The sequence below is a fragment of the Rousettus aegyptiacus genome, unplaced genomic scaffold, assembly GCF_014176215.1.
Source record: "Rousettus aegyptiacus isolate mRouAeg1 unplaced genomic scaffold, mRouAeg1.p scaffold_m13_p_3, whole genome shotgun sequence".
Classification (NCBI taxonomy): Eukaryota; Metazoa; Chordata; class Mammalia; order Chiroptera; family Pteropodidae; genus Rousettus; species Rousettus aegyptiacus.
In genome coordinates this window covers 62159009-62231097 of record NW_023416306.1, presented here as the reverse complement: position 1 = coordinate 62231097, position 72089 = coordinate 62159009, and the positions used below count along the sequence as shown (strand labels likewise).

Here is a 72089-nt window from a genome sequence, read left to right as displayed (position 1 = left end):
TGAAAGGAGGATGTGACTAAGTCTAAAAGGATCACAGTGCCAACCATCATGAGGTAGGGGTGAGTCAGCACAGGCAGACCACTGAGTTTCTGAAATAATTACATCTACTTGCAGAGCAAAAGAACAGGAGTGTCATCAAAAGTGAATTCCAGCAGAGACACCTTCTCCCATGTGAGAAGCAAAGGTAAGCCCCTCAGAGTTTAGACCATCTGAGGAGAGGGAAAAGAGAGTGCAGAGGCAAGAATTAAGAGATTTGTGCTTTAATACAGAAAAGTTTCAGTGATCCTAATTTGGTAAGTTTTTCACCATTAGTGGACGTATATGTCATTAGAAATCAAATAAAATTTCATCTTCATTTGCTTAAATTACATAATATATAAAATTTATACCTGCTACCATAGAAATTAAATCAGGAATGTCCTTACCTTTTGCCTTCCTGTTGGATTCAGTCAATGGGAGGTACCAGGAGACCAAGATGAGGATATTTCTTCCTTATGCCCTTCCTTTGGTGCTATGGTTACAACTTCTTTCTTCTGTTGATTACAACTTCAGTCAGACAGCCCCTCTTTTATGGCTCCAGTTTTTTTAGCTCCTATAACATTATTTCCTCTCCTATAGGTCTAGGGATGGAGTCCTTTCTCAACGTTGCTTGTTGAATTCCTTGACTCTTCTACTCTATAAATAATTCTTTAATTAAAATCACTTCATCTAAAACATCTGAGAGGAAATCTGTTTCCCACTGGGATCCTGACTGACACATTTGGGAATGAAAGACATGATTGAAAGTCAAAACATGAGATTTGAGAGAAGAGACCCTCAGATGTAAGAATGAGAGGTGCCATCTGGGAAAAGTTAAATAGTTGGTTCCTAGGAAGGGAAATGAGCTTGAAAGAAGAAAGTGATGAGCTTAAGTATATAACTCAACCAAGACCAAAAAAATTACCTTCAGGATATTACACTGACAGTTCTGGATACACTAATCAGCTTTTTCTGGTTCTTGGAATCCTAAGTTTTACTGAATCTTTGGAACATGACATTTTCACATCCTATAACAAAATCATTCTTTTCCATTCCCTCACTATTATTTTCTTTTAAACTTCAGGCCAGGGCTTTGCTATCACCTACTACTCAGTGAGGCTCTTCTGACTATGCTCTCTCAGATAGAGAATGCCTCATTATTATAGATATCAGTTCAATGTTTGTGTTTTTTTTAATAAAATTAATAACAATTTGTAGTTATTTTATGCACATTTGTTTGCTCTTCTATTTATCACACCAGAATATAAGTTTCATGAGGATTGAGACTATGTCTGATTTGTTCAACTTTGTATCCCTAGAGCCTAGAATAGAGCCTGGAAGATGAAATATAATCAATAAATAGTCATCGAGTAAGTGAATTAATGAACAAATGTCAGAGATTAATGGCATGCATACTATACTTTTACCTTTAAGTACTTATAGCAGGCTATTTAAGACATTACTCTCTGAAACTATCACATGCTCAAAAAAACTCATTCTGCAATACAGGCAATAATAGCTGGAAATACTTGAGCTAAGGCCCTGGTTAAAAGAATGTCTTGGGTTCAGTGAAAAAAAAAGCATAGACTTTGGAACCAATAGTCACGAGGTAAATCTCAAGTCCTGTAGTCTGTTGTTCTTTGGCCTTGGCCAAGTTATTTATTATTTCTGAACCTTAGTTTCTTTATCCATACATGGAGATAATAATTCTAACTTGTTGATTGTTAGTCAAGGCACTTGACAACAATGTGGACTCAGTAGATACTACTATTGATGGCAATATAATTATTTTTTAATAAAATGTTTACATTTTCATTGGTCAATGATCTTAACTGTCTTATTCAGTTGTATTTATTGTGCCTATAATACTTACCTGACACTTTCGGATACTTGGTATTTGCAAATGAATGTTAAATGAATGAATATTTGCACTTTAAGAATAAGTAAAATAAGATTTATTCATACATTCTGATGAACATGACCCTTAGATTTACACATCAGATTTTTTCAAACAAAGCATTTATATTTTAATATAAGCATGAAATAATTAGAATCTTTCATATTCATCTTTCAGCATGTTACATGTAGGTAGAAACTCCTGGGATCTGCTAAAATATTTAGAGAGTTTGGGTTGGCTGTTCCCTCCCCCTCCCCCGCCCCCGCCAAGGCCAGAGGTGGAGGATTGCATTATCTAAAATCAACACAAAATGATTCAGATCAGGGCAATCTCTAATACCTCAGGTTTAGGACCTTTTATCAGAAGGCATTTCCTTTGTTGATTCATTTGTTCAAATATGTGTTAACCATCAATTATGTATCATGCTCTATGCAAGGCACTGAGGTGAGCAGTCCATGCCCTCACGGAATCTCTATCTTGGAAGGGTGAGAAAGGTCTGTGAAGGTAAATAGTCATAATGCAGTATAAACTTTAGTAAGTATTAATAGGGATGTGGACATAAAGAATTGTGAGATTTCAAAGGAAAGAGAAATTATTTCACATTGAAAGGAAATGAAGAGCTTTGTATGTTTGGTGCGGGGTAAAGAAAGAGCTCAGAAGATGTTGCCATTAGGTCAGACTCTGGAAATGCATTAGTGATCTAGAATCTCAATCAGAGGAAAAAGAGCTTAGTGGAGTAGGGTACTTTGGTCTTGGAAACCTCAAAGGCTCCAAGGACACTGTCAATCACAGGTTTGTATGGGAGAGCACTTCCATGTACTTAGTCCATCCTCAGTTGCGGTGTGAGTCCCATTGCATTCTAGCCATTAATTCTTCTGACTTTCCGGCTAGCTGATGAACTATTAGAGGACAGAGACCATGCCCTTCTTTTCTAATACATAGCCAGGCCCTGGAAAATTACAGACATTCAATGCATAACTGTGTTAAAGACCTACCAAACCAGAAGAGCCAAGAAGAAGAATGGATTTGAATGTTGCCTGTGTAAACTCCCCACAGATAGAAGTTTTGGGAATTTGGCAAGGATAGTGCACTCAGGTCATGCAGGCAGAGACTGTGGATGAATCACTTTCAGAAAAGGCCAAGGCTGGCTGGGCTACAGTGACACACCGAGCCCTTGGGAAGGTGAGACCGCGGCATTACTCAGCCTTGTTCAATGAAGAAAGCTCTATTCTTGTCTAACCTCTGGCTTGAGGTTAGTGGTAGTGACGAGAGGCTTAAATTCAGGCAAGTAGGGGTGAAGATACCTAAATGAGAATAAATGTTTTGAAGTGAAGAATTGACTCAAGAGTAATAGCTTAGAAAATTAATTTAATTTATCTCCCAGATCTTCTGACTGTATATTCTCCTAAAGGAGTAAGTGGTAATTCTGAAATTATCTAAAATTCTAAAGGGATAAACAGATAATTCTTTAAAGATAATAGAGAAGGTAATTTGGAGAACCTCTCGGCCCTTTTTTGTCTTCCGAAAAGTTATTGACAAAAATATATCATTGGCCCCCTAACTTGCTGTAAGAATTCAGTCTTCTCTGGAAAAGGGTTCAGAAATCTGCATTTTAAGCACACACTTCAGATGATTCTGGTGTACACTAAAATGTGTGAATCATTGCTACATTCTGCAGCTTTTAAGAACAAAAGAGGGCCTCTCCTTATGTTTGAAGATTAAGCAACTACACCCGTGTTTTGTGAGGCCTCTTTCTGCTATCAGTGTGGCGTTGAGAACTGAAGGAAGATCAGGCAAGGCTGAAGGAGGCAAAATAAGCATCAAAGGCTGGCGCACAGAGAAGTATTAGAGTTACCCTAGGAGCTAAATAAAAGAGACAGAACAAGCTGGAAATCATCATTTTGGCAGAGAGACAAAAAGAGGAGAATGCAGTTGCCAAATGGCTAATCAATGCATGTGGTTAACTCTCAGTTAAAAATAAGAAACCAGATTTGCAAAAACTAAAGAGGACCAGGCAAATCAGGGAAGTGGTAGACGAGAGCTAGGATGGCTACAAAATGCAGGATAGGATCTAAGTATACAAAACTAACTTTTTCCTCAGACAACAGCCTTTAAATATTTTTCTGTAATATGAAGAACCAATAGAATTTACAGTAATAAGCAGCCATGAATTCTCTCCCAAGAAACAATGTCCAATTTGAGTTCTCGAGTGCAGTAGAATTGCTTGACTAATAGTTAACATTCATTAAATACTTCTATGCAATAGGCACAGTTTTAAACATCATTTAATCCTCACAACAACTCTTTGGAATAGGTACTTATTAGTATAGCTATTCTATAGATGAGAAAAAGAGGTTAAGCAATTTGTTCAAGTTTATGTAGCTCTGAAGGGCAGAGCCAGGATTTGAAATCAGGCAGTCTAGATCTGGAGTCTGAACTCTTAATCATTATTTTATACTGTCAGATGCAGAATAGATATGTTTATGGCTATTACACAGAAATCAATTCAGTTACAATAAATTATTGACTCGATTTTATCATTTCTGTTACAATGTCTGTAAAATTAGGAGGGAATTTAGAAATTTTCTACACAGAATGATGTACTATTTATGTTTACAATGCATACAATGTAATATGTACAAATTCTAACATTTGACATTACAAATATCATATCTGTGACATAATGTCATTTTCACAAAAAACAATGCCAACATAATTTTCATAATAAAAAGGTAACAAAAGAACCTCCAGAAACCCAACTGTATGTGTTGTGTATAATTGATTTCTACTTTTTTGCTTTGTATACGTTCTTCATTCAATTTTGGCTCACAATTTGTGGACTTAAGTGTTCAAGCATTTTTTAATATGTACTTGTACACATACAAGGAAAAATCTATTCTTTTATCTCACATCTCTAAAGTTTGGCTTCCTGCTCGAGACTCCAATGCATGCCATGGCCAGAAGGGAAGGGGGAAATATAAAGAAAGGAAGACCAGGTTGATTAACAAAAACATAATTTGAAAACAAAATGGAGCTACTCTGAAACTGAATAAAAAATTAATGAAACAGAAGAAAATTTCCTAAAGATTTATTATGGTTTTATGACACAATTCTATTTATATTTATGGGTCACTTTTTCTTTTTAATTTCCAGCATTTGAGGATGTCCCCCATAAAATTTAACCTTTCAAAATGCACTTGATAATGTTGGTGACTGGTCTATAGTTACCCATAACTAAAAGTTATGTTCTCATTCCTCATACGTAGTTGAAATCCCTTTTAAGAGAGCAGAAACTGAAACCACACACACACACACACACACACACACACACACACACACACACACACACACTACCCCACATCAGAAGTCAGAGCAATAGAAACAGGGACAGCGACAAAGTTGTAGAGAACAATGTGAATTTTGCATTTTCCTCCGGAATCTGGAGATAAAGACCAAGTCAGTGTGTACTAATTTTATGTGAATACATTTAATTTTATACTTTCTTTTAAAAAGCTGCAGATTATTGGTTTGTAAGGTTTCACTGTGTCCAGTTGGAAATGTAGTCCAGTGCATGGTAAATACAATAGCAATTAATGAATGTGAAAATCCAGTATAAATTAAATTATGACAGCAAAGAAAAATGTATAAAACATATGTGTTCTGATATAACTTTATCATAAGATCTACTTTTCTTTCACTTTCTGTTTTCTACTCTCTAATAAGTTGCTATGAACCCCCTGTGCCAAAATAGCCGTTTAACAGCTTAACAGCAAAACTATGTTCAAGTGCAGTTTTATCCTCTCTACTTACCACAACACCACAAAGGCAGCTTTTTCTGATGATTTCCCTCATGCTTGCTTGTTCACTTTCTCTCTCTCTCTCTCTCTCTCTCTCTCTCTCTCTCTCTTTCTTTCTCTCTCTTACACACACATACACAACAAATAAATTAATAAAATATATTTCTGATTTATTTGGTGAATTACAGAAAGTAAAGATAACATGGTAAAAAAAGAACCACGATATAATTAGATCAAAAATGTTCTTAGTTAGCTCTTCCTATAACTTTTTGCAAAACAAAACAAAACAGAAAGCAATGCTCTGAACACTATAGGAAGTTTCCTCACGTTGATATCATGTAAAAAAAGTGGACTGTATTTTTTCTTAATTTAGTTCCTCCAACATTTTTCAACTCTCTTAGTCTTCACTTCATTTTTACTCTTAAAAAACACCTGTCAATATGAATTCCAAATTGTCAGAGAGAGGAGATGTGAATTAAAAGGAGGAATAGTCAGCACTCCTTTTTATGCTTTTCAGAATAAGCTGAAAATAAAGAGGAAGAAAGGTCAAAATAAATATTTAATAAACTATACCAAGCAAAAATATATGTGAATCGAATTACAACTACACTTTAGAATATGTTAAAATCAGTATTGAATTTCATACCATAACATTGATAATTTGGAATAGTTTTTCCCCTAGACATAGCAACTGAGCTGAATTCTGATTGTATTAGCAATTCTATTTACACATTATAAGGTTAAATCAAGTATGTATTCCTCTGGATATATGTGTATGTTGGAAGATGTATGCGTGATCAAAAAAGGTGGAGGTAGGAAATGATGATGATTCCTGCCTTCATGCACAATCTCGAGTTGTTATTCTTTAAAGATGTGACCAGTGCCACTGGTGACATTATTCGTGTAAGTGTTTACTTTGGTCGTTACTTATAAAGCAACAGTGATCCAGCAAATGTCTCGTGATGGGTGTGGATTGTTGGTGTTCAGGAGATGCCAGGACAGAAGATTTCTATCATCTTTCACGTTTCTTTCTTAGACTTCCTACCATCCAGCTTTGAGAGAAAATAAAGTTGTTAAGACAGTGATGGACTACTTTAAAGAGGATTCAGAAAATATTCAAATTAATGAAAACACCTCTGTATCACCCTAAGATATTTTCTTTGCCTTTTTTTGGTATCTTTCTTTCATCTTTCTTTACCTGATTTTTCTTTTCTGTTCTTTTCTTTTTAATTTTCCTGTTCTGCTTGACTTCCTAAATATCCAAGATTTGTAAACTAGACAGGTAACTTTTACCTATCACAGTCTATACATCAGGCTGTACAAACAGTTCCCAGAAAGTCTCGTACAGAACTAGGAGGAATAGTCAGCACTCCTGAGATATAAACCATGTTGGCAACAAAGGTACTATTCCAAAGTTCACGTAAGATATAATTTTTAATTGAATAGTGGTAATATCATTTGGAAGCTCCACTCACCTGATATTTAAGTGGATGGTTTCTTCAGAAATAAAGAGCCTCTAATTGAAATTATTTAATGTGTCTGAGTCAGGTCTACTTTTAGAAATAAACAAAAATAATCTAAAATTTATTTGCTCTTGGAGTTCTGGAGAAAGATTAGGAATACATGAGTTGAAAGAAACTAGAACCAGCTCTCATTTTCTTTTACAAATGCTCTTCAAATTGGAATTTTTCCTAGTTTAAGAAGATAATTACATATATATATATAAAGATTCAGTGACTTCTATCCTATGTTGGCATTTGTAATTTTGTACATCATAAACCATGAGTTTCTATTCTGTTACGTAAAACAAATCAGGAACATAAGAGATCATCTCTTTTGTCATTCTCTAAAATTAATTTTTCAGTTTTGTAAAGGTTTAAGAATATACATCTTGAAAATAAAAAAATAATTATACAAAAAAACGGAATTATAAGGCCATTAAAACACTATTAAAAGCAGTGTTGTCCCAAGAAACATGAATATTTCACAGAGTTCAGTGGTCAGAATCTGCCCTGTGCAAGAAATATGAATCAGCAAATTCTGTGGAAACAATTGGTTTACACTTTTTATTTGAATTTTCTTTTATTTTCTTTTTTTTTTGGAATATTTCATCAGCATCACATGTAAACCTTTTCTTCTGGCATTAAATGACACTGTGCTATGCTATAACAAACCCTATCTCTATACTTAGTTAACTCAATAAATACATTCATTTTTTTCTCTGATTCTTCTGCATTATTACATGGCACATCTGAAGCATTGATGTCACTCACACCTCAGTGCCCAATGATCAGTCAAGGTGATTATTCCCTCTTTGTTCCAGTGAAATTTAGGGCTGGCGCAGCAAAACAGGCAAACTAGACCTAGTTGTAAAATTAGGTTGGCAAGTATTTTTCAGTGTTTAAAGAGATTCCAATGCATTTTATCAGTACAGAGAGTTTTATTATTCTCTGTATGACCAGTACCTTACAGAATACTAGTCACACGTTTGATTCTCAATAATATTTATTGAATAAGTGAATAATATGCAAAATTCAGCCATCATTTATTTTTCTATTCATATATCAGCCTGATGTGCTATTTGGTGTTAATGCCAACTTAAGATGCCTGCATTCACATGCGCAAATTCTTTTACTCAGATGCCCAAATGCTTTCACTCAGAAACCACAGTCTTTCCTAGTGTGAGACAGGAGTGAGAGGCAGAGTAGAGACTGGAGGCATTAACCCAGCATCTCCTGGGTGCTGGCTCTCGGATCCGTACTTTATATATGTTATGGCATTTGGTCCTACAGAAGCACTGCAGGAAGAGTTTTATTATCTCCATTTTACAGATGAGAAAATAGGTTCAGAATTATTTGATCCCAAAATCTTTTCTACAGACAACTGGGTTAAGATTAGAATTTAAACAAAAGTTATAATGCATAACAAGTTGGTATCATATGATCGTGGCTGAGAAGTTACCATGTAACAGAGAAGAAAGAATTATATGAATCTTATTAATTTACTTTCTATTTAAGGAAACAGACACACTATAAAATATTTAGACAAGTCTTGGAATTCAGTCTTTGCAGGCCCCAACACATACCCTCAATTACATTTTTAAGTCCTAAGTTTTATTAGAGAAATAAGACTTCCTGAGTTTTCCTGGCTTATTTCTAACTGCATTCCAAAAGATTTATGTAAGATTTATTCAGGGTGAAGCTCACAAAAGTTTCCTATTTATTTATTTATTTATTTATTTGCTTATTTATTTTAGTTATAGTTGACATACAACGCTATATTAGTTTTAGGTGTACAACACAGTAGTTAGATTTTTATATTATGAAACAATCACCTCAATAAATCCAGTACCCTCTTACACCATACATAGTTATTACAATACTACTGACTATATTCTCCACGCTATACTCTACATCCCCATATCCTTTTTATTTTTTTAAGCTCATTTCAAACTGAAAGAGAAGTCAGAAGAGACTTCTATTTTTTTCTATAGTAGCACTCAAATGGTATGTACAGATAGAGCTGTAGTTTTTATTTGTATCTTTTTTAAAAATCACAAACAAAATTAAAAGTTTCAAATAGATTGGGACAAATATTTGTAAGAGTTATGACAAACGAGGTTAAAATCCTCATATATAAAAGGATTTTGTATGTTAATAAGAAAAATCAGTAAGGAAAAAGATAATTGTAGTTTACACAAAAGGAAATTTAAGTGGCTTAATATTTTCAAATATTTAACATTGCTAGTAATTAGAAATGAAAACTAAAACAGTAATTCAATTTTACATTCTATTAATCAGCATGCTAATTAATTTTTAGAATGTGTGATGCAGGTAGAAGTATAAACTTAGTCAAACACTTTGTAAAGCAATTTGTAAATATGTATTAAAGAAGTTAGGGTTCTACTCTGAAGATATATTCTGAAATGCAAGCAAATATTTAAATATAAAGATTTTCTTTTATAAAGTGAAAAATCTTAAATGTCTTTATACAAGAAGCACATATAATGTATTTAAGACACTGGAAAATAAATTCTTATGACCTAATAACAATGCGGAAAAAAACAGACTACCATACTACATTACGGTATGATCTCATGTATATAAAATAATTCTTAGAGAAAGTGTAAATAGCAATGATAACAGTCGCTATCTCTGTTTATTTGAATTATTTCTTTGTTTTGCTATATTTTTCTGTATTTTACAAGTTTATTGTTATAATTAGAAAAAAATTACAAGAGAAAGGAGGAAAAATAGAATGAAACCAAACTCTGTAATCATATAAGCTGAATAAGATGTAGAAAAAGAAGAGAAATTTAATCTTGTAGATCTCAATTTGACCTGAGATTTTTTTACAGTCCAGCTAGCGTCAACAATCCAAACCAAATCAGGTACGTTTTAGTTGACCACAGGGTCTATATGATAAAAAACCATAACATAGTGACCATCCAAGCAAATGCACTATTAGGATGCATTATTAGTCCAATGTCCAGAATAAAGAAAGGGAGAGCCCTGCCCCCTCTACACTCACCAAACTCTGTCTGGGGTGTGTGGTTAGTGCTGTGCACCACATCTGAAGTAGAATGGTAAATTAATAGCGTATGTCTAAAAGAGGTGGTCACAATGGTGAAATGTCTGAAAACCCTATGACTTCTCAGCTTAAAATTTCCTCCGCTTTTTTATTGCCTTGGAATAAAGTCCAAAATCATATAGGATGCTGCTTCATTTTGTAGGATTCTTCTCTTTGATAACAAAGTTCTAGTCACACTTTTCAATCTCTTTAATGTATCAAACTCCTCCCCATTTCAGAACTGCTGCAAGTACTGCTTCACCAGCTTACAATGCACTCTACTCTCACCCCTCTGCCTCTCCACCCTGTCTCCTCCACACACATACTTTCTTGCCTGGCCAATTCCTACCTTCTTTCAAGTCTCAAATCAATTTCTTTCTTTCCACACAATACTCTATGACTGACTACTCACCTGGGAACAGTACCTCTGTTCTACACTCTTATTTTACCCTGTATTTGTATTTGGTTAATTATCTTTCTTATGCCTCTATTTCTTGCTAGATAGTAAACTCTAATAAGGGCAGTGCTGTGTGCCTTATTATGTGTCTTAGCTTGTTCAGGATCCTATAACAAAATATCATAGATCGAGTGGCTTATAAACAGAAATTTATTTCTTTTAGCTGTGGAGGCTGGAAAGTCCAAGATCAAGTTGTTGGCAGAGAACTCTCCTTCTGGTTTGTAGATAGCCAGTCTCCTTGCTGTATTCTCACATGACCAAAGGGGTAAGGGAGCTTTCTGAACTCTTTCATGAGGGCACTAATTCCATTCATGGAGCCCCATCCTCCATGACCAAATCACCTCTCCATGGCCTCACCTTCTAATACCATCAACATGGGGGTTAGGATTTAAACATATGCATTTGAGGGCAACACAAACATTCAGTATATAAATTAATGTATCTCCAGAATGTAGTACAGGTCTGGCCCACACATTGGGCTAATTAATTAACTAATTAATATGTAAAGCCCATTTGTTCATATGTTTTTATGACTATCTTCCATTTTTGCACTTTAATTTTTCCTTTATACTTAGAAAATGAGATTCTTAATTTGAAAAAGAGAAGACAAGTAGGAGAGGAGGGAATATGATAGCTTCCTATCACATAAACATTCTGTGCATCTCCATTAGTTAAAACTAAGGCTAGTTACAGTTTTTAAATCATAAGGAAGAATTTTCTGAAAATTAAACTATCACCCTTGTGATAATAAACTTTCTTTTATGAAGTGTGTGCCTGTCAGTTTGAATGTAAGCATGAGTTAGAGTTGTTGTAAAGGAGATTTCTATATTAGGTAGTTAGATTTGATGACTTTTAGGATCACTTCAAAGTATATGATTCTATGTCCTAGCAATCACTTTGGCTGTGGAGGTACTACATCAGGCAGAGAAGATTTAAGACCTAACAGGGTATGGAGCTAAACAAAGAAAAGCTTGAGAAAGGAAAAGAAATGTAATACTGTCTCAGAACGTTTGATCACAATTATTTTGAACCTTCTCTGAGGCTGGAACTCCTCCCAGAGAAACCGAATCAAAGCAACCTAACAGCATCACAGAACGAAGGGGGACCTAAGCTGGAAGACTGAAGATGAAAGCCCTGCCCTTCAATCTTCAGTCACTGAGGAAGGTTAGGGAGTGAAAGGCAGATTTTCTCTTAAGGGTCTTTTTCAATTGAGTTAAAGCCACACCTCTGAAATGAACATCCTTCATAGAGAGTGGGCAGTTCCCTGAATACAGAAGTCTGTGCATTAATGAGCATGGCTACAGGAATGACTATAAATGTCAGTACAATTGCGTTCTGTATCTTCACTATCCTTAACCCAAACTGTGTCATCATTCTGTAAGGCCTGCTCAACAAACCTAGCTTTGATCAACTCCTTTGTATTTGCTTATTCACAGCTCAGAAATTACTCAACAGCCTTCTTACTCTCTAATCAAAGGAATAAATGTTGTTGTAGAAAGAAAAACAACTTCAACTTGGTTTTAGAAAAAGACCCACATGATGTCTTGTTTGAGGTATGAAAGATGAAAACTGAGCTATAATGTGTAGTTTCACCTTACTAAGTGGTGATATTTTTCCAACTAAAGTATGGAGATTCTTCATGAGGAAGAACATAAATTTTTTATTTTAACTGCTGCTAAAAATTTTTAATGTGTAGTGGGTGCTAATTATGTTTTAGCAACATGCTGAGTGTTTTGTATCATTATCTCCTAAATCCTAACAACATTCTGGAAATAAATGCAATTATAATCCCTAAATCTGAAGACTATGTGCTCTTTATTACTAAAGAATTGGGGAAATGTGATAGTATCTGAATTAGAATATATAATATTACATTTATTTTAACTTTATTATAAATTTCAATATACTCCAAAGTAGACAAAATATTATTATAAAGTCCTTCATATCAATCACCTAGCCTTAATAATTATCATTTTACCATATTTCCTTCATCTATTCTCTTTGCTCAATTATTTTAAAGTAAGCCTCAAATATCATGACCTTTAGCCTCTAAATGTTTCAGTATGCATCCTAAAATTTAAAGATATTTTCTTACATACTATTATCATTCCTAATAAAATAAACGATAGTTTTTTATCATCTCATATCCAGTGTATATTCAAATTTCTCATATTATCCCCAGTTTTACCATTGGTTTTCATAATTGTTAAATTAAGTTCATCATAATACTAATAAAGGAAAGAAAACTTGCTTCTACAGGCAAAACCAATATGGAAAAAATTTGGAAGCACAGCGAAGTGGAATCAATACCTGCTTACCCTGGGATTACCCCCAGGCATTCTGGAAACTCGGCTTAAGTCACTAACACTACTCTTAGACTCCACCTGGATTTGAGCTTAAATTAAAAATTATGGTATAAGGGTTAAGAGCATGGACTCTGAAATCAAACTGTCCAAATTCATCACTTACAAGGTAGGCAACCTTGAACAAGTTCACTTTTTTGTGCTTTAGTTTCATTGTATGAAAACAGAAATATTAATAATATCTACTTCATAGAGTTGTTGGAAGATTAAAGAAAATAATATGAGTTAAATGACACTGAGCAGTGTCAAGCATGTAAATGCTCCATAAATGTTAGCTATTATTATATTCATCGTCATCGTCGTCGTTGTCATCATCATCATCATCATCATCATCATCATCATCATAGTCATCCTGATGGAAACTAGCTCTGGGTTCAAAACTGACCCTACAGGTAATCAGGATACAAGAATGATAGGAATTTAGAATTAAAATAATGATTGGATATCAGTGACTTTAAACGAGTCTTTTTCCAAATTCCCTTTTTATGTATCATATGATCCTTTACACGAAAAGTTATTTTAAATCCACCTACTTAGGGCTGGTGAAGACAAACACCCAAACAAGCAACCTACTGTCCTGAGCTAGTTGTGTGGACCCCCTCCAACCTAGCCTCCACCACTGGCTTCTGCAGAGGAGGAAACTTTTGAAGCCAAGGTCCACATGCACTCTATAACTCCCACCTTGCTCCTTCAGTGTTTCTAACTTGTCTAGACCATGAATCTCAAACCTCATTTCCTATCACTTTTAACCTTGCCTTTTCATCTGTCCATCAGTTCTGGTTCTCTTACTTTGAACTTGGACCACCCTTCTTTTACTGTCTTATTTCCTTACTGTATCTCAGCAGAAGCGAGTCATTCAACGAATCATATAAAACAACCTCCTTTGTGATAGGCGATATGGTCAGTATTGGTAATACAGAAATGAGCAATGCAATGTTTATACTCTAAGGAGCTTAGCATCTAATGGACCACAGAGAAATCGTCCATGATCTTCCAGCTTCCTATAATATAAAGCCTGTATATTACCCTCTGGATAGTCACTTACCTGCTCTCTTCTTGCTTTATAGGTGTGCCAGCAACAACAAGATATGAAAGTCTGTATTTTTTATCATTGTTAGAGGAGTTGCATTTTACTGAATTATATATTCGGTCAGCTATTTAAAAAATATTTCCATTTAGTCCACCAATACTTATGACTGTCATAAAAATAATTTTTGACAGTTTATGTTATGGAGAAAACCAAACTCAGTGTTGTAGGATATTAGGCTGAACTGGAAGAGTGATAGATAGTTCTAAATTAGAACTGTTCCATGCCTAGCAGTCATAAAGTAAGGGAAGCTTTCCAATTATAGATGTAGCCTTCAATTCTACAGAGTTCAATTGATTTATCTTTTTTCTCAACACCTATTTCTGAACTTTTGTTGGTTGTGCCATTGCAGAAGTACTTTGCCAAATTGAAAGACTGTCTGCATTTTCAGCAAATGCATAATTGAAGGCAATTCAGAATGAAGCTTCATAAAGAGAGGAACAGAGAACTAAAACTGTCATGCAAACCTCAAAGAAGATTCCATGGAAATAAACAACCCATTTCTTTAGGTATAACCAATCCTCTCCATCCCCAGATGCCTTCATTAAACATCTAGTCTAGCTTCCCTGTCTTCCAGCTCAGGAAGTTGGTTCTATTTACCTCTACTATGCAACTTTTTTTCATATTTGAGAGTATAACAGTCTGTCTAAGTTTGTGTTTTTTTTCTAATCAGTGGCTTTGAATAAGCTACTTAAATATCCATACCTCAATTTCCTCATCAAAAAATGGGCATAATGGTCACACATACTGCACAGAGTAGTTGTGGGGCTTACTTGTTGTGAGTACAGGTAAACCTCTTAAATATGGCAAGGGCTCATTTATTAGTTGTTAAACTCTAGGAAAATAGAAGCCTACAATCTGCAGCCATACTTTCCATCGCAAGAAGAAAGTCATTCTATGGTAAGAGAGAATAAAGTTAATACATGGACAGAGCCAGGAGAGGGAAAGAGAAAGTCTCCATTTGAGCATTTGAGTTCTTGACCTCAGTTATCTCAATTTTCTTAGATGAAACAAAACATTCTTTATTTTTTTAAGATACCTTTAGTTAGATTTCTGTAAATCGCAACCAAAGAATTCGATTCATAAAATCTACTTAGTGAGAGACACAGGGCTAAGCCTTGAGTAAATACTACATCTTACAGTTCTCAAATTATTTCAACATAGATGAGAAAACTGCTGCTGAGAGATCTCTCTGCCATACTGTTACCTATTAGGAAGGCAACATAGAGCAGTGGTTAACGGACACTCTGGAGACTTAATTGAAACTCTTGCTCTATTACTTACTAGTTGGACAACCTTGGACTATTTACTTAACTTCTATGGGTTTTCCCTCTCATCTATAAAGGGGAGATATTAATGGACCAATAATGTGAGGATTTTATGACCATTATATGTAAAGCACTCAGCACATACTGAGAACTCTGTAAATATTAACTATTATTATCAGAGAGACATTTCCTAATACTGTATAAAGCTTTGTCATTCTCTGACCCCTTGTCCAGCTTTATTTTCTTAGATTTATCATATGACATTGTAAATGTTTATTTACCTGTTTATTATTATCCTCCCTTAACTGGAATGTAAGCTTTTGTTTGCTTCTTATCCCCGACACCTAAAAATGCAGCTGAGATATATAGTAAGTGCCCAATATCCATCTGTTGACTGGATTAATGAACTTGTCAAGGTCCTGTACCTGAGCTGAACAGGATTCCAGTTTAGGACTGGTTGGCTCCAAGTCAAGCGCTTTCTACCATAATCAAATTTGTAGGTTATTAATATGTGAAACATATCATTTTAAGTATGAAAGTACTATAACAAATTGGTTTAAAGATAAGAACAATGAGCCTGGAGACATGGGATCTCATCAGTTTTTAGCTATGTGATCATGGGCAACTTATTGCATCTCGTTGTACTTTATATCCTCATCTGTAAAATAAGAATATTAAATAAAATTATGTCTATGATTCCTCTCAGTTCAATTATCTCTGATTCTATTCCAAAGAATTAAATGAACCAAATTCATTAGCAAATGGTTTTGTACCATAGTGTATTTTTGTATTCAAAGCATTTCTCTCTGTAATTTTTCCTTCTACAATAGATAAAGAGGAAAGTTTTAAAAGAAATTACAAAAAGAGTTTTGTAACAGCTAACAACCTGATTGTGCTGTAAGCTACGTTGATTTTTCTCACTGAAATCGCCCTCTTAAATTTAAGTTATTTCAAAAAAAAATCGCTTTTTGTGTATTTGGCTGTGATTACAAGGGCCCAAATTGCAAATGAGTGCTATCTCTGGTGACAGAGAGAAGTGTTTGGGGGCAAAGCCAAGTAGAAATCTAACCTGCTCCCAAAGGTCACCAGTCTTCTCTGACTGCTCATTTCACTAAATTTTCTAACTCCTAAGATCTTTAACATAAAATAAAACACTGTTAACCATTGTTTGCACCTAGGTCACATGTGTCTGCCACCTAGAAATGAAGTTATTGAGCAGTCCTAGCTTACATTTCTGTATTCTTAACCAGTGTCTAGTGCAGGACAGGATTCATATTCGATGGCCAGTGAGTCATGCATCAGTAACGGACTGTTTTCATCTTTGAGGCTTCTTTTGACTTACCAATTGCACACTGTTTCCCATTCTACTTTTTATGATATTTTGTTCTGTTTTTTTTTTTTTTTTTTTTTTTTTTTTTTTTTTTTTTTTTTGCTTTGGTTTTTACCTTACACACAGCACTAAGCAAAGTTCACTCCTCTAGTCCTGACCACTGCCTCTCATGTTTCCAGGAATAATCCCACCTCTGTTAATGGCAGCACTCTTCTAGTTCTTGCCTTTTTAATTCTGATTTTCTGAAGGAAAACATTTATGTTCCAGATTTTGGGAGAGGAGGAGGCTTAAGTGTTGTTGGTGGTAAAGAGATAAATACTGAACAACATAATCTGAAATGCAATACTACATGAATAGATTTGTTTTTAAGTCCTATTTCCTAGTTTACTATTTGGATCTTCTCCCATTCTCTTACTTTATCATTGAAAAGCTTGGCAATACTCTCATTCCCTCATTTCATATCAGCAAAAAGTTTATTTCTGCAGGAGAAGAATATATGCATGCAGTTCAAATATGGAGTGATATTTCGATTACATATGGTAAAAATTATACCTGAACGGCAGAAAAGAAAATAGAAAAAGATACAATTATGAGGGCTGTTAGAATTTGGGATAATTTTTAAAACATATAAATAAATGAGGAAATAGAGGTAAATGATATTTTCTATACAGAGAAACCCCATTTGGTAAGAGTTTGGTGTTAGATAGCCTGTTTGGGCCCATTTTCTCTCCAATTTTCCAGTAGTACAGGATTAAAGCTCCTTAACATTGAACTTGTACTGTAAATGTGTCTTAATAGATTTTATTTTAAATAAGCTGACAAAGCAAAATGTGAAAAGAACATATTTCTGAGAAGGCATTTAGCTTAGAAAACCAGTTTTTCATATGCAGTAGAGAAAAAGAATGATGTCATACCAATTTAGCAAGTTATACTTTTTCTAAATGCCTAAGACGGCAAAATCTTAACAAGAATGTAGAATTAGTTAACTACCACAAATCAGTGATTTAATCTAGTTTGAACAAAGCTTTAACACAGTAATTCTAAGATATTACAAAGGTACAAAAACCCACTAATATTCATTATATATTAATAATTACTTGTTTGTTTGTTTTTTTATTATTCAGATGAACTTACATAAAATAAGAAATTTAGAACTAATTTGCCTATGGGGATTTTATTTTAGGAACTCTCTTCCTTTCTTTTCCTAAGTTTTGTTATAAGCCAAGACAGAAAATTGTTATTTTAGAAAATACATATAACTTAATCAATATGTCCAGTTTTCTCCTTAAATTCTTTTGGAAGCATTATAGGTATTTGTACACAGTCAGATTAACATATATCAATTGCAAGAGCTTAAATTTAAGAAAATAAGAAATATGACAAAAGGTTGGTGGATACTTTCAGCCCAGTGCCTTCCCTCTCTTTGTGGTATCCCTGTTATTATTTAAAACTGGAAAAGTCTCTCAAATATCTCTAGGTTCCATTATAGCTCACTTTAAGTTTATAAATCCAAAAACTCACTTTTGAAACACTCATTTTTCAGATTGCATCTACTGAACTTTTTAAGATTTCAAAAGTTTATATATACAGAAAAACATCTTTCCATCCATCCTAAAAACTGCAATAAATATAGTTTATCTAATATTCAGTGAAAGTGCATATATCTAGTATTCTGTTAACTAGAATTTACTGACAAACACTAATGGCCATGCATGGTAACAAAATATTCAATTGCCAGAATGACACCTCTATGGCATTTAACATTTGAAAAGAGATAATAAATTATGATTAACATAAATAAATCATTTTATTTCTTTGAAAACTAATGAGTTTTGCATATTATAGTTATTATTATCACAATCATATATTTATTTCTGACTTTATCCACAAATAGCTTTTTTTTGTTGTTCTTTCTCAAGTCTTATGGATTCTGGGATTCAGGGAACAAGTTCATACCCTTTGTTGTTTTATAAATATTAATCATCTTCTGCCACTACTATTCTCTCCCTTTATCTTCTTAGATCTATCTTTTTACATCAGAGTGAAAACTATACCTGTTATACAAACTATATGCATATGTACACATACATACATGCACAAACACACACATATATTTTTATCTTTATATTTTTTCATTCTCATAAAAGTTTCCATTTTCTGTTTTTCCTCTATATCCTGCTTTCATTTCCCAGTCTGTTTACGGAAATAGTCTAAAGTGATCAGTAGAGGGAAAGGGCGAAACATCAATTCATTGGAGAGCACAGAAGATATGACTGCTCCAAGGATAGACTAATTTTTAACCTAAAAGTGAATACTTAGATGCACATCTATAAATTTAGCACTAGTTCTTAAGAGAAAGTAATAGCAGACAAACAAGGTAGAGTCTTGCATTGGGATTATACGTACATCCATTTGTAAGTATGCCATTTTGGATGAAAAGGCCTAAATTGCTTTGAATTCATATTAGATGATAAAAGTTTATTTTGATCTTAGAAATAGAACATGCAATAAGTTATACTAGTCTTTTAAGGAAGATGCGCTTTATAAATAGTAAGACACATTCCCACTTTAGAATCAATTCAAGTGAATAGTATAACATAATAGTTATAAAGTGAATTACATAAAGTATAGATTGCATCTCAGTTGTTGTTGTTTTTTTTTATGCTGATTTGTTTGATCTGTAGTGATATAAGATGATACTGAGTATTGATTTCAGAGACTTTAAAAAATGTGATTAATTTGTTAGCAACGATGGACTGGTAGTTTTTGGAACCTGGAGCCTTTGAGCTAATGTGCTGACCTAGCCTTCAACTTAGTCAAGCTACCTAACCTACTTGAGTCACAATTTCCCTGTTAAAATGAAAATTGTGATTCTTCCTTATAGTATTGTTGTGAGGGTCACATGTAAATAGATCTTAAACACTGCCTGAAAGAGAGAAAGTGAGATAGTTTCAACGTACATTTCAGATGATAAAAACATATTTTTAAAGGATCATGTTTTACATAAGCAAAATAATGTTTTTATAACTTTGGAACAAACAGGATACAAATAAATTTATTTTTTTATACACCAATTAGGAAAGAAAGACACTCTGTATTATTATTTTTCTTTTGAAGTTCAAGATGTTCAAAAACATTTTTCTCACAATTTTCATGGTTATATACGTTGAATATTCAATGAAAAATTGCTAAGGAAAAGTTTTTAGCAAAGCAGTTTCCAAAAGTTAGAAAATACCTTCAAAAGACAAAGAGAAGCAAAAGCATTTCGTGATATCACATCCTGGCCGCTCATCCTTTGAAGCAATGCTTTTTTCACTCCCATGCCTAAGTTTAACTTCCTTTTCCCTTCTTTTCTCTTTTTGCCCATTGCTTAAAACCTAATTATAGATCAAGGTTGGTGATTAAGTTGGATAAGTAGAAATATTCATGATTTCATTCTAACTTGCCTCTTGATCACTTAAGAAATTTGATAGTGGAAAAAAAGCCTTGCTCCCGGCCCTATCTTCAGGGCCTAGCAAATGGTAGGCACTCAGAAAGATCGTGATTGTAGGGTTGATATACATCTGGCATGCGCTGATATGACTAGGTTTGTAAAATACTGATATAGCGCTGTACAAACAGCTATTATCCTATGGACCCTCTAGTACCCCTCCTAAAGCCCTGGTTCCTTACCTGAGAACATCCCCCTACCCTTTGATTCAGCAATTAATGGGTTAAGTCCTGACAGAAAGAAGAGCTTTTTAGACTCTCTCCAGGGCTCTAGCAGCCTTCAGCTCTGGTTGGCCAGTGCCCATGCCATACTAGCTGTGATGTATTTTTACTATATTCTATTAAAGCAACATTCTATGTGTTGATTTAGCCATATCTACCAGCCCTGATGCAATAAAGAGCAGAAAAAGTACAATGCTCTAAGGAGCAGACGAGGGTATTAGAGGAGGAGAAACAACAACTGAGGCCAGTTTGGAGAGGCGGGGAGGGTGAAAAGGAAGCAGGAGGAAAACCGAATATATAAGAAGATCCCCACCTGCAGGGATTTGTTTCACACAATTACCTTTCTCATGTGCATTCCATCAATTCAGACCATCTTCCCAGGATGGTGAGTGAAAGCTCTTTAAAAAGTATACGATGCATGTCTAGAACCAGAGCTGTAATTACTGTGTTTGCTATGCTTACACCATTGTCTGACAAAATATTTTGCCAAACATTTTCCTTCTTTTGTCCTTTGTGCTGGCTTACTCTGGGTAAAATAACATTAGTCAGATTCATATCCAACCCAGGTGAAATCCTGTTATAATGCACTCCAAAGGGGAGTGGGGAGGTGTCGAAATTGTTTCATTGTGCTGAGATTCCATTGTATTAAATATTGAAAATCTGGTACTTGTAAATCTTTTGGTGTTCAGTTGAAAGGGTATTACACACTTTAGTTTACAAAGCATTAAAGAACCATTGCTGAATGAGTGAATTGCTTTTATTGGAATTACAGCTGAGTTTTGCAAACTGTGTCATGCTAAGCTCCAAAAAGGTGAAAGTAGCTTGAACGGTCAAAAATGTTTAGGAAATACAGTATGTATTAGAGTATTAAAGGCTCTGAGAAGTCATGTATTTTTAAAAAGTTGTTTAATTTTTAAAACCCCAGCTTTCTCAAACTTCTCTCCCCAGCCCCTCTAATTTTTTTCATGAAACACCTAATGTGGAATACCAAGTTTGAGAAATACAGATGCTGGATCAGGGTATTCATTCTTGCATTTATAAAGGACCTGCCATGTGTTTGGAAGTGGGCCAGGCTGACAAAACAAAGACAAATAAGGCACAATGTTTGTCCCTCTAAAAGGTTAGCAAGGGAGATGCAATGCAAATGATATTACAGAGTTGTTTTGTTTTGTTATTTCAATGATGAAAAAACAGAAGACAAAGCAACTGAGGAAGAAAGAAGGCAGGTTAGGACCATGTCTGGGAAACTTCCCTGCTGATAAAGTCTCACTGGAAAAATATATTCATGCAAATGTCAGGTGCTAGATTTCTAAAATAGCCAGCAGGGGAAAAGAGACCCTTTCATACATCCTTTTTTAAAACCATTTAAAATATATCCTAGCAACATAAATGCCTCCTACCTCTGGACATTGCATCTGTCCACATGTCTCCCTTAAGAGAGCCAGCTCTCATTTCAGATAGTTTAATGGACAGTGAGTAGTGGCTATATAAATAATCTGTATTTTTTTCTCATTTAATACACATACACATCACCAATTTGTGTCTCAATTGGACATCTGCTGAGATCCTAGCTCTCTTCTCCTAGCTGGACAGGGATTTAAGGAATGTGCCAGGGTTCCCTAGCTGTGAACTTGTTTTTTCTTGTATCTAACATGCATACTTGTATGGCCTTTATTAACTAGTCATTCATTGGATCAGGTGTGGGAATGGATTGGACTCCTTGATGTGGTTCCAAACATTACTGGCTTTTTAACCTTGAAACCAACAGCCAGAGACATCTGAAGGGCTTTGATGTGTTCCATAGAGCACCTAAACACATTAGGTGCGCAGCAGCACCATTATAGAGGACTGGAAAGGAAATGGAAGTGGCATTTTCTTCCTCCTCTTCTTCTTCCTCCTCCTTCTTTCTTCTCCTTCTCCTCCTCCTCTTCTCTGTCTTCTTTTTCTTCTTCATTTTCTTCTCTTCCTCCCTCCCTCTCCTCTCAGATGGTGTGCCTTCCATTCCGACATTCAATTCACTTACATTATTTTTTAATTTTTATAATGACCACATGAAGTGGGTATTACAGTATTTTTGCCATTTTTACTGGTACGAAAACTGAGGAATAAACATGTTGTGGATTTATCCAAGGTAAGAATCAGAGTGAAGAAGAAAACAGGAGTTTCACTTCATTCCAAAGCCTAAATACATTTTCCCTGCACCCACTACAAGGCCAGAATACAGGAACGACTAATACATATTTCGTGCCACTCTAAAATAATTCTACTTTAGTGTGCTAACCTGATGACAAGAATTCTGTAGACAGGATTTACTAGCACTTTCTTTTCCTGATGGAAGGAGCTAACCATTACATTTTTCAAAATAGGTAAAGCGGAGTCCATTGTTTCTTTGCTTTTCTCTCTTTCTCTAGTAAATACATCCCTTGAAGGAATTAGTACAATTTTTTTTTTTGAGAAAGATATCACCAGGGTATTTGGTAAGAGAGTGTAAATTTATCTTTTCCCTTAGGATAAGACTAACAATGATGTGAGTTTTGTATTAAATAGTTCTCGATCTGCTTCTGTGGTACTTAACATTTTGTTGTGTCTATAAATTCTGAGGTGGATTACAAGTAATGTATGTGAATAACTTATCTCTTTAGATTAGAGCAAATTTAAGATTATCTCTACAAAAACATTGCTTTCGCTTGCTCTCAAGAGAGAAGCAAGAGATGGAATCCAATCTAGCAAGTACTGAGGATTACACTATTACAACCTAATAACTGATACTAAGCCTATGTAGATATACCTATATTATCTGTGTGAACTGCTGCTTGCCCTTAAAGGTAACACTGCCATCCTTTGATTCTTCAAAGTATGGATGAGTCAAAGATGAACAAGGCCACTGATCAGAAAGATAGATTTATTTCTGAGCTAGAGATCAACTTTGTATATGTTACCAGCTCATGAATCTTTTTTAGCAGCTGGTGTTATTGATTACATTTTTAATTAAGAAAAGTTGTGTGAAAGTTCCTAAAATGGGGGTTGAATGGGCAAAGTTGAAAATTTATGGAAATTGATTTAGCATTTAATAAATGTATGCATACCTAATGGCAATTGTACAATCCAAAAATATATCATTTCATGTTTAAATGAATGGAATGGCTTTCTATAAATGTTCTTATAAAAAAACCATGTAAGGAACAAAATTGGATATGGCTTATTTTTTCATACCCAATTTATTTCAGAAATATCAATATTTCCTTCACTATTTATACTTTATGAAAATTGGATGAAATAAAATGTGTTTTTCACTAATTATTTAAAGAAAATAGCACTACTATGAAAAATAACATTCCAAACTCAGCATGGAATAAAAGATATAACATCATATACATTTTCAGCTTGTTCCTGTTTCAACTACAATATTTACTTTGAAAAGTATGACATTGTTTCTTTTAGAAATAATCATTTCCCCCTTTCTACATGCACTAAAAATGATTCCTTCCCATTTCTCTCTACATGTAGAACTCACATTGAGAAAATACCTGGCATGAGATTGCAGAACCAAATAAAAATAAGAAAACTAAAGCGTTAAAGGTTGTGTAAGGACAAATAGGGAATCACAAATAATTTTTAAATTACTTCGATGTTTTATATACCATTGCTATATTTTCTTATTTATTTCAATTTTTATTCTTAAATTATAAAACACTTTAAAATACTGTCATATATCCACCATTTCGTTTGCATAGCTATCTGTTCCAGTGTCTTTTAAGCAAGATTTTTTTCACTAAAAAGAAAACATTAAAAATATTTGTCAGCGTCATCAGAGAGATGATCACTTAAACTGAAATTATCTGATAACTTCCATATTAAATCTCATCAGAATTTTAAAGAATGACCGAAAGGCCTCTAAGAAATTATTTTCCATGCCTCTTCGATGTTCAAAAATAATACCAATAATGATCACTGGGATTTGGATTTTCTTATTAGGGAAAAAATTTTCTAAATAAATTAACTAAAAATGGGATAGAAGTACATTTTGTAGACTTTCTGTTAATGATTTGTTTCATAATTACTGTAAATACTTATTTTCAAAAAAGGTATTTTAGTTCTTCTACTCCCATTTGTCCTGTACTTCATTTAGTGGAGAGGTGAAGGGTGGGTGTTGTGCGAAATATATATATGTGTGTCAGTCTTTGTATTTAAACTTTAAATGAAAGAAAAATTTTATGCTTTCTTCTGAAAGTCCTTGATTGTCAGAGAATGTGTAAAGATGTAGGTAATATAGGACAGCTTTAAGGTACAACAATTATTAATAACTGAAACATTAAGTAAACCTTCATAAGTCATATATTTAAAAATTATTTAGATGCTGGGAGAGATTTTGGTTTATTTTTAGGTACAGTTAGAAAGTAAATAGTAGTTCATCTTTCCCTTGCAAGTAAAGATTAAGAAGAAAATTCTCAAATTTCAGACAATGCTATCATTATTATGGAATAAAATGTGAACAGCGTTGTACGTGAAATCCATTGGGCCAGCCATTTTGATAGTTTAAGTTGAAGGCACTTGTGTGATTTGCAGTGTGGGCCATTTATGGCTGTCCTACGAACTCTGGATTTACTGTGATATGTGTATTTGCCTCAGGGCAAACAGCTTGCTTGCCTCAAACAAAAGTCTTAAAGATAATTCTCTATGAGTTTAAACTGGTTTTTATTTGGGTTGATATTTGCTATTTGAGGTAAATTATCCCTTCTTTGGCTCTTTTCATATTATGTTATATAATTTTGATTAAACGATTGTGTAATATTTTCTATAACTTATTCTGGGCTTCTGTATATAAGTTTAAAAATATATTCCACAAATTAAATGCTTATACTTGCTTATTTGATTGCTTTTCCTATTGGACTTTTAATAAAGTTGCCTAATGGAACTCACTTATAATGAAATTATTTTTTTCCTTTTACCTGTTATGTTTAAAACAGCTATTTAAGTTTGACTATGCTATTTTTTTTTTACTTCAAATAGTGCTTTTAAATTCAAGTTTTCTACGAATAGGTTTACTAACTATATATATATTTAAGATAAATATATATATATTTCAGTCTTTTATGTCTTAAGGTACGTTTTCATAATTTGCAAAATATTTGCTTTTTACTTTATATTATAACTATCAATTTTGAAAACTTATTTTTCAAAAGTATCAGGAATATTTTATTGGCAATAACCTTGTTAATTTTTGTTCTTTATGTCTTGGTAGAAATGGCTTGAGATTTCTCAGTTCTTTGAGTTCATGAATTCAACCTGTTTTAAGCCGAAATGAGTTCTTTGAATACCATTAACCATTAAATACTACTGACCTTTCAACTCAAAACATGCACTTAAATGTAAGAAACGACAAATAGTATATAAGCATATTTTATTCAATTTTATTTTATACAGAAAATTTTCAATTTTAATCTTTCATACAGTCCATGAGCTCGTGTTCATGCAAATGTGACATGCAATAATACATCAACTGCATTTGACTCCTACAGTTGGCTAAAGAAAGGAGACTTTAGGAAGTACCAAATGATGGGGAACATCCAATGATGGTTTGTTTTTTTTTAAATTTTGATTATATGATTTTTTACATGGATATATTCCACCATCAATAAAATACTCCCGTGAACCAGGCCTCGCTAACCACCACCATCACTTCCCCTCTACACTGGATATTTTTTTTTCGTGACAATTACACTGACCTTTGCCAAAAACTATACACACAGAAACACCATCCGGGCCCCCTTCCTCAGTCCCAACCTCGTACATCCAGGTGCAAGGAACCGTGCCGGGCTTTCAAGAGGATATAAATAAGAGGAACAGCCCGAATTTCCAGATAGGTCGTCTGGTGCGATCATTCCGCAATGTACCAGTCAGTATTTACTTGAAAACTTCAGAGATGAGCAATTTATAGCCTCTGACTTCAAGGAAATTAAACCCAAGTGGAAAGGATTAGGAAAGCACAAATCTCTGTGCCTGCATACGATAGTACTGAATATGAATCCACACACTACAATAAAAATAGCTAATGTGTTGTGAGATGGCCCACTGCATTTTACAAAGCGCTCTCCTGCAAAGGAAGGGTCGGTATAGAGGTTCAGAATCTCTGGCAGTCCAAAAAGGGGCGAAATCAAATATGGGCGCGAGTGGGCACCTGGAAAAATTTCATGGTGGAGACTGCATCTGAGATAGGCCTAGAGACACCCACTGGGTTGCAGATACTGGAGAGGCCACTCCACATGGAAGGACACTCCCCCACCCCCACCCTTCTCTTGCTCGAATGCCAGTTACACCACAGGGTCCCTGCTCCCAGCCACGTTTTTAGGAGACACCTACAAACGCAGGGGTCCGACATAGAAGACACTTCTGCTGTACAGTATGCTAAATCTGGACTCGGAGAGTGCACCGGGGAGATTGGCTCACGCAGGTGGGCACCCTCTTGGTTCCTTAGCTCTGACTCTGCAAGACGCTCCCACCCGTAATAGGCTACCGCGGCCGTAGGAACTGACTGTCGTGGCTGCTGCTTCTCCCATCAAATTCCGGCGCTCTGGAGCGGCGGACGCTGCAGTGGAGAGACCTGGGTTCCTCCTGGGCCCGAAGGAGGAGGCACACAGCACCGCGGATCCTGCTCCGGGACTCGGAAGCCTATTTTCTCCTCCTCCTGCCCGCGGCGGCGGCCGCGGCGGCGGCGGCTGGAGCTGGGGGCGGGCGAGGGGCGGAGTCGGGGAGGAGCCGGGCCGCGGCGGCCCCAGCGGCGGCAGGTGTGGATAAAGCGGAGGTGCGGGGCGCCCCACTCTCTCGCTTGCAAGCCAGGGTTGGCACTTGGGGGTTGGGACTGTCCTTCCGGAGGAGCTTCGCGAGCGGTTTCGACCTGCGCACAACTTGGGGCGCGGCCCAAGGCGGCAGGTTGCACGTCCGACGCCCGGAGGAGAAAGACGCGCGTCCCCGAGCGAGGAGGTGGCGTCCGGAGAGCGACCGAGGCTGGAGGGTGGGAGAGATGCAGCCGCTGCCCCGGCGCCCTGGCGAGGCCAGGCGGCACCTCTGCCCTCCCACAGGACCCGCAGGTAAGCGAGGAGGCGCGGGAAGCCGGGCGGTGGCGCGTTCCTCGCGGAGTTGAGAAAGGGCTTCGGGGCCTGGGCACAAGGCGGTCTGCGCCGGGTTGGCGGGCCGCGGGCGCCCGCGGGCGCTGCAGCGGGGATGCTGCGACCGGGTCCGGCGCATCCCGGGGCACCACGGCTCTGGCTCTGAGCAGAACCACCTACTTCTCTAGCCCTAAGTCTGTAGTGGTTTGTTTCCTGGCTCAATCTCCGAAGTCACAGGTCCGCTCTCTTCCCCTAAAAACAAGAAGAATAAACTGTGTCTGTCCAGGAGCGATGTTTGAAATGAGCCCTATACTATATATTACTATCACTTTACCACTTCTACTATCCCCTCTTAGAGTGAAGAGAAGTTAGGCGTGTGTCTTAAATCCCCACCGAGTAAGATTAGTGTTTGTTTTCGCTTTATGCAGGTGGGAAAACGATGCTCTGTAAAATCATGGTTTTTCCAACAACACTCCACTTAAAATTAGAACCTCTGATCATACAGCAAGACAATGGCAGTCGTGAAAAACACAACAGAAATGTTCACTTAGCGCTGCTTTGGCACGGGAGAAGTTAAGAAAAATTTATGCATATATAACCCTGTAATCGGTTTCCTGCGGGACCGTCTTTGGCCCTGCACAAGTGGTGTTAGGGCTGAGAATGACAAACAGCTCAGGACCTACACCTGGATTGGAGCTGAGGCTATGGCCAGACACCCCTTGCCGCCCGGGACCTCTAGTTTCTGGAATCGGACCTTTCAGTTTCCTTCACTAAAACCGTGGCAATTTTGAAGTGAAATTAGGAAAATGGTCCTATTGTTTTTCTCTGGAGTTTATTATCCCTTCGTTAAAATGTTTCTCTCGTGGACAGAAATTTAAGCAGTATTCTATTTTTTACTTTGTTTTAAAGAAATTTTACTTGAATTGATTAAGAAATGATTTTAAAATGACAGCGAAGTTAAGGTTTGTTATGGAGTTTTGTGATTGGGTGGGGGAGGAACTGACTTTTAAGTTATTTTTCAGATCTATTCCTGGTTATTTCTCATTGTCTCTTTACACGAATCCTTAAGTGAAGGCCTTTGTCTTGATTTTAAGGGACAGACGTAAAAATAACAGTGGCCTAAGTCCATCCATAGGAACTATAGCCACTTTTATTTCCTTAACTTGTTATAGTCTCATGAAAACTGGGCTACTTTCTTAATTTTAGGATGTAAAAAACACCTTAAGTTGAATTTTAGGCCCCAAAATGAAAATTTTTTATGTGTTTATTTTCATAGAATTATCAGACTTTATGGAATTATCAGTTTGTGATGTTTATTTTTTTTATTTATGCCATATGTGACCTTACTGTTTATGTGGATATTGCTTACATGATAGGTAAACGTGAGTCGAAGTCAAGAAGCTCTTTTAAAAAGTAGTTATTCTCTGGGTGAAATTTTATTGGTCTGAAAAAGCTTACATCAGAGATAAAGTTCTTGATGATAACATGGACTATTGGCTCTTTTTAAATTTTAAGTAGGCGATTAAAAAGGGAGGAATAAAATGCTTTATACTTGAGCATCCTTTTTTTAAAAATGCAGTGGAAAAAGTAAGGATATCATGTCTGTACAATGTAATAACTAGATAGCTATTCTAGAAGCTATAAAAATCTTGAGGAAGTAAAATTAAAAGGTAGCATAAAATTATGTATTATACTTTTAGAATTTTAAGGAGAATGCACACTTGTAAATTTCAGATTCTCAAGTGAACAGTGTTAAATTGGATGAAATAGTAGAATTTTACTACAGATAATTTTTTCTCAGGTTAAAAGATATCTACTTTGGTTTCTTTAAAATTGAAGTTATAAATTCTGTTGGTAGCTATAAGGATAATTCAAAGTATTTTTAATTATTTAATTTAAAAATTCTTTATAGATTTGTAAGATGTCTTTTGCTTGGAGCATTGACATTAGACACTGTCATTAAATTTTTTGTATAATTGCCACTATTTTTCTTCATTTAGCATATCTAGGTAGTTTTAACATTAACACCGTGGGGTATCTTAATAAATTTAAACTGTAAAAAAGCAATAGATTAAATCCTTGAATATTAACTTTTCAGTGATGGAATCTACCTTTAAGGTAAAATGTCTTTTGAAGACATTTTAGAATTCATATAATGGTATAATTCTTAAAGAGTAATGTTTTTGATAGTTCTTTTCCAATTTTTTGAAATTACAAATTAACAAAAAAATCAATAATTATGTTTTAACAGTGTTTTGATGTATTTAACCATTTCCTTAGGCATAAACTCCAAGTGTTTCAAAAAATTTTTATAGAATTGAGAAAGTTTATTTTCTGTTAAAACATATTTCTATAGACTAGAAAAAAACTTGTTGAATCTAGACTAGGTAAATCTTAAATAACAATGAAATTTGATCTTTGTATTGTGAAATGTATTTTTACCGAGACTTTTCGACTGTCCTCTTTTTAGAAACATAAGTGTATAGAGAGTAAATCAATTATTTCATTGGTACAATATAAGTACCCTAATGTGCTTGCTTTATTTATGGACATAGAAAGGAGAGGAAAGGAGAGGAGTCCAGAAAATGGTCAAAATAATTTTGAAGAGGATTGCGATGAAGGGGAAAAAAATCCAAGCATGATTATGGTGTATATGTGTGTTCGTTTGCAGCGAGGAAAGAATGAAAAAGAAAAGTTTTGAATCAGAATTTATCTTCATTAAGCAGATTCCCTAGCACTTTCTACTTCATTGTGAAATTAACTTTTTAGCCAGTATGTAGTTACAGTTATTGAGTGTATTAAAATATAGCAGATGCAGAAAAATAAATCCCATTGGAAAATTCTTAATTGTGGCTTTATCAAATATACAACCTACTCTATATTGTCTAAATACCATTTTCCAAGCTAGTCAACATTTGAGACCAATTTATAAATTAAATATATTATAAAAGTTAAATAAGTAATTTCCATTTTAAGAGAAATGCCTTTTTTTTTTTTGAGGGACTATTTTTTAACATCACAAATAGCACCAGTCCTTTAAGTAAAATAAGAATGGTTATATTTATTACAAATTATACTTTCAGCAAGGGGAAAATGCAATTTTTATTGGCCTTGAGGGCATTTATGTTAAGCAGTTTGGGGCCCAGTTTCCATTTCTGTATCTGACAAAGGACTGGGTAGTAAGAGATGAAAGACTGAGGAGAAAATTAATAAAACAAGCTATGTGGTTCATCATAGCTCTGCGACATGAATTCAGAACCAGGTAAATTCTGAGAGCCTGATTCCTCACAGCCCTTTTACACTGGTTCCAGTGAGTTAGCACTGGCATTGTATGGAGGAGTGTCTCTGCCATTTGCAAAGCCGACTTCATGATCCACAGCAAATCAAACCCATGAAATCTTTTAGTTTTGTCCAATTCAGTTCCACTTCCTTGCCAGGGGCATAACAGCTGGAGTTAAAAGACATACACAAATGAGAAAATTAGTGCCATTTGTGTATAGGCAGTAGCTTTATTCAAACTGCTTTTAACCTAATTGACAAAAAAAAAAAGACAAACTATGATTTGATTATAAGTCCTCCAGGGTGAGTAGCATGTAAGAGACTGGCTCAAAGATACATTTAGGTTTTTCACTTACTTAGAATTACTTGTAGTTTGCACTGTAGTTCTCTGGTTCAGTTGTGTGGTGGGGGGTTAGGGAGGTTACTTCAGCCTCTGCAATTTGGAAGAGGCAAAAAGTAAAATAAAATTGTAAACTTTTAAATGATCAAGATGATATAGCATTGGTAGTGTTAAATTTCTTCCATCACTGCTGAGGTAGCAGTAGTCAGATTTTCTCTGTTAGATTTTCTTCCTTATATGATTAATCTAACTTCTTTGCTTAGAAGTAATCCCGATTCTGAGAAGTGTATCAGAAAAAAGAAAAGAACTGTTTTTAAAAACAATGGCATCTGACAGCCGACATACTGAGTTATCTCTGTTGAATTTCAGATGGACTTTGGCCATGTTAGTCAATTAGATATGTATAAAATAAAGAAATTAGCTCAGAAAGTTCTGCTCCAGTAACTGGTGGTATGTATGCTTTTCTAAATGAGCTCAATGTGATATGTAATGATAAATCAAGATCAATATTTATTATACAGTTGAGGTAAAACTATTTTGATGTCCAAAGTTTGATGCAAGCAAAGGATTGGGCCCCTAAAAATCAAACTAATAAGATCTTACTAAAATCACCTGAGATTTTTGAATTATAGTGTATTCTCAAGTGGGTATTCAAGTCATAAAGTCATTATTGAATAACAGTGTGGGGTTTTGGTAATGTTTTCCTTCTTTAAACTTCATTAACTTAATTTTTAAAAAGTCTCACATAAGAAACAATTGACTAAAGCAATAAAAGTGTGAGCTCTCTGTGGTAAAATCAAAATGTAGTGAATGAAGTCTTTGAAATTAGGATTTAACTGGTTTTCAACTTGAGTGGGTTTTCAGGTAAACTAATTAGTAGTATTGTCACTTGACATTTTCTTTTCATATTCTGTGCCATGACTCAAAACTGATTACTATTTTATGAGTAAAAGTGGAACTATATAAAATTAAAAAGCAAAACAATTTACAGTATATAGCCTGTCTTTAATAGTTTTATAAGATGCTGCTGCATCTTCGCCAGCACCTTAATAATAAGATTGTGGTTTGCTTTATTATTTATTTTTGGTTTTGGAATTGAGATTAGGATGATTTTTTAAATGAAAAAAGTAACCCTAATTTTCCTTTAAAATGAATATCTATGCATATTAACTGTTAGTCATGACAAACAGTAGTTCGAATGGTAATTTGAAGTAAAAATATTACAAGTTAGGACCTTGACTAAGGATGTCATAAGTAGCCTTCAATTTACTTCTAATAATCGAACAATTGAAATTTTATCATAGATTTTTAGTATCTGGAAACATTTCTAGTTTCATATAAAAGGAAAAATATAGTAAGGTATCTTAATCTTATTAAATATTAAACAAATTAGCCAAAAGATGATTTTTTTAGTGATTTGTGGTTTTTCAACCAAAAGTACTAAAATATCTTTATAGACAAAAGAAGACTATATGGAACAAGATCATAAAAGGAAATATAAAAAACTAACTAGATTTTTTTAAAGAACTAATTCTTTAATATAATTTTATCTTTAGTGCCTATAGTTTTTCAAATTCTGGAGAAATGGCAGTAAATCATACGGAATAACAAAAGTGCTCAAAAGATTTAACAATACTCATTCTTATAAAATAAACATATTTACCAAATGGCAAAAGCTAATGTTCTGTATTTCCCTTTTTTAATTAACACATTGTCACAAAGAAACCAGTAAAAATAAAAATCTAATTGTAAATCAGTTAAAAATAACTTAAAATACAGATTTGTTCTAAAAGTAGATCTTCCTTCTGAAGGTGAAGTTCTTCATACTAATCGTAGTGTTGGTAGAATTTTTTTGCAAAATTCATTAAAGTAGATATGATAAGACAACTACATATTTAAGAATAATAAACAAGTTACTATGTGTTAGCTCTATTAGCTAACCGAAAAACATAATTTATACTGGCAATATTAAAATATAAATGGAACAGTGTAATTTATTATTATTTACTTTTATTTCAGAACACATACTCAGTATTATGAAGAACTAACAGAACCGTTTTCCAAAACTGGTAGGGCATCAACTATCTAGATCTTTTTTTCCAAAGCAAATATTAAAATTAAATGTGATCAACCCTTCTAATTGTCAGAGCAATAATAGTGACTGTTAGATTTCTCTCTATTGATCATTTTCTGTGTGCCATACTTTATTCCATGTGCTTTATCTGTATTACCTCCAATAACCTTCCCAGCAACCTTATAATCTAGGCTCCATGATTGTTCCTGTTTTCAAACAAGAATACTGTGGCGGGGTGAGATTAAAGGGATCTAACAGCTGGTAAATGGTGTGGCTCTGGGATTCAAACATTAAGTCTTTCCTATTCCCACATCTCTATTCTTGATTACTTTGTTATACTGCATAATAATTAAGCAGAATGTTTGTGAAACTCTTGTAAAAGAACTGTTGGGGAGTCATTTGCTTACCATTTTGAATGTCCATTAGAGCACATTTTTTTCTTTGATTTTTAGAGCTAGTTCAAAGCTTTTCATGTGCAAGTGTGGCAAAAGACATAGATGGTGTAAGTAGTAATGTTTGTGACCAAAAGAAATATCTGTTGCATTTAAAGTATTAAACCTGATATTTCAGATAGAAATGTAAATTTTCTCTGAAGATCATTCCAAAAGGATCATCTAGATAGTTTGTGTCTGTGTGTATTTTGGAACTATGGCACTGGAATTGGAATGTAGTTAAAGCCTTTGGGACACCTAACCCGTAATAGGTGGTCAGTGAATATTTTTTAAGACAGTGAATGAGGGAATAAAAAAAAAGCATGTCTTTGCCTATGAAAGTTCTAATACATGTTTGTGTGTTGAAGTGTAGTAGCAAATATGGGTAGCATACCACTATATGTGCGCCTGTGGACAAGTTACTGCACTTTTCTTCAACCCTGGTTTCCTCTTTTGTGAAATGGAAATAGTTATATCTCCCTGAGTTTTTGTGAAGGTTAAATAAATGATAATTCCATTTTTTTTTATTATCCCATCTGACCTTTGTGTGTAAAGTCTGTTCAAATTTTAAGGATTGAAGGATAGCTTTCAGAGCCAACCATAATGAAGGTGATGAGACAGAAGTTCAAGTAACTGAACCCACCAGAGAAAGAGTAAAGGCCAAGGAATAAAGTGAAAATGGTGCTTTACTGGTTCTATAGTTAGGGGTAGGAGCCCAGGCAAAGAGGAGTAAAGGAAGGGACCTCTGTTCCAGTGCTGAATCTCTAGCGTTGACTGCGGCTTTGGACAAGTTGCCTGGGCTTGACTCTGTGTAAAGTGAGGGCATACTTCAGGGCTACCTAAGAGTCTTTCAAGTGTGGTCCATCTTAGGGGATTTAAGGAAACTACAGTTCCATATACACACACTCTCAACTAACTCTATATCTCCATCTCCCTCCTTCCTTCCTCATCCATATCCAAATTTTAATTTCTTGGACCTAAACTTTCCCTTTAGCACTATTCTCTCTTCCTCCCAGCCTCTTTCACTGCTCTCTGATGGCAAATGAGGTGTGAAATAGTTTTTATTTTGTAGAGGTTAAAGACCTTGCACTCCTGTGCAGGATGATGGCAAAGTACCCTTTCAGGGCTCATATTTTGCAGTGTCTGAAATTCGTCATAGAGACACAGAAAAAGGGCAAGAACAGAGGATTAAAGAGTGGACTGAGTCAGTTTGCAGGCTGGACAAAACAAGGATTAAAATGCAGAAAGATGAAAGAAACTTTAATAGAAAAAATATGTATATATATATTTCAAAATGAATTCAAATGTCAAAGCAAAAATGTCAAAAATAAAATTAGACAAATTTACATGAGAAGAAAGTAAAACTAAAAATCTAATTTCATAATGGAAATATGACTTTAAAAGAGTGAAAGCAATTAAAGCTTTAGGGTCTTTTTCATCAGAATTCCTCTTTTGAGGCCCATTGGAACAGAGTCGTTATATTCCCGGAAAGCAAAGCTTTTATGCGAATGGAGAAAGAGGTTAAGAGGAGGATGACATAAATCAATATTCCAGAACACTACCAAAAAGCAAGCAAATCCAAGCATTATGAAAGAGATTTTTGACAATAGGATATTCTGAAGTTCTTTGAAAATAAGAAGCCATTCTCTCTTTTGTGTCCGAAATGGAAAACAGGGACTACAGAGATTAAAAGTCACCCGAAATTTAAAGCATTTAAAGAAAATCCAAAACGGTCAAGTTTTTCATTACATGTGTCAAAAAAAAAATCATTGGAATTAAAAAAGCTAATAAAATAGAAACGATATGACAAACATAAAAGACACTCCCCAAAATAAAAGCAAATGCTGAATTCTGTTTGGGTCAGAGGGACCTGGTGTAGTTACTGAAACCTGTGGCATTCTAGAAAATGATGCTAGTTTATGGGCAATAGTGTTTACAAGTGAACAAGGAAGAAATGAGCTAATCTTGCTTATTAGTTACCAGGTCCTGCTCAATCTAGAAGTAATTTAGTTAAGTAGGTTGCTGTGGATAGAAGATTCTTAATATTCACTTTTTGTCATCTCCCTCTCTCCATCCCAACATTACAGATCTTACACAGGTGTTATGAACTGGGTATGGACTTTAACATAGGAAGCCTTATATTTGAGTCTCAGCTCAGCACTTCTGGCTGTGTGATTTGGACAGGTCTTCTAAAAGTTGTCTCACTTTTCACTTTTGTTAAATGAAGTTAATGGTCATCTAATAACTTTCTCACAGGGATATTGTGAAAATCAGATGAGCTCGTGTATGCAAAAGTATTTTTAAGTGTACCCGGCTGTTTTTACTGTAACGGAGAGAGATCTTTATTTCCAATGAGCAGAAAACATTAAACAATGAGATGAGGACTTTTTTTTTTTAATCTAAGTTCTTGAGGCTTTAGGAAATCACTAAATGTAGGGCTTCGTAACCTGGAGTCCATGGATCACAAAAGGGCCCATGGATAGAATTCGGAGGATTATGAGATTGGTTTGGAAAAAAAAATTTTTTTGACTTGTATTATATTTGTACTAACCTCTAATTGAAATTTAGTATTTCCAGTATAAATGGAGGCAATAAGTTGCAGTAGTGTTTAATCAGGGTATGCAACTTTGTCATCAATAGAAATCACACATACTTTCATATCATATTATAGTCATCAATCTAGACATCAATCGAGAAATATTGTTTATGTGTGACACAGCTTTGACATGATAGTATTTATTAGATGTAGTGCTAGATCTTTTTATTTAATATGTTAAAAAATCATATATATTGCTATATTAAAATGTGTATTTTAATATTTAGATATTCAATATAATAGGTTTCCTTTGTAACCTGGTATACTTTCATGCATTTCCTCTGAGAAGGACTCCATAGATGCAAAAACAATGTTGTCATCGTCGTCATTATTGTTGTTGTTTTTGAGGTTATTAATCTGACAGAGGACCTACGGCTTCACCAGGTACTGGTATTGCAAGAAGGATTACCTGTATACTGGCTACACAAATAGTCATGGCTGATAATGCAGCTCAGAGTGAGAAATTCCAGTTATGCAAATTAAAATATAAATAAAAATAGTTATTATATAATGAAACAGTGCCTTGGACAATACAAGCACAAATCCCTTCACTCAGTGCCACCTCTGTCATATATGACAGATTCAGGCTAGACCATACTAATGTACTCAGAGGAGTGAAGATCACAGTGACTAACAAACAGCATACGTACCTTCCAGTTTAGGGTACCTTCCTGACACCTATAGATGATGCCTGAACAACAGACAATAAAAATGTTCGTCTGGAAACCCAAAAAGGAGATAAATATTTACATTTCATTTTTAGATTTTATTTTGTATTTTTGCCATTGTGTTTTTGACTTATTAAAAAAATTGCCATAACTAAGATTACTCTGCACCTGTGGATCTTTGGTAAAACCTCTGTCAGAACATTTGCCTGATGCCTGATATATGTGCACCTTTCTCCCCAAATAGAGTTTTAGTTCCTTGAGATAGCAGTCCTATCTTGTCCTGTTCTCCGCAGATTTTATTTGATGCCTACTGAGATAATTGAGTAGATAATAAAGGTGTGCACTTTGAGTAGTTGAGACCTATTTTTATCATCTCCATATTCTCTGATAGCCCCACTCTGCTTGAAAAATGAGGCTGCATTTGTAGAAACAACAGCAACAAATAAGCTGGCATTTATTGTGTACATCATGTTCATCTTGATTTCTCAGTGTTGGTTATTTGAGATCCTTACATAACAGGAATTTGGAGGACATGACTTTCCTGGGTTTTGTCACTGTTTTTGATTTTGCTTGACCATAGTGTCCTTCTTAACTGACAATGCATGACTTTGAGGTCTACTAGTGGTATTCAACTAGCAGGAGCATCAGAGAATCAGAGCCTTTCATAACTGGAAGGGCCCAAATTCTCTTTTGCATTGGTGATCACAGAGGCCAAGAAAGATCAGGGGACTTACCCAGACTTCAGAGCAGGTAAGTAGAAGACTCAAGAGCTGAATCCTGTCTGTAGATCCTCAATCCACCACCCTTTCACTGCACCAACTTCTCCCTAAAGAGTGTTTGATCTTGCAAAATTCTGCATGGGATTCTTACATGTGGTCAGTTGTAAAAATTCAGCATGCTTTTTTTTTTTTTTTTTTTTTGCTTATTAAAGATTCTGAGAAGTTCTGCAATATAGAAATTTGTTTGATTTTAGTCCACCATTTCCAAGTTAATTTGACCACAGAATCCTTTTTTCCCCCTTAGAATCTCTAATAAGGAGTCATATTTTGGGAAATACTGCCCTGCACAGTGGTGAGCTTTGATGATGATGATGATGATGATAATGGTGATGGTGGTGGTTATGGTGGTTGTGGTGATGGTGATGATGGTGGTGGTGATAATCGTGTTGATGGTGGTGGTGATGACAAAAACAACAATAACATTTACTGAGCACTTACTGTGATGTTATAGGCACTGTTCTAAATGCTTTACATAATAAGACTCATGTAATCCTCACAACAACCCAATGAAGCAGGTACTATTATCATCTCTATTTTATAGATGAGGAGAATGAGACCAGAGAGGCATCACCCTGTAAATCAGGGTTTCTCAACCTTGGCACTATCGACATTTTGGCTATATAATTTGTTGTTGTAGGAGGCCGTCCTGTGTGTTGTAGAATATTCAGCAGTATCCTTGGCCTTTTCCCAATTGTTTCAACCAAAAATTTCTCCAGACATTGACAAATGTCCCCTAAATTGCTCCTAGTTGAGAACTACTGTTGTAAACTTATCACAGAAATATTGAACAATTTTCATAGTAACTTTTATAGTGACTCATGATAAAGATTGGGCAAATTACTCATTGTAGGTTCTGTGACTATATCAAGCTAGGTATACTTGTGTGGGGGTGGATGTGAGTTAAACTTGACCCACACTGCTCTCTTCTACTCCATTTCCTTACACTGCTTCTGGTAAGAGCCAAGAGGCCAAAATTGTTGATTCTGCCCACAACTTCTTTTAACTGCCCTACATACACTCCCAGTTCATATATTGTTTCCATTTTATACTTCCCCTAGGACTTGAATCACATAAACACACACACGCGCGTGCACACACACACACACACGCATATGTGCACACAGTCTTGTTGTTTCTCTGTGTAATATAGGACTTAGCACATTTGAGTTACTGTACAGTAAAAATTCATATCTGAGCCAAGATTAACAGCTTCCAAGGAAAACATACCCAGCAATGAATAACTCACAAAGATTTGGCAAAGAAAAAATAAATTTATTTGATGAAATATGTTACTAAGGTATTGGGTTTTATTTTCCCAGTGTGATAAATTCACACACTTCAAATGGATTCAAGGCTTCTGGTCATTGTTGTTTTGGAAGGTAACATGCCATTCTCGGGAGCAGCTAAGGAATAATAAAAAGAGCATTGAAAGATCTAGGTTTCAATTCTGGCTCTGCCAAACATTTACTAACTGTATGACCTCACCATCCTTTTTAAAGGTTTGTTTCCCCACCAATAAGATGGGGTAATGATATGAAACCAGACATATTGTTGAAAAGTTGAAGTGAGAAAATATGTGTACCAATATCCAGCCAAGGTCCTAGCATGTCAGTTTTCCTCCGTCCTTCCGGGACCAGTTTATCAAGGAATTCTACCATGGTTTTCAACTTTATGACCCTTTTCAGTAGTTCTTTAAATGTAAACCAGTTGTCTTTGAAAGTAACATACTTTCATCAAGTAGCCTGGTGCAACTCATTATGAGATGGGGTTTAGAAAGAAGGGAGGGCACATGCAGTACCAGAACCATTGAATCTTGAAAGCTTTACATTTAAAGATAACAAGGTAGCCAAGAGAAGGAGAGAAAGGATTCACAGAGGAACTTTAGGAGCCAAAACTTACCCTTTAATCTTAGTGGCCATTTACCGATTCAGCTTTTCAGTGGATATTTGTGTGACTACTGTGTGCCAGAAGCACTAGGACTACAAAGAGAACAAATGACAAAAATAGCTACCCTACCTCTGCACCCTGCCCTCTTGGAACTTATATAGTGGCCATGCTTTGTCTTTGTCCCAATTCAAATTGATATTTGCTGACCAGAATGCTAGCTCAAAGGGTCCTGAGGCTTGGCTGAACCATTGGAAATAATGCCGTGATGCATTAATATTGTCTGTCTTGGTCAGTGACAGGACAGGATTTGACAGTCCTTTAGCACAGGGGTTTTCAAGTGTGGGCCTAACCCATTAATGTATCATGAAATCAATTTTTTGATCACCATAAACATTATTTAAGAAAGGAAATAGAGAAATAACAGAGTATATTGCACATAGTGGTGATAAATACTGCTTTGTAAAACTTTTGTGCTGTATGCACATTGTGTGACAAGTCATGGTGTAAAATGCAGTTCCTACAATGGGCCCCCTAAAAAATGGGATTCTAGTGGTTACTTGACCTATTTCTCCTTTTTCTCTAGGTTCATACTGTTTTTGTTTCTTCTGAAATTATATGATGTGTTCAATAGTTTGTCCTCTATTAATCAAAAATGTAGAACAACTCATATATTCTAGGCGTCATTCTTCAATATATGACATGTTTATCCTTTGAGTCTACTTTCATTAGAGTCTTCATATTTTGTCTGAGGTGGTTAATAATTTTATTTATCGTCAGTTCTGGTGAGAGGAAAAATAGTCAAGTAGTTAGAAGTGTAGGCTTGCTTTATGATACAAATCATGCTGCTTTAGTGCTGTTACCTGGAGAAGCTACTTCAAACCTGGATTTTGTGACTATCACACATCATATTTATTTTTATACATACTTGCAGAAGATCTTGTTTCAGAATTCTTTGGTTACTACTTAGGCCCACATAGCTATATTCTCTCCTATCTCATGGCCAGATCATCATATCATATGGCAAGAGTTTATAGAAACAGTATTAGAGTTAAACATGCGAAGTAAAATATGCTGCTACATATCATGTATTGGAGCATGAATGATTAGGAACTACTAGTACCATTTTAGTACTTGACCCAGCATCTGTTGGTTCTGTTTAATTCCGAAAGTATAGGAACAGAAATGAAACTGTAGTAAGGATAAGAGAAGAGTCCATAGGATGAAGAGAGTATTTGGAAACCATGAGGAGAGAAGGTCGGGAAGAAGAGGGTAAGAATAAAGATAATAAGAAAGACCACACTTTGCCTCTATTCTGATACTGGTTTCGGGCAAAATGGTCACTTAAAAGTCCCACAATGATGTTTTATAATTAGGGAAAGCTCTGCTGCATGACTTGCCTGCCCGCTCCTTGGATAAGAATTAGACAACTTAAACCTGCTTTTAAGACTTCATAAGTTGAAAGCATCTTGAGTTTGGAGCAAGACAGCCTGGGTCGGAATCCCAGGTCTGTCTTTTCCCAGCAGTGTGGCCCTCAGCATATCACTTCACCTTCTGGAACCTCAGTTCTCACTCATGTGAAATGGACGTAATATTATATTTCACAGGGTGATTACCAAGATGAACAGACAGCTTTTATGTAAAATCCCAAGCATGTGATAAATGGCCAAAAAGGTTCTCCCAACTTCCTACCGTATAGGAAAAAGTCAGATTTGGAGTGGGGTTTTTTTTTGTTATTGTTGTTTGGTTGGGGTTTTTTTGTTGTTGCTTAATTTGTTTGTTTTGTTTGTTTTTTAAAGAAAGAAACAAAAACAAAAACAGTTTTCATGTGGAAACATTATGAACAAGAACAGAGTTTGAGAACATAAAGCAAAATTTTCCAAAAGGACTTTTAATTGCAAAGTAATTTAGTCTCCCGCACCCTGCTTCTGTACATGTGGCTACCTGCTTTGCCTTGGTCCCAGGAACAGGGGGAAAAGAGCACACCAAGGCCCCTTCCACAGCCTGGCTTACTCTCCATTGCATTTCATACAACAGACCTAATAAGCAATGGTGTATCAATTCACAATGTGAATTGGTGTTTCTTGTAGTTAATAGGTGTTAAAGACAACTTGCTTTTACTTCTTTAAACTAGTTAAACAAGACAAATAAACTATCCATTCTAGTCTAATAAAGGTTTCATCCAAACTTTCACATCTTAAGATTCTTTCACATCCTAACATTCCCTTCAATTGAATTGTGATCTACAGTATCCCTGTTACTAGTTTATTATCTTGAAGACTTCTCAGTTTCCAGATGCTTTGGGTGGTAACTATAACTATGATTAGAACGTTAACAAAAATAGCTATTCTGTCCTCAACTCTTCCAATCCCCACCTCCGAAAAGTCCTTGTTTGTATACAGTAGTCACCCCTCATCCACCAGGGATACTGTCCAAAACACCCAGTGGATGCCTGAAACCACAGATAGTACTGAACCTTATATATACTGTGTTTTTCCCTGTACATACATACCTATGGTAAAGTTTCATTTATATATTAGGCACAGTAAGAGATTAATAACAATACCTAATAATAAAATAGAATAATTATATGGCCTCTCTTCAGCATATCCGAATTGCTAGCATCATTACTCTTGGGCTTTGGGACCATTATTAAGTAAAATAAGAGTTATTTGAACACAAGCACTGTGATACTGAGACAGCTGATCTAATTATTGAGGTGCCTAGTGAGCAGGTAGTGCATACAGCGTGAATACACTGGACAAAGGGATGATTCACATCCCAGGAGGAACAGAACAAGATGGCATGGGATTTTATCACATTACTCAGAATGGCATGCAATTTTAAATTTCTGAATTGTTTATTTCTGGAATTTTCCATTTAATATTTTCAGACTGCTAGAACCATGGGAAGTTTCACTTTCCATGGATATGGGGGTACTACTGTATCTCAATAATTGCTGCAAGCTGGACTTCCTTTTCAAGAAGTACTCTACTAAGTACCAAGTGACAAGCCATACTCGCATACGAGTGCAAAGAGATGTTATGTCTGTCAAAGCAGGCACTTGTTATGCATGTACATTAGAAAAATGCACCTCAGTGAATGAAAACTTTAAAAACTGTGCATTCACTTGGTTTACTGGGAAGGAACAATCCAGAGCTGACCTTGCTTGCCCAGGCAAAATAGGCTACACCATGATTTCTCTCACCATTCCAAGAGCTTTCTGCCCTCTATCTACGAATGACTTTGGTGCATGTTTTCTTGTCTCCTGGAACCTCTGAAGATTGGCATTAACATGTTCAACCATTTGTAGCTTTGCTGTACTTTTTGTATAAAAATGTTCTTCTGCTTGCTTACTTAGGAGTTTAAAAGGCCCGAGAGGAGTGACTTTATGAGAGGTTTCGAAATTGCCACCCTGCATATTGTAGAACACTTCATCACCACAGTTAAAATTCTAATAGCTACTAATTGAGGAAGAAATTAAATGTTATTTCCATAACACAGAAGACAGCTATTTTATCATCTTCCTGAATTGGGGGATTTTTTATTAATTTCAAATCTTCAGTGTTTTAAATTATTGAAATACATCAGTTAATTTAATGTTACCTTTTAAGATTTACTAATTCAGAAGCATGATTTTTACGAATTCTAAAGGATTAAATGGTTTTTAATATTTTATTCACTTAGTCAGCTTAGTTTTGCTTTTGTGCTCTTAACATTATTTCTCTCAGATCATTACAAGCAATGTGCTTTTCTTTGAATTTTTGATAGTTTTAGGAGATGCCTGATAAATATAGACAAAAACTAAGTGAATGTTAATATGCAAAAAGTGAACATTTAAAAAAAAATTTAGCTAAGAATTTAAAATGTTTTAATTTACTTTAAAGAGTTGGTCATCCTTTAAAATTTTTTTAAAAAAATTTGACACTTATCATCTAAATGAGAGAAAAATTAAACAATTCAATTTCTGCTTTTGCCAGTAGGCATTTTATGCTAATCAAGTTAGTAAGCTGAAAGGCCGTCAAGGGTTTGACAAGCTGAACGCAGTGAGCCATTTTCTCCGAAGCCAAGCATCCTAATTCTCTAGAGACAGGATTTTTCTGATGTGTTCAGCCTGGACAATGCTTCCCACTTTCTCTGTAAGTGCCCTGACTTCCATAAACAACCACTGTATACTCACTTGATAAATATATATGTGCTGTATGGAAGGCCACACATTGCAAAGGCTTAATAAGCACAGGTACTGGTAGGTAGGCGGACATCTGACCTCAGCCTCATGACAATTTATGATTACCTACGAGGAAATCACTGGTTTCTTCTAGATTCTTAGACTTAGGTTCTCACTATTGGATCCACTAGGAGTTTGACACTTGAGAAATCATCTTTTTAAAAGGCCTTTTAAAGTGTTAATAAATTAATTATATAATTGATTAAATTTTCACAGCCGGTATGAAACATGGTGTTTGACAGTTTAATTACACAGATAAAGAGGCTGATTTCCAATACTTGGTTATTTGGGGTAGCACAGATGTAGGGCTAAGGCTGTGTGGAGGGTGTCTCTGTAGAGAATATAATCCATCCTCTTGGTTTGGTAGTTATGAGAATTATGGCCACGTTCATAGGGCCTTGAGAGTCAGAGTTGGATTTAAAATTGGTCAGTTTCCTTCTCACCACCTTATGATACAGTGCTTCTTTCATGTCCAAAATAGTGCTTTTAAATGTGCTCAGTGCCTAAAAGTTGTGGAGAGCAGCATGTGATATGAAAAGTGCATTTTTTTTTGCCTGACTTTGCATTTACTTGAAAGAAAATACAAACTACAAACTTTTATCTGCATTCCTCCTGGCTTTGGAGGCTACTGAAATATGGATTCAAAAAATAATAAAGATGCACAAAAAAATTATAGAATGGTAGCTCCTGTGATGTTATTTTAAAAAAATAATAATTATTACTCTTGACACATTCTATCTTCAAAGTGTTTGGCAAATATTAGTTAACTTTTAAAAACTTTAAAGGAATGCAAATCAGCTTACTTTTTCATAGAGAATATCCCATTGAAGTCAGGTGGTATAAGATAGAGCTATAAATGAGCTATAATAGAATTATTGAAAGATTCTTAGTAGGATGCCTGGGCTTCAGAGAACAGAGATCTAAGTGGAGTAAAAGCAATATACATCTAAGATGGTAATTTGGTTCATTCCGGAAAAAAAAAACTGAATTTATAGGCTTGGCCAAAACTCATGCCCAAATAAAATCCATTAATGGTAAGAAATGGACTGGGTTTAATTTGATTTCTGCTCCTTCTGGGAGGCTGTAGAGTGATTTGGAGTGATATCTACATTAAACATTTGTAGATTTTGGTCCATGTAGGGATATTATTGCAGAATTACATTTTTATACTGGAGAAGTAGCAAAAAATTAAGCCCATATTAACCCATTTGAATAAAAATAAGTGTCCTAAAATGGTTAGCATTGAAAAATATTTTCAGAACAGTGAAGTTATCAATAGTGATGATAAATTCTACTAGATTCAGAACTTTGAACATACTGTTGTTTTAAAATAATTTGATTCCTATGTTGAACTTGTTAAAGATTTGCTTTCGCTAAGGGTTTTACCTTTAGGTGATTATTCCATTATTGACACACATTAGTTCCTGATTACTTGCTCCCTAAACCACTTACATTTATGATGTCCCATTCCTACCTGCCACCTACACACACACACACACACACACACACACACACACACACACACACACACGTATCAGCAGAGAGTTAATATTTAACTCTTGTGATGAGGAAGTGCTCTGGTGGGTAATTCAAAACCCTGTACACCAGTAATTCATCTTAATCCTTTCCATGTAATGAGAGCAACTAATAGAATATGATATTTAAAATGATTCACATAAACAAAAGAATAACAAAAATAATTAACCACTCATGAGGGGGATAATACCTTGGGATGTCTAAAGTAGCCCTTACCCGAGCCTCAGTTTTCTTATTTATAATATGATCTCAGTTTAAAAGACAAAACTAAAATGCTCAATCCTTGTCACATAGTAAGTTTTTCAGAAATGCTTACTCTCTGCCCACAAAGTCCAGGTCCTTTCAAGTTTTTATTTTAGGAGAAAGAGAGCAGAGCTAAGTGTCTTTAGTTCTTGCTTTTTCATGCCTGAGATCATTTGCATGAACTTTTTCTCTCCTAGAAAAGTTCCATCCTGCCTTATCTGGTTTTTAGACTTATGTTTAGTTTTCCAATTCCTGCTCAGTTATTAGTTTCTCTGTGAAGCCCTTCCATGACCTCCTTCCAGATAAAATTCATCTATCCTTTCTCCGTATTTTTGAATCTTTAGATATTTCTGTTCTCACCTGTATCATAATGATGTGTTATTTTTAATCTGTTCGCTTTCTCCATTTGGTTGTTAACTCATCAGTGCTGAACCGGTACAGGTTCATCTCTGTTCTTTATTCCTTGGTATATGAAAATGAAGTAATAAATCTTTGTTGAGATGAAATGAAGTGAAAATGCTCACCATAATCACTAAAAGTACTTTAAGATTCAATTTAAATGTAATGTAGCCTTTTCTTTTTACTGTGCTCCATTTTTTAATGGGTCTTCCCGGGGTGAAGAAAGTTGGAGAGTTAATTTAGGGGACTAAACCCAGAAGAGAGCTGGCACACATATAAGTCACTTTACAAATATTGAAAATTTGTTTCTGAAAAAAAAGATGCTGTTTTAGGGCCTCAAATGTAGGCTATAATCTGGGTATGGTTTGATTATATTTACTTTACAGATAATCTGAATTGACTCATAAGGGAGTGTAGTCTGGGGCAATGGTGAGAGGGGTTTCTCTTGCTTCCATCCTCTTGTATCGACACATAGAGCTTTCTTCAGTCATTATCAGCATACCATGGAGGCTTCTCCTTGTTTTTCTCTGTTTAACATTACTGGCTTACCAGATCATTAACAACAATAAGCTGACTCCTATATAACCATCTATCTATCTCAAAGCCTTATATCTGTGGTTCTCTACCCTGCCTGCACATTATAATTGTCTGGGGAGCTTTTATAAACATACCAATGCTCAGGCCCTATCCCTAGAGATTCCAATATATTCACTGTGCTGTGGGGGCCTGGCATCAGTAGTTTTTAAAAGTTCAAAGGATTCCAGAGAATAGCAAGGTCTGACCACGATGTTCTGCTGGAGGCTCAGCAAGCACTAGAATCCACAGGAAAGAAAGTTCACTTAGCTCCAACCCCAGGCAGCAACTTGAACTCAGCAGTTCTTTGTCACTCCCCTGGTCACTGATTGTGAGATTTGTAGAAAATGAAAAGTCAGCCTATCCAAAAGAAAATTGGAGTTTAATTTTGTGACATGGAAATTGAGACTAAGTTGCTCATAATTATGCTGTTTTAAGACACGTTATAAATCAGAAATAAACTAAATAATAAAACTGTAGTGAGAAACAAATATCTGTGCCTACAAAATGTGATCAGAAACAGAGTTACTTTCCCAAGATTCATCTATTATTATTCCATCATACACTTTAAGTGGTATATATATATATATATATATATATATATGAAAATGTAGTTCTCAACATTTAAGTTTATTGGGGAAAATATACATTTTAATTAGAGGTGGTCATATTTTTAATGCTTCTGAAATGGCTCAGTAGAATCATCTTAAGTTGTAAAATAAATTTTTAGTAGGATTTCTAAGCATAATTTACAGAGAATAGTATTTCTAAAAAATGTACATTTTCCTCATATAATAAATATTATAAATGTTTACATGAAAAACTATAATTTATTATATGAACACATTTTCATTATTTGTTACCGAATGTTTTAAAAGAAGATCAACAAGCTGTATTTTTTTTTTTTTGGTTTACATATTCTTTTTACCAACGTTCTTATGAAATCTGTGCATCCTTTGTTCTATTCTAACCATTCCATCATGTTTGAAAAGTACCTCGTCACCTATTTGCTTCTTCCAAGTACAGTTCAACCCAATTCTTTATTCTAGGTCTTTAAAAAGTCATTGTTCTTGCAGTAGCAGATACTTTGCTACTGTAGTAAATGGAACAGTTTGCATTTTCTTATGGATGCCTAACATAATAGAACCCAAGTTGAATTTTCCTAGTTGGAACATTCTCCATTCCTTTTAAGGTATTTATTCTTACTAAAAGTCCAATACAGGTTATGTCTATTAAAAACTAATTGCAAATTAATAAGGAAAGGATTCTTCCTATTTTTCTGTCTTAAAAGTGTAACATGTGTTTATTTGCCTTAGAATGCCATGTACTAATTAAATCCATTCATGTCTGTTGTTGGGAAATGAAATTATTTTGAATTTGTACTTCTTGCATTTCAGAGTGAACATTCTAGGCTGACATCGGTAATCAAGACATGGAGCTTTTCATAAAAGGTAATTCCTGTCAGTACAAGCAGAAACATAATTTGACATGTGTGAATGGATCTTCACTATAATAGAAAATAAACATATTTGTAGTAATATATGCAGTTCTGTGAAAAACAAAAATCTCAAGGGCAGGAGCTCCTTTACCATCTGGGAGGGATAAGCACTTTTTCCTTGTGGTTATATCAGATTACCAAGTACTAATAGAAAGAGTAGCATAAAAGGCCAGTGATGACAATTTGAATATAATGTTGTTACTGTGGCCCAGAGAGCAGCCCCTTCAGTACACCACCAAGTTCATTACTGTCTGCCCTTCCCTCCTCTTCACTGAAGTTGGTCTTGTGTATTTGGTTCTCCAGGGTTTTTTTGGTCTCCTTGTTTCTGCTCTTCTGTTTCTTGAGCTTATTTAAGATATTTGTGGACATTTATTGGGAAAATGATTTATGTACTTTAAGAAGTATTTCCAGAATACCTTGAGTTGTTTAAAAGAAACATCTTAAAAATGCATACATTTACTCTTATTCTTGCTTAACATCTATTAATGTTTTTCCTTAGAGGGTATTAAAGGATTTTAGCTATAGATGGGACTTTGGAAATATATTTAGTGAAAGGACAGCGCAACTGGAAAAGATGCAAAGGAAAATCATGGTATTATTTTGTTTTTAAATAAAGCAGAACTTTTTATGATTCAGATTTGGGTTATAAAGCATTAATTCTGCATATTCTCTTTAAAGAGAATAAAATTGGAATGAAGGTTCTTACTTTGCAGGGCTTTTGGGAGGATTGGAAATAATCCAGTAACATATATAAAAGCTTTCACAGAGTAGAAGCCAGTGATAGCCATTGTTATCACTGCTTTTCTCTCCTGCAGACTGTCTGCTTCTCCACTGCTAACACCAAGTTACTTGTAGCCTGTGCACTGTGATTTTCACTCTAGTTTCCTTGATGCGATTAGACTGTATTCCTTCTTAAAGCTCCCTCTGGAATCTAGCTCTTCCTGGAGCCTGTGTAGCTTCTGGATCTGCAAACTGCAGTGGCTCAGGGCACTAGATTTTAGTTAGGACAAAAGCTACCAAAAACGCATACAGAGATTGGGCCCAGTTTGCCAAAGTGTCTTCAGCAGTATCACCAAAATCACCTGCAAGGGAAAATTAGAAACAAAGCAAATACAACCTCCAGCAAATATAACTTAGCATTCCTTCATCTGTCCTTTTGTTAGAATAGGGCATTTATCATCATCATCATCATTGTCACCATCATCATCATTGTCACCATCATCATCAGGGCACTATCTGAGTAGCGTCTTAAAGATGAATTCCAGTTTGCCAGGTAGACAGAGGGGCATGTTAGGGAGGGAACAACTCTTGTAAAGGGCTGGAGACTTAGCATTCTAAGGGAATGACACTTTGGGAGTCCTTGGTTTTAGATTATTTTGGAGATTCTCCTGCAGTGTGTACTGTATGTCTGACCATCTAGCCCAGTAATAAAAATGTTTTATGTTTTAATTACGTATTTACAGTATTCCATAGATTACTGACAAATAGGAAAACTGAGTCATTTATAGTTTATGAATCAACACGGTGGACCATTCCTTTGAGTTCAGAATGCTTCCTCTGGGATGGATCCTTTTAGAGTCACGAAACAGGATGATCATTTTGAGGAATGTTTTCGAGGCAGGAGAAATGCTATGAACAAGGTGGATCTGGCATGCTAGGGAGTTGGTGAGGAGATGAATCTAGCCCCAAAGGGAGAGCCATGCTGGTGAGTAGAAGATTAGGTTGGTGAGGTTGGAAGTTAGTATAGGGCACAGATAGAGTACAGACTCTTAGGAAAAACAAGCTGAACTCCAACTCTAACAATTACTAGCAGCATGATTGTAAACTAATCACTTAACTTTTCTGAGGTTTTGTTTCCTCACATATAACACGGAGGTAATTTTCCTCAACAATGCTTTTGTTTGGAGTTAGGATTTAATAAAAGAATAGATATAAAATGCTTGACATTTAATGTGTGCTAAATTCATCATCCCTTTGGTTCAAGCTTTGAAAGATCTAAAATATGAATTGAGCAGGAAACTCATTCACTATGAAGACTTTATTTTTTAAGATAGGCATTTTGCTAGACCATTAAGGGTGATGAAAGGGTCCAGTAATGAATGGGGTTCCCTTGTGCTTGGCTGGGCTTTGAGAGGCACCACGTATTACTGATAAGTCACTCAGCTCCTCCTGTAACTCACAATAGCCCCACATTCTCTACATTTTCACATATGAAGATATTGGTCACCTACCATCAGAATGCTTTGGTCTCTTTCCAGAAGTGTTTATTAGTTTGCACAGATCTATCTCCAGTCTCTCTGAACCCTGGTGCCCCTGCAGCCAAAAGAACACATTTTTTAGGTGACTAGCTAGGATTGGGGATTCGGTGATGGGGTTGTCCATGGCCATGAAATCCAAGGTATAATAACTCATACCCAAATAAAGTTATGACCTTGTCATAAAATAAACATTTTAATTTAATAAAGGACATATTTTTAAGGGCTTGATTAAGGACTAAAATATTTAGAAAAAAATGCTAGTTATCAACCCAAGCCAATGGTTTTATATTAACACAGACTGCATTGTGAAAGCTATATATAATCTTCAAAAGGATAATTCAATCATGACTTTAAATAACTGGAATTTAAAAAATAATTGCATTAGATGAAGTTCTAGGAATATGGAGTTTAAGAAGAGTGTAAGGGAGCAAACTAAGAGTTCATACTTTGTGGGTATGGAATATTCTAAAATTGAGTTCAATTTTTAGTCCATGGAAAATGTGTCAAGCAGGAAAAGATTCATCCTGTCTCTAAAATTGATTTTAAATGTGGCATATAAACTATTTTTCTTCTTAAGCTTAATTTCCTTTAAAGGCTCAATATAGTTCAAGAAGTTTTCAAACAGGCCATATAATGCCTTCTAACAAAGATCTACCACAGCCTTCCTTCAGAACCTTTTGACCACGTAAAGCAAATGAACTATTCCAGTGCAACAAGGTCTAATTTAGTATTCAAGGAACATCAATCTTCAAGTAAATCAATGCCACAGATTCTTTAAATTGAAGTTCCAGATGGTTGCGTTAGACTAAGATTAACTCAGGATCTCTCTAATCAGGAGTCTACATTTTTAAAATATTTGCCCTCTTCCAGAGTTCCCTATCTCAATGAAAGTTACCTCTGCTCATCCAGGAACACAAACCAGGAAACTGTTTTTTTTTGTGTTTTTGTTGTTTTTTTTAATGTTTCTTCCAATCCTTGAGCCCTCAAGTTCTCAACCAAGTTTTCTCTGCCTCCCCAATTTATCTCGAATTTGTATATTTTTCTCTTCTAATCCAAGCTGCCACCATCTCTGCCTGGACAGTGGTGGTGGCTCTTCGCTGATCTCTGTGCATTCATTCTGTCCCCTCCTGCCCCTTTACCACTAAAAGAGCAACCAGCATGATCCTGTCAGACACAAGTCTTGTCATGTTGCTTCCTTATGGCCCTTGGGCAGCTTTCCATTGATCTTGGTAAAAACATTTGGGTAAAAACCCAATTATCTCAACAAATACTGCTTAACCTTTCTGCTAAAAGCCTTTTATCACATTGTGTCCTGAGGGTGCAGAAATAAATGAAACTTGCCTCTTACCCTCAAGGAGCTCCCCAGTCTAGCAAAACAGTGCTTGATTAGTTAACTTATTCACTCATATTCTCTGAAATCCTATAATTTACCAGCACATGGTGCCAGAAGGAACATAGGTGTCAGTTGACTTTACTGTGCCTTTAGTGCAATGAGTGACATGAACAAACATGACCTACTTACTGCCATAATGATAATATTGATCTGATCAGCCTAAATCCAGAGCACATAGTCTTAATCATGTTCAGCAGGAAGTGTTCATTTGCTTTCACATTGAGATGGTCAGCTAAGCAGCTCTGTTAATTTTAGTTGGGCTTGCTCACATGTAGGGGTTGGCTGGCTGTTGTCTGATCGAGGGTGCCTTGCCTGGGATGACCAGGGAGATTTTGCTCTGCTACATGCAAATTATTATTTAGTAGAGTAGCTTGGGTATGTTCTCATAGTGATGACAAGGCTCAAGGGAGAGTAGGAAAGCCCAGTCTCAGAAGTGCTTTTTAAGCTCTGCTTGCATCATATCTTGCTAAGATCACAAACTGACTAAAGCAAATTATGTAGCTAACTCCAGAGTCAGAATGGGTATGCAGTTACATAACCAGGATGTGGATACAGGGAGAATTAAGGCCATAATCCATCACAATACTATGTTTTCTCTTATTATAGTTTGTGCCTAACTTGATCCATAGGACTAACCAAATTAAGTGAAAATAAGTGAAAATATATAATGTGTTAAAGGTTTGCCCCTACCCCAATGCCCAGCTTGGGAAATCCAGTATCGGCAGAGGCTCTGTCTTCAGCACAATGCTTAGCATGTAATAGATGCCCAACAAATGTTAAACTAACAGAATTATTATAAACTGCTGCCCTGTGCTATTTACTTTAGATTATTAAACTTTCTCCATCTCAGCTTAATCATTTGCAAAGAGGGGATAATAATACCTATAACTGTTCTGAGGGTTAAATGGGGATAGGAAATGTAAAAGTACATACTATTTGCTCAAAAAAGAAAATTGCTTCTCCCTTCTTTCCTCCCCCCGCCCCACCTTCTTTTCTCACTGAGTTTATATGAATTTGAGAAAATAGCAAATAGCTTGATCTTGGCCTATTTTAGGCAAGAAGTTGTAGGATGGAGATACCCCAATTAAAAATATCTTCTTTATCTTTACTAAAAACTAATTTTATATAATACTCATCTCCTAAAAAATTTAGATCCCCTCAAAGGATTAAGTCTATTAACCATTTGCAGTTTGTCTTAAATTCCTATAACAAGGGGCTAGATTTCTTCTATCTCATCCCTAAGTGGTCCCCAACCTTTTTGGCATCAGAGACTGGTGCTTCTATGAGAATCTAATGCCTGATGATCTGAGGTGGAGCTAAGGCGATGATGATAGCGCTGGGGAGAGGCTGCAGATACATATGGAACTTCACTCACTTGCTATGTGGCCCAGTTCCTAACAGGCCATGAATGGGTACCAGTCTGCAGCCCAGAAGTTAGGGACCCCTGCATAGTAGAGAAAACATATGCAAAGAGGAAAAGGGAGTTTAGAATGGGTAGAGGAGTGTGATTTGGGGAAATGGGGCTATTTTAGGGTGAAAAAGCCTGGTAGGTACCACAGTATTATATGTATGTGTGGTTAGGGGGTTTTGGACAGGAAGAGAGGAGTATGAGGTCTTCCAGCAGGAAAGACGGACTAGTGGGATGGACAAGAAATAAAATCTTAACCCTTTCTCTAGTTCCTCTTTGCTTTAGTGGTTGCAGCTTGATTATTGTTTCTGATGCCTAATATAGATGTTCAGTTGTGCTTTACTAATATTCCTAAACTAAAATATATATAATATTTATTTAGATATATATGTTTATGTATAGTTTTATTATATTCACTTTATATATAGTTATATGTATTTATATAATTATTTATATAATTTCTTCTTTCTCTCTTGCAGACCCCTAAATGTAGGGCAGACACACATCTGGCTTCTATCAGTTAGGGAGTAGCTTTAAGCACATCCTGTCAAATTGTCTGTTCCCAAAAGCAATACCAACACATTCAGTGAATGTTATTTTTTCCCCACAGTTATGTTCTTGATTGGACCACAAATTTTTCCATAATACTATACTTGAAAAATAGGACATTCTAGCTCTTTATACATAATCAGCCCCCCTACTTCCAGCCTTTTTTAGAAAACTTTTTTTTTTTAATGAAGCATTAAGTAGATTGTATGCCAGCTCTGGAAAAACACATTGAGTATTAGTTACACCATTTTTTTAGTTGCTGTGATTAAGTTGTTCTCATTCTTTATGTCTGTGTACTAATTAGGGTTGGTATAGCTAACTACCTCCTCTCCCACACATGTCTTGGGACATGCTGGATTTGCTGCCAGAATCATTTTCAATCAATTACTCACAAAATGAAATCATATTATTCAGTTAACATGAATTTAAAGTTAGTTAAAATAATTTGAAAAATTCTAAACTTTGAGCTTTCTTTTGTTAATTACACTGCTAAAGATTTTAAAGATTTGAGACATAACAAAAAATTCTTTAATTCTTTTAGAAAAATAATTATAAATAGGCCCTGTATTTTCTTCAGGGCCTTTTTTTTTTTGACAAAATTTTTTCAAACTTTACTATTTACTGCTAAAAGCTATAACCAGGTTTTCATAGTATATTTTGTGTTTCCTAGTTGTAACATAATTCATGATTAGGCTATACTTTTGCAAGAAATTTGTTCAAGTTGTATGTAGTGAGGAGGTACATTTTACCAGTGACCTGAAAGAAGCTAAATACATCAGAGAAATTAAAGAAAGGACCCAAGTTTCAGCAACTACAGCTTCTCTAATAGGGGAAGGGCGTGGTCTTCTGCACTTTTAAATTATAAGTTGAGAAATAATTTGATAACTTACAAAGTAAGTTTCTTCATACACACACACACACACACACACACACACACACACACACACATATATGCAAGTATATAGGAAGAGGAAAGCAGTGCATGAGTTGATCGTATTATTTCTTCTGTTTAAGTGATTCTAAGATAGCTCATATGACTTCTTATCTGCTACATCTAGGTGGTAAATCAGGCCATTGCTAGCATTCAGTTTTCTTTTGTGTGTGCAAAATAAATCTGAAAAAAAAATCACAAGAAATTATTGTTTGGAAATATGTAGTGTGTACCTTCTAAAATGATACAACTTATAGCTGTCTCAATTACAAATATTAGGAATATTTTTCAATGATCTTTGGAGAATAGTTTGATTCAATTAAATCTTTTTTCAATGATGTATTTTGTTACTTAACCTGTATTGTATTTATCATTAATTTTTATCTAGTGTTCTGTACTTGATGAACCAAAAATTCCTAAATACCTTGATATTAACAGATCATGTTAGCAAATTGAACTGTACTCTAGGAAGTCAGTATGATACCTGTTCCACCAGTCACCTTGCCCCCAGGACAAGATTTTACAGGATCTTGTGCAACAGAACCCTCATAACCTCTTTCTCTCCTACAAAAAACATACCACATACTGTGCATGTATAAGCAAATGACTGTATGTGTATATACCTAGTTCCAGACTTAGGAAACATGAACTTTTATTTCTGGCTAATGCAACTGATAATTTAGTCATGTTTAGGAGCATATGCTTCTTTGTTATCTGTACCTTGGCAGTAGTATGTAATTGAATGTTTTATCTTTTAGGTATATCTTAGGTTCATTTTTCATAAATGGTATTTATTAATATTTTTAATAAAAACATATAGAAGAAAACAAAAATAATTTATAATGTTATCTAATTATTTTAAAAATAGTAAACCATTATTTAAAATCATAAATCACTCCTGTGTTCTTCAAGGAAAAAAAAAATATATATATATATACCTCAGGATATCTGTGTATATGCACACTTTTTAACTTACACAACAGTTTTTATATATAGTGCCATTATTCTTATGCCTTGGTCTTTTGTAAGGATGACAAAATATTGTAAGACTATCATAATTTCTGGTCATAATTTAGCCAATATCAACCATATTGATATACATTCAGGTTATTTTGAGTTCTTTATATATTAAAAACAGTGTTTCAGTGAACATCCTTGGATTTATAACTTAGTGGTGGTTTTATAAAGATGCTCAGGGAGTAAATTCCTCACTGGGAATTATTGGCTCAAAGGAGCACTATTTTTAAGAGCATGTAAAGCAAGGAACTACACACTACAGAGCAACAGTTTGTTATTGTTTAAGTATATCTGAGTGGTAAAAATTGACCAATAGAATTATTAGAGTAAAATAAAACTACTTAGAGTCATTGGGATTTGTGGTGGTAAATATGGTGGTAATAGCCTCTAATTAACTGTCATCATCTTTAGATTTACTGATTTAAAATTTTTGTCAGAATTTTTTTCCTGTCATTTCACAAGCGGTCAGTAAACATTCTTAGGGTTCATTTTAGATCAAAGATCATGAATAAAGGAACTAGCCACAGCCTTCCTGTGCTTAACTACAGCTTCCAAATTGGATGCTCTAAAAATACTGTTATAAGGTTCAGAAATAAGCTTGCATTTTTAATTAATGAGTGTGTTTTCCCTCCCTCAGGTGGAAGGGGAGATTTTGGAAAAGTAAAACACCGAAGAGACATGGTATTGCCCCCTGTAACTTGGAACTGGAGAGGAGGCAAGATGCTGGCATAGCTGTTGAACTGAGAACCTGCTATGCCAACATATTGCCATCTCTCTTGTCTGACAGCAGCCATGGCCACCTGCATGCCGCCCCTCCATGTATCGCTATGGATGTGTGCCCTTCCTTGGATGTGGGTTTCCATGACATTTTGTCCTGCTCGCCTCCCTGACCTCTTTCCCACCATGCTCTGAGTCACTTTATTTTGGCCACAGTGGCCTTTCCAGCTTTTCCTTGAACACATCCACACTGTTCCTGCCTCCTGCCTGCGTCTTTCTCCTCATTTGGTCTCAGTAAAGACATCACCTCCTCAGAGAAGACTTCCTTGACCACACTATCTAAAATAGCTGTCATATTCCCCAGTCATCCTTCACATCTGTACCTTGCTTTATTTTTTCAAAATGTTAGTCACTACCTTAAACTCGTTTGTTGACTTATTTAGTATATTTATCTCCCATATTAGAATGTCAGCTTCTTGAGCGTTAGGGACCTTGTTTGTTTTGTTCAGTATCCCCAGGGCCTCACCTATAGTAGACCCTCAGTATGTATTTTTGAAAATCCACTCTGACTTTTGTGTGGAAGAGAGATGTCAATAATTACATTTTTCCCATTATAAATGGCTTTGGTGAAACCCTAACTCACAAGAAACAAAGAAAGAAACTGATGTTTAGTTCTGGGCCTTCAAACCAAACTCTTTAAAGAAGTTACTACACACACACACACACACACACACACACACACACACACCCCCATTGGAAAAATCATGGGCTTCAACATAAAACCTGTGTTTGAATTTCACCACTGGTGTTGCCTATCTGGGTGTTCTTAGACAAATTATTTAACTTTTGAGCTAAAGGTTTCTCAATTGTAAAATGAGCATAATACTAACTCCTCAGGATTCTTGAGACAAAGAAATAAGATGTTTTAGCCAGATGCTTCTTTAAGTATAAAAACTTAGTGTCTATAAAATTCTCGACATGTGTATAGTAGTAGACACCTAACAAATTTTAATTAAATTTAATTAAATGTTCATTTTTCTTCAGTTGTAAAGAAGTAATCTGACATGAAGTATGTGGAACTGTTATGCCAGAACTATATAGCACATGTGGAATTCTTTGTTGAGACAGAGATCTTGAGAGGCCAAGGAGTTAATTATCCAGTATCTCATATTCTTCTCATCTCCTAGTTCTCACTCGACCTTCTTTTTTTTTTTTCTGTAGCTACTCATTGTCTGTAGATCACTTTTAAAAGCAGCTTTCACAGATTCACTTTACAGCGTAAAAATAATTTAAAAACTATTTGATGTTTATGTTTTTAAGCATTGAAGCTTTAAGAAAAAGTTTTGCTTTAATAAACTAAATTTTATTTTAATTTTGATGCTTTTTCAAGAAATAAAATAAGTCACTACTCTTAATTCATTATTTATTATTACTAATGGTATTATAACTATAACATTCAAGAAGTGTTATTGTACCTTATATCATGCCCCGCTGACTATATTAATCTGAGCTGTTAATTTAATAAACATGTAACACTAAGGTATGTCAATTTTAGTCCGCAACTTTTATAAACATTCTGTTTATAACTGAGGATATTTAGAGACAGTATGTAAAACTCAATATGATAAATACCTTAAGCAATATTGTGCTACTTTTCTAATCTAAAATATCAACAGATTTATTGTCTCAATCAGAATGATTTGTGTATTCATCACTTTTTGTTTCTTTCAATTGTCGAAGTTATCAATCAGAAACAAATACACAGAACACCAGCCCTGGATGGTCATTACATAAGCTAATATTGTTTATGAAGACTTTTAAGGATCCACACAGTAGCTTTAGCTGAAAATTGAGATCCACATTACCTTATTGGTTCTCTGCCTTCTAGTAAAAATAATTCATGCAGAATCAATAGGCCAGGACATAGAGCTTGTTATAAGAACTGTTATCTAATACTTCTTTTAACCTATGACTTTGTTCTAAAAACTTATTTCATGAGCCTGTTTGGGCTTCTTTTGCTTTTTTGTACCTTTATCTACATCAGTTGATAGAATATATTCATTGCCCCTTGACCTCAGTACAGTTGATGAACTGGACCCCTAATGGAAATGAATACTGAGCTCACTTAGATTAGTCCTCCATGTCTTAATGTGTTTTCTGTAATTTGCTAAATATCTGAATCTTCTTTTTTTATTCCAAATGATTTTAGGGAGTGGGATGGGGTAGGGGGTGGGAAGCAAAACTTAGGACATACTAACATCAAAATGAGAGGCTAAGAAAATATTCTATAGTATCCAATAACTTTTCTGTCAGCGGTTTTCAAACTTAAGTGTTGCATTATCAATCACCTGGAGAGCTTGTTTAAAAACTGCAGATTCCAAACCACCCCTGAGATGTTTTGATTTAATAAGTCTTGATTGAGACTCAAGAATATTCACTTTTAATAAGTACCTATTTTGATACAGTTTCACAATAGTCTACACCCTGAGAACACTTGTTTTGGTCAAGTCAGAGGGCAAGTTTTTAAAGATCTTTTACAATTCCCAGTATGGAACTTAGGCATGCTCTTGAAAGCAGCCTACTTTCCCACTACATCTGTACTTATGGAAAACTGGAGCAGTGTTTTGTAATTGTGCTTTATACTCTGAGGTTTCTTATATAAACAGCCCATATAACTGCACACAGGAGCACCATAGGCTGCCCATGTGCTTCTGCAGAACTGTTTTTCACTTCAATCATCTTTTCTCCACTGGTTCATATTACAGTTCCCAAGATCTTTTCTTTTCTTTTCTGATTGACTTGATATTGACCCAAATCCTTTACTTCTAAATATACATCCTTCTCTAGGACTTCTGTCAAATTGTAAATGATATACGAGCTCCTTGAGGCTAGAGACTAGGTCTAATTATGCAGAAGGGGTAATTTTTAACACTTATAGGGCTCCTACGGTGGTAAATTGTAAATTGTAATCTAAAAGATCACATTTTATTTAATCTATTTATTAAGTTTAGATTTTTGCAGATTTCTTAAAATTGGGACATCTTTTCCTTTGTGAGACAGTACAGTGTATTAGAAAGAGCTTCAGAATGAAGTGAAAAAATATCTAAGCTCTAGTCCCAGTCCTGTCACCTTATAACTTTGTACATGACTTTGGGCAGATCATTTAATGTTTCCTTATTTGGAAGTTGGGAATAATAATAGGAGAGACTATATGATATGATAGAAAGAAAATAGAGGAAGCAAAATACAACTGTAGGAATTAAGCATGTAGGCAAACTAGAAGGTAATCTACAGAAAGAAAATAGTTGGAGACTTTTAGTAGTAATTATATTTAATTTTTTTAATGCTTTATTGCTTTGTGGTATAATTGTATAATTGAAATACAAATTTAAATTTAAATGAGAAAAAATAATGATTTCTTGGTAAAGGCAAAACTTTGTTCTCATCCAGCCTGAACCACTTATTGCTAACTAATTCCAGTCAAAAGAGAAGAAATATGATATTTTAGTTAGTTTTATCTTGAGAAAAGATCCAACTTCGTTTTGCCGTTTACAAAGTTATAAAATAGCTTAGAGGCCTTCAAATAATGATGATATTGAGTTTTTGACTCATACTTCTTTCTAGCTCACTGTCTTATTATGAGATTCAAATTAGATAAGATATATGAAACTGCTTTGAAAATGATAAGCTATATGAAGTCCTAAGATACTGTTTATGCACCTCTTCCAATCCTCTATTCCTTCACCCCTACAAGTTTGCCTTTGAAATAATTTAATAAAATTAAAATATTTTATTCTACACCTGGCTATAAAGTTTTAACTCTTAAGGTTCTAATTATTTGCCATTATATTTGTAACAGTTAGACTGACAGGAGAATGTATGGTTGGCCCATCTTCTTTCAGCTGTGCTCATCTAGGAATACAGAAGCAGAAAGTCAAGAAGCCTGAAGCATCCACTACAGTGGATGATAATGATATTCCATCAAAATGTGCCTCAAAACCACATTTAAACCAAAGTACTACTTTTTCACTGAAATGTAGATGATGTTTTGATTTCCATATAAATATTTTATGTATTTAATGTGTCTTAGAAAATGCACATTAGAGTTTCCTTTTAAAAATAAATTTGTTTTATTGTTTTAACAGCCAATTAATTTAAATAAAATGTTAATAAATTTATGGTAAGTGGATATAACAAAAATTATGAAATTGCTGCCTGAATAGACTGGGAAATAGGAGTTTCAGGGAGTAAGAACCTGCTGCAGAGTAGGAAGGGAAAGTTTTGTGGAGTATGTTAAATGTTTCCTAAAGTTTCATCAATGCATGGTTCAAACTGAGAAGTTTGTACAGCACATTCTACTTGGATGAAGAAAGTTTTAGTTGTAAGTGAGGATTAATGGACTTTATCCATGCATTGCATATATGGTCATATTTTTAATTGCTGTTAAGAATTACTAATATTTCCCAGTATCTTTGTATTTTATGTCTTTGAAAGCAAAGCTAAGTTGGTAAATGATAAGAAAGTCCATTTATAGGTTCATTAGCCAATCCAAGCAAGTATATGAGGATAGGCATATGTTCCTTTTTGGAGATAAGTGGGTCCTCAGTCCCCAATTATGGGATTTTCCTTTGACAGAACAGGCACATTTGTACATATGCAACAAAAGCAGATACTCTTTCTTAAAGTCTAAAAACTTTCAAAGTCTCAACTTATATCAAAATGGCAGTGGGAGCATTTTTCTTACAACGTCTATGTAATACCATGAGTAAAGCAAATTAGAAAAATGTCAGCTAAGGTAATTTGCCAAATTTGGAATTCAAAATCAAGAAGCCCAAAAAGAACTGTACTGAGGAGAATCATCAAGCAGGCATAGGAACCAAAACTGGGAGAGCAATACAGGAAGATGATGTAATTACTGGGAAGGGGCCACCTTCATAGTTTGCATACTTGGGAAATATGTTTTAGCTAATAACTTTGCAGAAAAATGAGTGAATTGACCTGCAGATTCCAAATTAATTATCTAGCCATTGAAAGAATTTACAGAAGAGCGATAATGGAATTTGTATGGCCAAAAATCATCTCTGCCAGGTTCTCACCTGCCTTTACACTTTCAAACTTTTCTTGATTCCTACAACTGTATGAGGGACCCATGTACTGGAATTTGGAAACAAGTCGTAAAAATTAGGTTGGGTCTGTTGCTGGATTGTAGTGGGGGGGGGGAGTAGGGAGTGAGGAAGAGAGAGAAGGTTATCTTGAGAAAGACCAAGTGTACAATATAGTGGTTAGACATTTATATAATTTACAAAATGATCCCCCGAATTAATCTAGTACCCATCTGGCACTATACGTAATTATTACAATATTATTAACCATATTCCCTATGCTGTACTTCACATCCCTGTGACTATTTTGTAACTACCAATTTGTACTTCTTAATCCCTTTACCATTTCACCGAGCCCACCAACCCTCATCCCATCTGGCAGTCACTAGTTTTCTGTATCCGAGTCTGATTTCATTTTGTTTGTTTATTTATTTTGTTCCTTAGATTCCACATGTAAGTGAAATCATATGGTTTTTGTTTTTCTCTGTTTGACTTATTTCACTTAGCATAATACCCTCTGGGTCCATCCAGGTTGTTGTAAATGATAAATTTCATTTTTGATGGCTGAGTAATATTCCATTGTGTGCATGTACCATATCATCTTTATCCAATTGTCTGCTGATGGGCAGTTAGGTTGCTTCTACATCTTGGCTATTGTAAATAGTGCTGCAATGAACATAGGGGTATATATATCTTTTTGAGTTAGTGTTTTGGTTTTCTTTGGATAAATACCCAGAAGTGCAATTGCTATGTCATATGTTCTATTTTTAATTTTTTGAGGAACCTCCAAACTTTTCCAGAGTGGCTATACCAATCTGCATTCCCACCAACAGTGCACAAGGGTTCACTTTCTTCAGCATCCCCACCAATACTTATTTTTTGATTATCGATGATGGTCATTCTGTGAGGCGAGGTCTGATTGTGGTTTTAATTTGCATTTTTCTGATGATTAGTGATGTTGAGCATCTTTTCATATGTCTGTTGGCCATCTGTATGCCCTCTTTGGAGAAATGCCTATTCAGGTCCTCTGCCCATTTTTAATTGGATCATCTGGGGGTTTTTTGGTGTTCAGTTGTATGAGTTTTTTATAAATTTTCGAGATTAACCCCTTATCTGATATATCATTGGCAAATATCTTCTCTCAAACAGTTGGTCCTCTTTTTGTTTTACTGATGGTTTTCTGTGCTATACAAAAAATTTAGTTTAATGTAATCCCATTTGCTTGTTTTTTCTTTTGTTTCCCTTGCCCAGGAAGATATATCAGAAAAAAAGTATTACTCAGAGCAATGTAAGAGAGTTTACTGCCTATGTTTTCTTCTAGCAGTATTATGGTCTCAGATCTAACATTTAAGTCTTCAGTCCATTTTGAATTTATTCTCGTAAATGTTGTAGTCCAGTTTCATTTTTTTTACATGTGTATGTCCAGTTTTCCCAACATCATTTATTGAAAAGGCTGTCTTTACCCATTGTATATTATGGCCTCCTTTGTCATATATTAAATGAGCATATAGTTGTGGATTTATTTCCGGGCTCTCTTTTCAGTTCCATTGATCTATGTGTCTGATTTTTATGCCAGTACCATGCTGTTTTGATTACTGTAGCCATGTCATATATAGTTCGATATGAGATAATGATATCTCCAACTTAGTTCTTCTTTCTCAAGATTGCTGTGACTATTCAGGATCTTTTATGGTTCCATATAAATTTTTAGATTATCTGTACCAGTTCTCTGAAAAATGTCATTGGTATTCTGATAGTGATTGCATTGAATCTACAGATTGCTTTGGGTAGTATGGACATTTTAATGAGGTTGATTCTTCCTATTCATGAGCACAATATATGCTTCTATTTATTTGTATCTTCTTCAGTTTGTTTTTTCAATAATTTATAATTTTCCAAGTACAGGTGTTTTACCTCCTTGGTTAAATTTATTTCTAGGTATTTTATTGTTTTTGATGTAATTGTAAAGGAGATATTTTTCTTAATTTCTCTTTCTGATCGTTCATTTTTGCTGTATAAAAATGCAGCTGATATCTGAATATTAATTTTGTATCTTGCTACTTTACTGATAGTTCTAACAGTTCTTTGGTGGAATCTTTAGAGTTCTCTGTATATAGTATGATGTCATCTGCACATAATGAGTTTTACTTATTCTTTTCCAATTTGGATGCCTTTTTTTTCTTGTCTGATTACTGTGGCTAGGACTTCCAATATTATGTTGAATAAAAGTGGTGAAATTGGACATCCTTGTCTGTTTCCAATCTTAAGGAAAATGCTTTTACCTTTTTCTCATTGAGTATGTTAGCTGTGGATTTGTCATATATGGCCTTTATTATGTTGAGATATGTTCCCTCTATTCCCACTTTGCTGAGAGTTTTTATCATAAATGGATGCTGGATTTGTCAAGTGCTTTTTCTGCATCTATTAATATAATCATATGATTTTTATCTGTCAATTCATTAATGTGGTATATCACATTGATTGATTTGTGGATAGCGAACCAACTTTGCATCCCAGGAATTAATCCCATTTGATCATGGTGTATGATCTTTATAAGGTATTGCTGAATTTGTCTTGCCAATATTTTGTTGAGGATTTTTGCATCTATGTTAATTAGGGATATTGGGCTGTAATTTTCTCGTAATGTATTTGTCTGGTTTTGGAATAAGGGTAATGATGGCCTTGGAAAATGAGTTTGGGAGGCTTTTCTTCTCTTGAATTTTTGGAATAGTTTGAGAAGACTAGGCATTAATTCTTCTTTGACAGTTTTGTAAAATTCACCTATGAAGAAATCCAGTCCAGGACTTTTGTTTGTTGGGAGTGATTTGATTACCTATTCAATGTCATTAGTAGTAATCAGTTGGTTCAGATTTTTTGTTTCTGTTTTGGGGAGATTGTATGTTTCTAGAAATGTATCCATTTCTTCCAGATTGCTCAATTTGTTGGCATATAATTGTTCATAGTATTTTCTTATAATCCTTTATATTTCTGTGGTATCAGTTATTACTTCTCTTTCATTTCTGATTTCATTTATTTGAGTCCTCTCTTTTTTTCTTGATAAGTCTGGTTGAAGGTTTATCAGTTTTGTTTATCTTTTCAAAGAACCAACTCTTAGTTTCATTAACAATTACTTTAAATGTAAATGGATTAAATGGTCCAATCAAATGATAGGATGGCTGAAGGGATAAAAAAACAACAAGACCCTTACATATGCTGCCATGAGACACTCACTTCAGATCAAGAGATTCCCACAGATGAAAGTAAAGGAATGGAAAAAGATATTTTATGAAATGAAAACAAAAACAAATAGGTGGAGTAGCAATACTTACATCAGACAAAATAGACTTTAAATAAAGGCTATAACAAGAGACAAAGAAGGACCCAGTAATTTCACTCCTGGGTATTTATCCAAAGAAACCCAAAACACTACTTCGAAGGGGCATGTGAATCCATGTGTGTTCATTGCAGCATTATTTATAATAGCCAAGATATAGAGGTAAACTGGGTGCCCATCAGTGTATGAGTAGATAAAGAAGAGGTGGTACATATATGCAATGGAATATACAATGGAATATTACTCAGCCAAAAAAAGAATGAAATCTTGCCATCTGCAACAACAGGGATGGACTTATAGGGTATTGTGCTGAATGGAATAAATCAGAAAGAAAAGGGAAAATGCCATGTACTTTCATGTACATGTAGAATCTAAAGAACAAAACAAACAAATTCATAGATATAGAGAACAGCCTGATGGTAGACAGATGGAAGGGGAGTTAGTAGGGGGTGAAATGGAGGAAGGGTTAAGAAGTAAAAATTGGTAGTTACAAAATAGTTATGGGGATGAAAGTATATCATAAGGAATATAGTAAAAAATATTGTAATAACTGTATGTTCTCAAATGGGTACTAAATTAATCAGGGTGATCACTTCATAAGTTATATAAATGTCTAATCACTGTTGTACACCTGAAACTAATATATTGTATGCCAACTGTAATTGAAAAAAATTTTTTTAAATGAGTGGAGTATGTAGTTGAATATTTTCCTAAATTTAATGCATTCAAAATTATTATATAGTCATTATTATTTTGAATTATACGACTCTTTGCATTATTACCTTCACTGAATATAAAAGCTCTATCAGTTTTTTGAAAACTATAGAAATGCTTTACCCAACTTTCTATGTAATGACCTAGGTTCTTTTTCAGGTTTTTATTCATCATTTAATATTTATTAAATATGTATCATATACCGGGTACATCATCAATACCCTCCTATGGCTTGGCAGTTTAAGAAGATAGAGTTTGATTATGATATGAGAGTACTTTTTTGTGTGTGGAAGCATAACAAGGGAACCTAATTTAGACAGGAAATGGTGAAGGACAAGCATTCCCAGAAAGAGGTATTTTAAGTTTAGTCAGATCCTCCTATAAGTGATTCGTGAAGGGAGAATACATGCCTTACTTCTTTGTATATCTTCACAGTACTTAGCACAAAATCTTGCACACATAGTATAGTTGATGAATATGTCACGATGATTATTAATTGTTCTATTGATGTACAGAGTACTTCCAAGGGGTCAGCTTTATTAAGTTGTAATAACACACACGTATGAAATGCAACAGTTGCTATAGACCCTTTTGCTAAGGCTTTCCAAGGGTGCTTATTACATAAGCCGTTGTGGTTAAGCACTATTGACTTTAAGGATCAGAGACTTGTTCAGGTTACTTCAAGGGGAAGAGGTGAAGTGTAAGAATTCATTAAAGTAGAAGATATCGAGGACCAAAACAGCTCTAAGGGTATGCTCCTCTTATATGAAATATGTTCTTTCCTATATATCTGTTGCTCATTGCTTCCTTACTTCCCTCTAAGAGTCCACTTCATTTTCTTCAGTTCACTTCTCTAGTCTTACTCATTTTTCTCTTACTCATTGCCTTGGCTTAGAAAGGGCTCTTATGGGTACCACCACCTGCTTTAAGGGACTCTGTCTCTGCATCACTACCTTTCAGCTTTACCTCCAACTATTAATTGTAGCAGACTCTCCATGTATCCCAATTTTAATTCCCAAGAATGAGAACCTGATAGGCCCAGATCGCCTTTTGTGCCAAATCACGTCAGAGGGTTCTAGCAGAGGCAGTCCTTGAATCATGTACCACCTCTGGTTTAATCACTCCTAGACTGCTACAAAATGTGGCTGCCTAGGTAGTGGGAATTGTGGACAGGAGTCCCTCTTCCCAAGGGGCATGGGCAGTGTCTGCCTTCACTCACCAAATGCCATCACAATGTGCTTACAAATTTATAATTATTTTCCTATTATATATCCTAACCAAACTTCCACAAACACTAAAAGAATTTTATTGATTAAAAAACATAACACCAAGTTATTTTTTCCCTTCTTTTGTTTTTTTCTCTTTTTCATAATGTTCTTTGTCCTTAAGACCATTTCATTTACAGGACTTTCTCAGAAGTGTTAAGTATAATGATGTTCCATAAAGACTTAAACCTTAGAGATTCCTTGTCTCTCCTCTTCCTCAGCTTTTCATAACAGAGCCCACATGAATTCACAATTTCTGATGTTACTCTTTCTTATACCATCCCTTATCATATTGCTTCCAAGAATATTAATTAAACTCTGGAGAACATGTGAGGCTATGTCTCTTCATTTCATTTCTATTTTGGACCAGTTTCTTTAAACCCTTCCCCCACAACTGGATTTGATGTTTAGTGATATGCTGAGCAAACGAATTAGAAAAGTTATGAGAAAAAAAATAAGGCCTTTCTAGATCCAAGGACTCAAGTCTAATATCTTGTGAAATTTCCAAGGTCTTTCAACTTTGATTTAATTCCAAAGTTATATAATACAAACTATCTCAGTAAATGACATTAAGCCCATTGCATAAAAAGTCCAGGTTTCTAATTTAATCTCATTTTATACTTTTCTTCATGTGCTCCTGAAAACATCCTTTGATGGTCGAAGCCAGAATCAGAGGTAAGCATTCCTTTACTTTGGCCCTCTTTAACTTTTAAACATTAATGGACTGGGTTTTTTAAAATAGTAATCAAGCAGTGTACCAATATGCAATTGCAAAGTCTTCCATTGGCATTTCTATTGCCTTCAGCTAATATTTGTAATTCTTTGTTAATGTGTTTTGGTATGTGGGCTTACTCTCCAGTTCTTCCTAGGAAATAATAAAATCACAAGAGAATTTAAAAACTGACAACATATTCTTTCTCCCAGGAAGGCCAAAAGGAGTGATAATTTAGAAAAACAGTGTAATGTCACATTCAAAACCAATCTCTAAAGATTCAAATGAAAAATATCTAGATTTCACTGCTATCATTGCTAGGCACTCAGTAAATATTTGTTAAAATGATTGCCAGAATTTTCATTGTTTAAATAAAGTATATGGTCATGTAAAACCCTCATCATCTACATTTTAAAGGATAACAAGTACATAAAAATTAAGTTTGCTTTGGGTGGAACATAAAGAGTAATTAATGACAGCACAGCCTTCCAGAAAAGTCTCAAAAGTAATTGTTGTAACACTTGCTGAAACTTCATCTTTTGAGAAGACTGCCAAAGATATTCATATTGCCTTACATGCAGTGGCCTTCTTTTCCACAGACCACAACTGGTGTCCTCATTTTTATTTGGGGCCCAGAAGCACACCTGGACTCTTTTTATTTGTTTAAGCTTAAATTTGCTTCCCTGCTAGTAGATCAATGCCCTTGATCTACTGTTTTCTAAAATCTTTAAAGGAAAGAACATCTAGGAGTCAGTGTTATTAAAACACCATAAATTATTGTTATGACAACCTTAATTACATATTATGGGCAAATCAGATACCACTTTGAGAAGTCAAGATGTATCATTGCCCATACTAATGGTTTAAGACCAATTTATGAGGAAAACATTTACAATTGAGAAAGCTCTATCCATTAACTTCATTAATATATGCACTAGGAAATGCTTGCCATTATTTTAGCAGTAGATCATCTAGCTTCAACTTGCAAAATCTTGGTTCCATAGTTATTTACCTCTTAATAATTTAAAAAATAACAAATCAGTCTAATATAGAGTCTAATGTAAAATTTTTAGACCTTCAAGACATTTATCACTGCTTTTCTTATTTTAAAAAGTGGCTGTGCCCATACTTCTATCTTGATAAATTCCAAAATGCCTTATACCTGTTGCCAGTCTTTTAATGCCCATAGCTTCCTGTTGTCCTCCTTCCCTGCTATACATAAGTGCATTTTTTTTCTTTTCACATCTGTGTGTGACTTTCTAGTTGTGGTTAAATAGACATGAATTAGAGATGGGAAAAGTTTGATTTTGCTAAAATCTAAAATTAAGCAGTATGGCGTTGAGGCTCATACTGTCCTTTAAACTATCTGGGATGGTAATGTGAAAGTACAAAGGATGTGGCATGAACTATGATTTAAAATTACACATTTTTTTGAAAGCCCGCATGATGGATATAAAATGATGTGTCTTCCTAGTCTCTGAAATTCCAATAAATAACCTCAAAGTTTTGTAGTACTCCAATACTTTGTATTTGACACTCAACCACAAATAACAGCTCCCTGGCAACATTTGATAGTATCTGTTTCCCCATTTCTATAATATAAGTTGTTTTCTTTCTTTTGTTTTTATTTTTATTTTATTAATTTTATTGGGGAGACATTGGTTAATAAAATTATATAGGTTCCAAGCATGTAATTCAATAGTACATAATGTATATTGCATTGTGTGTTCACCACCCGAAGTTAAATTTCCTTCTGTCACCTTATGTTAGACCCCTTTTATCCTTATTTACCCCTACTTCCCTCAGATAAAGCTGTTTTCTTTAAAAATAGTATTTGCTGTTTTGTACATAAATATTATGCATGCTGATGGCTAAAAAAAAAATTCTAAGGGCCTTATATACAGATGTTAACTAAACCATCTTGGAAGTACCAGTACTCCATCAGCCAGGGAGTCAGTTCATTTCAGGGTGATCTTAATCTTGTCCTGACCTTCAGGATAGGTGAGATGAGTAGGAAGAGGCTCAGTTTATATTCCCAAGGCTAATGAATAGTTTCATTATATGACCTGACTGTATCTACTGCACAGTCACAGTGACAAAGAGGACATTTGTTTCTGTGTCTAAAGATTTAAAAAAAAAAAAAAAACTCTTTATTCCTGCCCCAAAGAGAAGAACTGTCACCACACAGGATGCTTATCAAAGACAGTGTCATTATTCCAGCTTGCTCCACCCATGACCCAGTTGCAACCTGTTGTTGGGTGTATGTTACCAGGTCCAAGACATCTTCTGTTGAATTCCAAGAGGGGCCAGTCTCCCATTGTAGTCTTCAGAGTGACCTCCCTCATCTTGCATTCACACGTGACCCACAGCAGCATAGATTGGGTTTCCTGGTTTCCTAGGTTATTCAGAATGAAGTTTGACACTGATACATGGGGTCAAACTAAGTTGCCCTCAGGAAGTTGATCATGAAGATAAATGGACCCAATGTTAATAAGCGTAATTAAACCCAGAAAAATGGAAATTGAATTTAAGTAAATCTGTTCAGTAGTCCTCCATTATTTTGCTCCAGGCATAGATTTTCAGTCTTTATAAAGAATTTTACAGATCTACTACTGTACCTTTAATACGATTTTTATAAGTAGCAATATCTTTTCTTAGTTTTTGGTTTATTTATTTAGTAGAGCAGCTTATTTATTTGAAACAAATCTTACCTTAGCCCAGAGTATTTTTACCTGGAATTTAGGTGAACTTGTGTTCTTGGCATAGCAGTCTATAGGTCATTTGGATATTCTTCCACCTCACTGGTATTTTGATAATACTTGCACTAATCTGAGCATTTCCTGGAACCCCTTTAGGCCACAGCCTCCTCACTAGTCATCCTTCCAGTCCTGGTTGTTGACTGTGCCAAGAGAAATATGTGACCAGGTTGTCAGACTATGTTACTCAGCAAACTCATTAATCTCTGAGCCAGGTCAGGTATTAGTCTTCATATCTGCTTTCTGGTGGTTACACAAGGTAGCAGTATTGATTTTAGACAACTCTGTCACTTGATAATTGCTTAGAGCCTTGAAAACTGTAGGCCAGATTAAGAAGGCAAAGGGCAAAGATTCCAATTTCCAAGCTCCTTACATGCAGAACCAGAAACCAGAAGTCCCTTTTGTCTCTTAATCTAGAAGAGTTCCTGTAGCTTTCTTTGACTTTCACAACCTTGAAATATTACAGGGCAGTTGTTTCATAAAATGTTGCTTAATTTGGTTTTAAGTAATGGTCCCTCATTATTAGATTCAATTTATTTACATTTTCCAGTAATGACACAGAATGAATGTTGTGTTTTTTGAGTTACATCTTATCTGGTGGTCCATGATTTCAGTTTGTTCTATTATTGGTGAGGTCTACTTTGATCACTTGCATAAGATTGTGGCTAGTGGACTTTTTCACTGTAAAGGTACTCTTTTACTCCTTAAAACTAATAAGTGTTTTTGGAAACTATGTGAGGTAATAGATACTTTAATTAGCTTAACTATAGTAACTATTTACCAATGTTTATGTATATCAAAACATCACATTGTATACCTTAAATATATATAGCTTTTATGATTCAATAATAAAAATTTCAAGTATTTTATAGGTCAGGACTTTGAAGCTTTGTCCAAAGGAAACTTTGCTGTCCTTACCCCATTCAGGCTATGATTCTTTACAGTAGCTTCCCACCACCCTGTCCCTTCTGGGATACTCTGCTCAATCTGCTCAGGCTCCAACATCCCATGCCAGGTTATCTCTCTATATGGACATTTGCTCATGCTTCTTGAACTCTGGTATTCCACTCTGGACCACCATGGGTCCCTGCTTCTTCTAACACAACACTTACTTTTTTCTGCCCACCTATTGGCTTTAGCACTAAATTTTTGGTAAGAGAAGGGGAAATAGATTAAATATCATTTAAAAAATCACTCTAAACATTAGCATTTTATGATAAATAATATGGTTAAATATTGCAAGTTTATGCTCAGAAAATGGGGGTAGAGGTGTGTCAAGATCACTAGGGAAATGACCATGCCTGAATAATCACTGAGGGCAAAGGCAAAGTGAGACACTGAGTAGTTTAAATTAGAGCTAACCATCACATTGGAGTCTAACCAGAAACACAAGATCCAAGAGTAGGCAGAGAAGTCAGGGTATGTTTACCTATAGTCTCCAGAAAAGAGAGGGTTGATTACAATGGATGGTCAGAAATCAACAAATGTCCCTTAAAGTACTCCAGGCAAAAAAAAAAAAAAAAAAAAAAAGTATTTAACAACACTAGCAAGTATCTTAATATGAGTTAAGCATTATGAGAACAATTCATTTAGTCAAAGCAATAATGTGTTGCTGACCACACATTATTAGACCACTAGATGGCATGAATCTTATTATTTCTTTTGGCTACCTTACAAGTTGATACCGGACTCTGACTAATTGATGTTATGCTGCCCTCCTTCGGTTGAATTTAAAATTCCTTCCTTAATAAGACCTATTTTGGTATATTTTTAACAAAGAGAGATAGATAATCAGGATTTCA

The 72089-nt window shown here is 35.0% G+C and overlaps 1 protein-coding gene across 1 annotated transcript; it reads left to right on the top strand.

Moving 5' to 3' along the window:
- The first annotated feature begins 26760 nt into the window (after positions 1 to 26760).
- LOC107506748 lies at positions 26761 to 57788 on the top strand. Its single transcript, XM_016137593.2, has 3 exons — positions 26761 to 26948; positions 27254 to 27585; positions 56325 to 57788. The coding sequence occupies exons 1-3, from the start codon at positions 26761 to 26763 to the stop codon at positions 56417 to 56419; spliced, it is 615 nt and encodes a 204-aa protein (XP_015993079.2). The 3' UTR covers positions 56420 to 57788.
- Positions 57789 to 72089: the final 14301 nt, after the last annotated feature.

Coding starts and splice junctions, on each gene's coding strand:
- LOC107506748 (XM_016137593.2), top strand. CDS start 26,761: ATGGAAGGACACTCCCCCACCCCCACCCTTCTCTTGCTCGAATGCCAG. Junction 26,949..27,253: donor GGGGAGATTGGCTCACGCAG/GTGGGCACCCTC, acceptor GTCGGGGAGGAG/CCGGGCCGCGGCGGCCCCAG. Junction 27,586..56,324: donor CCCTCCCACAGGACCCGCAG/GTAAGCGAGGAG, acceptor TCCCTCCCTCAG/GTGGAAGGGGAGATTTTGGA.